At 44.2% G+C, this 71,772-nt stretch overlaps 1 protein-coding gene, 1 long non-coding RNA gene and 1 pseudogene across 6 annotated transcripts in view; 2 read left to right on the top strand and 1 right to left on the bottom strand.

Annotated features, from left to right (window-relative positions):
- B3GALT5 (beta-1,3-galactosyltransferase 5) overlaps positions 1-27,648 on the top strand; it is a 59,036-nt gene extending 31,388 nt beyond the window's left edge. For 4 of the 5 annotated variants that reach the window (XM_010338256.3, XM_074389250.1, XM_074389248.1 and 1 more), the window contains exons 2-4: positions 14,166-14,396; positions 19,762-19,921; positions 20,574-27,648. In XM_010338256.3, the coding sequence (XP_010336558.1) occupies positions 20,574-21,509 (936 nt within the window). In that variant the 5' untranslated portion in view covers positions 14,166-14,396; positions 19,762-19,921 and the 3' untranslated portion in view covers positions 21,510-27,648. Of the gene's footprint in view, positions 1-7,245; positions 14,397-19,761; positions 19,922-20,573 lie in introns of those variants that run through there. The other variant, XM_074389249.1, reaches the window with a different exon arrangement.
- Positions 5,615-5,758, bottom strand: LOC120368517 (small nucleolar RNA SNORA48; annotated as a pseudogene).
- A 30,143-nt stretch (positions 27,649-57,791) lies between the features above and the next one.
- Positions 57,792-71,541, top strand: LOC141581993 (uncharacterized). The gene is made up of 3 exons (XR_012514837.1): positions 57,792-60,509; positions 61,241-64,290; positions 64,537-71,541. It is a non-coding gene; the product is annotated as an uncharacterized LOC141581993 (long non-coding RNA).
- The last annotated feature ends 231 nt before the right edge of the window (positions 71,542-71,772 follow it).

The raw sequence follows: 71,772 nt of genomic DNA, 5'->3' as shown, positions 1-71,772 counted from the left end.
ATAGCATTGAATCTATAAATTACTGTGGGCAATATGGTCATTTTCACCATATTGATTCTTCCTAACCACGAGCATGGAATGTTTTTCCATCTGTTTGTGCCCTCTCTTATTTCCTTGATCAGTGGTTTGTGGTTCTCCTTGAAGAGGTCCTTCACGTCCCTTGTTTGTTGTATTCCTAGATATTTTATTCTTTTTGTAGCAATTGTGAATGGGAGTTCACTCTTGATTTAGCTCTCTGTTTGTCTGTTATTGATGTATAGAAATGCTTGTGATTTTTGACCATTGATTTTGTATCTTGAGACTTTGCTGAAGTTGCTTATCATCTTAGGAAGATTTTGGTGATGGGGTCTTCTAAATATGCAATCATGTTGTCTGCAGATAGAGCCAATTTGACTTCCTCTTTTCCTAATTGAATACTCTTTATTTCTTTTTCTTGCCTGATCGCTCTGGCTAGACCTTCCAGTACTATTGTTGAATGGGAATAGTGAGAGAGGGCACCCTTGTCTAATGCCAGTTTTCAAAGGGAATGCTTCCAGTTTTGCCCATTCAGTATGATATTGGCTGTGGGTTTGTCATAAATAGCTTTTATTATTTTGAGATATGTTCCACTGACACCTAGTTTAAGAGTTTTTAGCATAAAGGGCTGTTGAATTTTGTCGAAGGCCTTCTCTACATCTATTGAGATAATCATGTGGTTTTTGTCTTTGGTTCTGTTTATGTGATGGATTATGTTTATAGATTTGCGTATGTTGAACCAGCCTTGCATCCCTGGGATGAAGCCTGCTTGATTGTGATGGATAAGCTTTTTGATGTGCTGTTGCATTCAGATTTGCCAGTATTTTATTGAAGATTTTTGCATTGATGTTTTGCATGGATATTGGCCTGAAATTTTCTTTTTTAGTTATGTCTCTGCCAGGTTTTGGTATCAGGATGATGTTGGTCTCAAAAATGAGTTAGGGAGGATTCCCTCTTTTTGTATTGTTTGAGATAGTTTCAGAAGGAATGGTACCAGCTCCTCTTTGTACTTCTGGTAGAAATCGGCTGTGAATCCATCTGGACCTGGACATTTTTTTGGTTGGTAGGCTATTAATTGCTGCCTCAACTTCAGACCTGTTATTGGTCCATTCAGGGATTCAGCTTCTTCCTGGTTTAGTCTTGGGATGGTGTAAGTGTCCAGGAGTTTATCCATTTCTTCTAGATTTACTGGTTTATGTGCACAAAGTTGTTTGTAGTAATCTCTGACAGTAGTTTGTATTTCTGTGAAATCGGTGGTGATATCCCCTTTATCATTTTTTAATTGCATCTGTTCAGTTCTTCTCTCTCTTTTTTTATTAGTCTGGCTAGCAGTCTATCTATTTTGTTAATCTTTTCAAAAAAATCAGCTACTAGATTTATTGATGTTTTTGAAGGGTTTTTTGTGTCTCTTTCTCCTTCAGTTCTACTCTGATCTTAGTTATTTCTTGTCTTCTGCTGGCTTTTGAAGTTGTTTGATCTTGCTCCTTTAGCTCTTTTAATTATGACAGCAGGGTGTTGATTTTAGATCTTTCCTTGCTTCTCATGTGGGCATTTAGTGCTATAAATTTCCCTATAGACACAGCTTTAAATGTGTCTCAGAGATTCTGGTACATTGTGTCTTCGTTCTCATTGATTTAGAAGAACATCTTTATTTCTGCTTTCATTTCATTATTTATCCACAGTCAATCAGGAGCAGGTTGTTCAGTTTTCATGTAGTTGTGTGGTTTTAAGTGAGTTTCTTAATCCTGAGTACTAGCTTGATTACACTGTGGTCTGAGAGACTGGTTGGTATGATTTCTGTTCTTTTGCAATTGCTGAGGAGTGATTTACTTCCAATTATGTGGTCAATTTTAGAGTAGGTGTGATGTGGCTCTGAGAAGAATGTATATTCTGTGGATTTGGGGTGGAGAGTTCTGTAGATGTCTATTAGGTTTGCTTGGTCCAGATCTGAGTTCAAGTCCTGGATATCCTTGTTAATTTTCTGTCTCATTAATATGTCTGATATTGACAGTGGAGTGTTAAGGTCTCCCACTATTATTGTGTGGGAGTCTAAGTCTCTTTGTATGTCATTAAGAACTTGCCTTATGTATCTGGGTGCTCCTGTATTGGGTGCGTATATATTTAGGATTGTTAGCTCTTCTTGTTGCATTGATCTTTTACCATTAGGTAATGCCCTTCTTTGTCTTTTTTGATCTTTGTTAGTATTTTATCAGAGACTAGCATTGCAACTCCTGCTTTTGTTTGCTCTCCATTTGCTTGGTAAATCTTCCTCCATCCCTTTATCTTGAGCCTATGTGTGTCCTTGCATGTGAGATGGGTTTCCTGAATACAGCACACTGATGGGTTTTGACTTTTTATCCAATTTGCCAGTCTGTATGTTTTGATAGGGGCATTTAGTCCATTTACATTTAAGGTTAATATTGTTATGTGTGAATTTGATCCTGCCATTTTGATATTAGCTGGTTGTTTTGCCCATTAGTTGATGCAGTTTCTTCATTGTGTCGATGGTCTTTACCATTTGGTACAGTTTTGCAGTGGCTGATACTGGTTGTTCCTTTCCATGTTTAGTGCTTCCTTCAGGAGCTCTTGTAAGGCAGGCCTTGTGGTGATAAAATCTCTCAGCAATTGCTTGTCTGTAAAGGATTTTATTTCTCCTTCACTTTTGAAGCTTAGTTTGGCTGGATATGAGATTCTGGTTTGAAAGTTATTTTCTTTAACGATGTTGAATATTGCCCCCTACTCTCTTCTGGCTCGTAGGGTTTCTGCTGAGAGATTCGTGGTGAGTCTGATGGGCTTCCCAAGCTTTCTCTCTGGCTGCCCTTAGCAATTTTTCATTCGTTTCAACTCTGGTGAGTCTGACGATTATGTGCCTTGGGGTTGCTCTTCTTGAGGAACATCTTTGTGGTGTTCTCTGTATTTCCTGGATTTGGATGTTGGCCTGCCTTGCTAGGTTGGGGAAGTTCTCCTGGGTAATATCCTGAAGAGTGTTTTCCAGCTTGGATTCACATTCAGGTGTACCAATCAAACATAGATTAGGTCTTTTAACATAATCCCATATTTCTTGAAGGCTTTGCTCATTTCTTTTCATTCTTTTTTCTCTAATCTTGCCTTCTCATTTTATTTCATTGAGTTGATCTTCATTCTCTGATATTTTTTCTCCCCATCATATTCAGGTACACCAATCAAACATAGATTAGGTCTTTTAACATAATCCCTTATTTCTCGGAGGCTTTGTTCATTTCTTTTCATTCTTTTTTCTCTAATCTTGCCTTCTCATTTTATTTCATTGAGTTGATCTTCATTCTCTGATATTTTTTCTTCTGTGTGATCTATTTGGCTGTTGAAACTTGTGTATGCCTCATGAAGGTCTCATGCTGTGGTTTTCAGCTCTGTCAAGTCCTTTATAGACTTGATGGTTATTGTAGTTAGCATTTCGTCAAACTTTTTTTCAAGGTTCTTAGTTTCTTTGCATTGGGTTAGAACGTGTTCCTTTAGCTCAGAGAAGTTTGTTATTACCCACCTTCTGAAGCCTATTTCTGTCAACTCATCAAACTCATTCTCCATCTAGTTTATTCCCTTGCTGGTAAGGAGTTGTGATCCCTTGAAGGAGAAAAGACATTCTGGTTTTTGGTGATGTGATCCTTTTTGTGCTGGTTTCCTCCCATCTTCGTGGATTTATCTATCTTTGGCCTTTGTAGTTGATGACTTTTGGATGGGGTCTCTGAGTGGACGTCTTTTCTGTTGGTGTTGAAGCTATTTCTTTCTGTTTTTTAGTTTTCCTTCTATCAGTCATGCCCTTCTGCTGCAGGACCGCTGGAGGTCCACTCCAGACCCTGCTTGCCTGGGGATCACCTGCCAGGGCTGCAGAGCAGCAAGATTGCTGCCTGTTGCTTCCTCTGGTAGCTTCATCCCAGAAGGGTACCTGCCAGATGTCAGCCAGAACTGATACCCAGCCAGAACAGCACCCCACCCTGCCTCAGTTTGCCCTCCTTGGGCTATACCTGCTGTCCAGCAAGTCCCATTGAGACGAACCTGGTACCTCAATTAGTAATGTGGGGATCACTCGCCTTCTGTGTCGCTGTCGCTAAGAACTGTGCTCCAGAGCTGTTCCTGTTCAGCCATCTTGGCAGAAGTTTCATTTGTTTTTTTTTTTCAAGATGGAATTTCACTCTTGTTGCCCAGGCTGTAGGGCAATGGCACAATCTCAGCTCACTGCAACCCTGCCTCCTGGGTTCAAGCAATTCTTCTGGCTCAGCCTCCCACGTAGCTGGAATTACAGGCACGCACCACCACCTCTGGCTAATTTTGTATTTTTTTTTAGTAGAGCTGAGGTTTCACCATGTTGGTCAGGCTGGTCTTGAACTCTTGACCTCAAGTGATCTGCTCACCTCAGCTTCCCAAAGTGCTGGGATTACAAGTGTGAGCTACTGCACCCAGCCTCTTCCATGCTCTTAATTCTCACCTATCTCCTGGGACCAACTGGCCAAATGCTGGGATCTGTGTTTATTTATCTCCTGTCGTCAGTGCTGTGCATGTGCTGTTAGTTTACTTGTCTGTCTTCTCTGCATCATTGTTTTATTTCCTCTGACACTCTAAGATTACAGTCTTTGCCAGGGCTGGGACTATATCGTTTGCTTTCTCTTGTCCCAACAACTAGGATAGGACATTTTATGTTGTGGCACCGACAGAGAGGTTTCTGAAATTTCCATCAGTGGACTTGATCCGCCGTAAACCGTGGAAGTTAAATACTAGAATGTTTACTATTGGGCAGTTTGCTCAATATGGCTAAGCCTTGGTTTCTCCCCTTTAGAGCAGGGATGATAATATCACATGGAATCACTGTGAAGTTAATTGAGAAAATTCATGTAAAGAACTTAATGCAATGCTTGACACATAGAGACGTCATTCCATTCTTGATATACTAACTTCCTCTAGAAATTAACTGGATGAACCAGGATAATAACAATGAGACCGTGCTGTGGCCTGGAGAGAGGACGTGGAACTGCAGCTGTACTGGGAGGGGCTGTGAGGAAGAAACTGAACAGAGAAATGTGGCTTTGGCCAGGAGAAGCCAGAGAGGGATCTGGGGAAGAGAAACCCTGACCCCGTTCCTTGTCCTCTGATCCCTTGTTGTTGCTTCCCACTGGCCAAATCCCAAAGGACACTGGCCAGCAAGGCAGCCCCAGCTGATGACATTTATAGGAGACAGGCTCCTGGGGCTTAGATAGGGGCTGGCACGTCTTCCTGATGGGCTGTGCACACACCCTATTGTTGCCTATGAATTCCATTTTCCATCAGAGCCCTTGGCCTGACCAGTCCTTCCTTCCTTACAGGATCACCGGATCCTGGGACTGGAAAGGACCCTGTGATCACCACTCTCCTCATGCAGTCCCTTCCTACGGAGGGAAGATGGAGGTCATCTCCAATGTGGCCTCGGTGGCGGTCAAATGGCATTCTTTTGATTGGTGTTGCCAGATTCTGCTGGGGAGCAGAGCACACAGAGCATGCTCAGAACGTGGTGGTGGACGGGATCTGCTGTTTCTCATGGATTTTTATTTTTTATTTTATTTATTTATTATTTATTTTTTTACTTTTTAACCTATGTGTCCAAGGTATGGGCACAGATGAACCAGGCATGGGCACAGATCAAAAGCCAAGTTGGGATGAGCAAGGGTTGCTTTGTCCCTGTCTGATACGAGATGGGCACCACCAACCAGATGGCATTCTACCCAGGTCAGGGACAGATTTTTTTTTTTTTTTTTTTTTTTAGCCTTTACAGTGGCACCATATTTTTACACAGAGCCACGTGTTGTCTTTCTCATTCATTGGACTGTTTCTCGCGAGTGTCTTCCTCTTAGCATCTGTGTTTTTGGAGGGACCCTGCCCTTGAGAATGGGGGACGTGCACTGTGCTCCTCCTGATCCCCTGGGACATTTACTATTAGGGCTGAGCACATGGGGCCAGCACGCACTTTCTGAATTAAATTTCGCAAGGATTACATGGAAAGCGGTGACTTTTTCCGAGTCCTAAAACCGAGGAGCACGATTGGTTCCTCCCTTGTCCTTTCTAGGGTCGTGGTGGGAGACGGCTCTTCCTGCCCTTGCAGCTCCATGAGAGGAGCAAAGCCCCCTTCCTCCCAGCAAGGCCACCGCCTGACAGGCATTACAGGGAATCCTGAAGATGGAGGATCTGTGCGCATTCCTTCTGGGTCCACCTGTCATGTCCTTGCCACATTGGTCATTTGTCACTTTTATGTCCGTTTGATACAAAAGAGGGGAAAAGATGTTCTGGGAAGGGAAGGACATGGTCCCTTTGACACCATGGTTTGGCTGCAAGGGAGCAGGTGAGGCCTTTGAGGACATTTTGACATGCCAAAGCCCGTCAGGTACAAGATGACACCCAGACCAACCCTTGCTGCCATGAAACCACTGCGTAAACTCTTATCATGTCAGTCAGCTGAGGCTTACAATGTTTTTAATGAAAAAAAATCTTTCCTGCATCCTTGTTGTGTGCAGGAAACAGCTGCCTGGGTGTTCATCAGTCCTGCCCTGTTCTGTGTGTCTCCTTGGTGGCTGCCCTGCCCAGGGTTTATTTCCTGGGAACCCCTCGTGGTACTGCTCCCAGCTGTGGTTGCAAAGACAAAGGGAATCTGAGACAAAAGGAACAAAAGCCATTGATTCATAAAATCGCCACCAGAGAACCCACCTGCTGTGGCTGTACAGCTTTTCAGTGTGAGTAGCAGGTAACAAAAATTCCCAAGCCTCACTCACATGTTACCATGAAAGGCCCAGGTAAGTTTCTGCCTTGTGGACAGAAGCTCCCCATTAAACTAACAGAACAGGTCATACTCCATGGAGTTTGTAGGTGAGGTGCCACCTCTCTTCCTTCAATAGTCCTCACCGAACTATGACTGTGTCTAGCGTGAAAGGTAAGCTGTCACGTGTTCTGGCAGTGTGATTCTGTTTCCCTTGCAAGCAACTTCAGGCATCTGGCATTTCCTGAGTCAATGGCCCCTGCATCCTGCAGCTCTCCTAGAGGCTAACCCTGAAACTACGGGACGCAGGGCTTGTTAGATTCTTCGCTCTTCATGCACCATGAAGAGAACGTCTGTAAAGTGCTAAATGACAAGCTGTCAATAAATAACTCTAACATGTAAGTGGTCTAACTGTAAAATGTAAATAAATAACTGTGAAATGTACCTGAAGGGCTCATAGCAAGCCTCTGGCATGGAGAAGGATCCTGCAGTTCCTCTACTTGCTGCCATGGTAGAGGGTGGGGGTGGGCTTTACAGTGTTCTTCCCATCTGATGGATGAAGAAAGCGAGGGCTGAGAAGGTAAATAACTTGCCTGAGCGCTCGCTGTTAGTGACAGGCAGAAACAGCCTCGCAACCGGATTGCCTGTGTTTTATTCAAACCTTCTGTGGAGTGCATGCTCTGAACCACCAGCGGTTACTCGGGGTGGTGCTGGGCAGAGGCTTATGGTTGATAAGCAGGGTGCCACCAGCCTGCTCCTCCTGTCTTGACTGGCTTGTCACCCTAGAGAGTGGCTGCGTAGGAGCCTAGTTGTACCCAGCCCTGCTCCCGGCACCTCTTTCTTCCTCATGCTCCCTGGCTTAGACCGTCTTCCCTGGGTCAGGAGTTGCTCTCGTGCTGTGGGTGAGAAGTCCAGCTCTTTTCAGGATCTATGTGTCTCAACACAGAAAAATGCCTTAAGAGTACCTGTAAGGCGGTCAGTATTTGGGCCTATCCTTAAAAGTTCTCAAACACATTTTGAAGGAATTAAACAATTATTTGCCCAACCTATCCTGAACTTCAAAACTATGAAGCCTTGCAGCGATGAATTATTTGACAACAAAGTGGATTCTGTCAAGAAAGATGACATCCATTCTATTTAAATTTTTTCTTTTTGAGAATGAAGACAGTTTTAATATTACTTTTCCAATCTGGATGCTTTTTTTTTTTTTTTTTTTCAAGACAGAGTCCTCTGTCACTCAGGTTGGAGTATAGTGGTGTGATCATGGCTCACTGTAGCCTTGACCTGTTGAGATCAAGTGATCCACCTGCCTCAGCCCCCCTGAGTAGCTGGGACTATGGGCGCATGCCACCATGCCTGGCTATTTTTTTTCTGTTTTTTGTAGAGATGGGGTCTCACTCTATTGCCAAGGCTAGTCTTGTCTTGAACTCCTGGGCTCAAGTGATCTACCTGCCTTAGGCTCCCAGAGTGCTGGGATTACAGGTGTGAACCACTGCATCCAGCCGCATTTGTATTGCTTTTTCTTGCTGTGTTGAATGGTGAAGACCTGCTGTATAATATAGTGGTGAGAACAGATATTTCAAGCCTAGAAGATGCTAAAAAGCAGTTTACCATTTGTAAAGAAAGTTTGGGATATTAGCTAGCGTTATGCACTACTATAAACATGATAAATCTCACATTATTAAAAACATGAAGTTAAAATCCATAGCAATTGTATTTTAGATTCTGACGCTACAGAAATGTGTTTATGCCTGGAATTTCCACAGTTAAATTCATTTTATGAAAATAAATGTCAATGATGTCTCTTTAAAGCTTTAAAAAAAATTTTAAAAACCTGAAATGTGATATAAAATTGATGCCCTAAAGTCTTACTCTAACTTTGTTAATTAGAATGTTAGCATTATGGAATTTAGATGATAAAATGTTCTTAAATTTAAGCTAGTCTTACAGTCCGTTTGATGCTTGCATTCGTTTTACCAAGTTTTAAAAATATCTTCGTGATAAATAATTAACTATTTTCTGGAATAGCTCATTCCACCTTCAGATTTTGCTAATTGTTTGCATAACCATGGTTAAGTTTTCAACTGAGTTGGATCTCAGTATTTTCTGCCCACCGGTTCTTGTTCAAGTCTTTTCTTTCTCTGAGACATCTTTTCTAAATGTTAAGGATTATAAGTGACACTGAAAATCTTCATATTCGATCATGTAATTCTTCATGTATTCTATCGTATAATTCCATGCTCTCTTCCTCCTGGTCTCTCTCTTCTGAACATAATTCAGGTTTTATAAATCCCTGGTAAAAGTGCGACACATAAAACTAACTGTCTAGGAGTTTTTTTGGTTTGTGTTTTATTTGTTTGTTTGTTTGTTTGTTTTGAGACAGAGTCTCACTCTGTCACCAGGCACCAGGCTGATGTGCAGTGGCGTGATTTCGGCTCACTGCAATCTCCACCTCCTGGGTTCAAGCAGTTCTCCCGCCTCAGCCTCCCGAGTAGCTAGAACTACAGGCACGCGCCACTACGCCCAGCTAAGTTTTTGTATTTTTTAGTAGAAGTGGGGTTTCACCACGTTGGCCTGGATGGTCTTGATCTCTTGACCTCATGATCTGCCTGCCTTGGCTTCCCAAAGTGCTGGGATTACAGGCGTAAGCCACAGAGCCTGGCCTGATTCATGTTTTAAACACTGTGCTTTGATAGCCAGCCTAAGAGGAATTTTGCTCTTTTGGTAGCAAATCCCAGAGCTTCAAGTAGAATTAATCATCCCCATTTTATACTTGAAAAATAAAGAGGCATCAGTTCTTTAAAACAGAATACCAATTTGACTTGTCTGTGTTCTGTAGTAGCTGTCTCCATTACTGTTACTTTCTGTAGGAAAATTTTTCATATACTAGGGTACATGCTTCAAGTTTAAATAATAATGTCTCCTTTGGCTAGTTTCTGTGGACATGATCTCTTATCACATCCATTCATTCATTATCCATATACATTCATAAGTGTATATTGCACTTAGGTTCACAGGCTCTGAGCTAGGTACGAGAATTATCAAATGAAGATTGAGAGGTTCCTAAAGTAGTATCCTTTATATTACAACATAATGACTGCTATAAAGAAGCATATATAAAGTTAGTAATAAATGGTAATACATTATTTATCTCTGCGTTGGGGCAACTGAGAGGATGGGAGGGCATTTCATCTGAAGAATGTAGGGATGACTGGGCTGAGAAGGCGTGGAAGGGCATTCCAGCCCCAGGGAACTGCATGGACAAAGCACTTGAGGTGTGGTAACCTAAGGAGTTATGCACATTGAGGTTCCTCTTCTTGCATAGCTCATATTTGGATTTTCAGGTTTCCTTTTTTGTTTGTTTTTGGATATTTCTGTTTGCTGTGTCTCTTTCTTCGGAAAGTACTTGCAGGATCAGCTGTTTTGGAAGACAGTAGAAAATACAGACAAGAACATTTTCCTCACTTTTTAAAATGGATTAACATATGGAGGAAGTGGGATAATTTTGATTTTGTCTTAGTCAAAATAGCCTATTTTAAATATTTTGCTGGCTGGGCATGGTGGCTCATGCCTGTAATCCCAGCACATTGGGAGGCCGAGGCAGGAGCATGGCTCGAAGCCAGAGTTGGAGAGTCGTCCAGGCAACATAATGAGACCCACGTCTCCACACCCACACACCCACACCCACACACACATACACAAATGCAAACACAAACAAAATACAAAACAAACAAACAAAACTGAGCATGGTGGTGTGTGCCTGTGTTCCCAGCTACCTGGGAGGCTGAGGCAAGAGGATTGCTTGAGCCCGAGAGGTCAAGGCTGCAGTGAGCCAAGATTGCTCCACTGCACTCCAGCCTAGGCAAAAGAGTCAGAACTTGCTCAAAAAACAAAACAAAACAAAACAAAACAAAAAAACAACAAAAAAACCCCCCCCAAAAAACCCCAAAAAAAAACCAAAAAAAGATTTTTTAAATATTCTTTACTAATGGGCCAGACCCAGTGGGGAGGGGTAGCTTGAGTCCATTCCAAGAATGAAATGGAATGAATACTAAACTGGACCCGACGAGGCCATTGGCGAGGGCCTTGTGGAGACGCTGATGGAGGTGGGCAGCGTCAAAGGTTGGACAAAGCCTGGCAGTGCAGTTTCATGTTGATGAAAATAAAAGCCTGGGCCAGGCATGGTGGCTCATGCCTGTAAACCCAGCACTTTGGGAAGCCAAGGTGGGCGGATCACCTGTGGTCAGGAGTTTGAGACCAGCCTGGCCAACATGACAAAACCCTTGTCTCTACTAAAAATACAAAAATTAGCTGGGCATGGTAGTGCATACCTGTAATCCCAGCTACTTGGGAGGCTGAAGCAGGAGAATCTCTTGAACCTGGGAGGCGGAGGCTGCAGTGAGCCGAGATTGTGCCACTGCACTCCAGGCTGGGTGACAGAGTGAGACTCCATCTCAAAAAAAGAAAAGAATAACAAAAAAGAAAAGAGAAGGCTGTGTGAAAAGCCTTAGCATTAGCACTCCTGGCAGAAACAGCTATCGTGTGTGCCTCCGCTCTCGCAGCTGTTTGATGTAGGTGACAGGCGGACAGGAGAACAATCGAGCTTTTTCTTCTCGTTGAATTTGAGTTTCCTCTTTCATTTGTGGGTTATTGTTTGAAAAGAAGTGTACGCACATGCTCCGCTCTGTCAGCATCTTCCTTCCCAAGTTCTGAAGCATGTCACAGATTGCTAGGAGACAGCTGAACTTGTTAAAGCTTTTTATTATGTGTGCTTGAAGACGGGGAGAGATGCTTCTTGTGGAGGGAAAGGTGCTTAGTGTTTGGCAAGAGAAGATGGTGCCTGCTTCCCCGACCTTCCCACAGCCCCTTGAGGCTGGTATGCAGAGGGAATGTGAGTTTTCCCCACTCCTCTCTGTGGCTTACTTTGTAGTAAAAATCTTGTGTTCTTGTGAAAATGATTGACAGGGACAGTTCTGTCAATCAAGGAAAATGACCAAGGCAAGTCCCAATCATTTCAGGAGGTTTATTTGCTTAAGTTAAGGATGGGTGCCTGGGAGACAGGTCTATGCCTTTCTCCTAAGTTGATTTTGAGGTCTTCAGTGTTTACAGGGGAAACGGCAGGATATTAAGAAATACGCAATTTTCATGTGAGAGGTGGGTAAATAGTAAATTCATGCCTTTGTCTGGCTCGGTGAATCTGCATTTCTACCTAAGATAACGTAGATCACAGGGCAGAGGAAGCAATCAGATATGCATTTGTTTCCGGTGGGCAAAGAGATGACTTTGAGTTCTGTCCTATGTCCCCTGCACCTGTGAAGATAAACTATTAACTGACATTACCAGGTTGAACTTTAACAGAAATGTTTTAGGGTAAAGAACTTGGGAGTCACGGGGAGTTTCCTTGTGGACAAAATACGAGGGCGGTATGTAGCTTTTCATCTTGGTTGCCATCTTACTTAGGGACCCAAATGGGAGGCAGGCTTGCATGACCCAGTTGCCAGCTTGACTGTTCTCTTTGGCTTCGTGAGTTTGGGGTGTCAAGATTTATTTTCCTTTCACAGTTTCATTGCAAAAAGTGCGAAGGTCACAGTGATGGGAGACACAGACAGCTTCCGCGGCCTACGGAGCCATTGTGTGACCTTGGAAACGATGGCATATATTCCTGAAGAGAGTGAGGGAATGTCCTGTGTTCTTGTAACGCACAAGGACGGAAAGGAAGCTAGCATTTATTAGCCTCCTGCTGTGTGCCATGAATGCACTCATTTCATTCTCACATCGACCTTCAGATTGGGCATTGTGATCTTTTAAAAATGAGTGCTTGCGTTGGGAGAGAAGAGATGATTTGCTAAGATTATCCAGCAGTGAGTGGAGGACCCCAGCACTGGCCTCCCCGGGGTCACAAGCTTCTGTCTCTGCACCATGCTGCACTGAGTGTCTGGCTGGGGAAGGATGCGTGTTGACTGGCCCACCCCCCTTTCTTCTCGCTCTTCTTATACTGTCTGGGTTGGGGGTGGTCATGATGTCAGATGATTGGCCCCAATTATGATGCAGTCACAATCATGAGCGTGAGCCCCAGGGAATGGAGGCGTCAGGCATGACCTGGTTAGCAACGTGTTCCCTCAGTCATGGCCGGAAGACTCCACGTCTTTCTCCGCTGACCTGTGTCTGTTCACCCTGCTGCTGATGTCTCTGCTGTGTCCGAAATGACGCTTTCCTGACCGTTCCCATAGCCTTGTTTGGTATATAGGCAGCGGCCATGTGAAGGCACGGTTGCCCTCTTCCTACCGTGCGGTTTGGTCCAGGAACAGAGACGACTTTCTCAGCTGATGTTTGTATTTTCTTTTCTCCTTCTCCCGGAGTAGCTTTTCTTTGCCTTTGGAGGGAGGCAGGAAATTTTCCTATTCTTGTGGACTCAGCCAGAGATGGCTTCTTAAGTTCTTCCTTATCAAAATTTTCCCAGCAGGACGTAGTGGTTCATGATGGATGAGTTGGTTTCCTCACATCTGGAAAATAACCAGTGGGGATGGCCCCGGCAGTGGTTTGGTATGTGTGAAGTGTCTCTGTGGCTGATGCCACATGGCGCCTCTGCATTTCACATCTGTGCAAGGTGGCTCAGACATGCCAAGGTGCTGCAGACCAGCAGCACCTCCTGGACTAGCTCCTGGCGGAATCTCTGCTAGCTGAGAGGCACATTAGAGGAGTTAGGCTGGACTTTGGATAGAAACCTATTGCCCCTGTTCCAGTTGGGACAACCTTTGAGAAATACCACAACCCAAGGGCAGGCAGTGGTCAAAAGGGGAGAAGAATAATTCACTGGCAGCGTCCCTGTTAGGCCAACTGTCCCGACCCAGGGCAGATCACTTTGTTAGTATAATAGTTTTTACTCTGTTAAGCAAAGGTCCCACATTAAAATGTTCTCAGTGAAATCTTAGGCTCAAACGCTGATCCCGCAGCCACCCTCTGCCTCCCAGCACGGGTGGGACGCTCTTGGATGCATTTACTCTTGCCCCTTGCACGGTTAGAGTAAAGTACTTCTGAAGACATCTCTTTTATTGATTCTGCAATACTTTTAGAAATTCCATTTCAAGAGCAAGAACAGAGAACGCATGGTGTGACCAAAGGTCTCCCGCTGGTGTGGAAAGGTAGCAGGCTGCCTTTGCAGCTTTGCTCAGGAGCTGGTGCCCTGGACAGCTGCTTCGCAGCACTCTGGAGGAGCTCCCTCTGGCTATAATCACCCACCAGCCTCCTCTGTATGAACAGCAGGGGTGAAACTCTTGACGTTCCTCCTTCCTCCACTGAATACGCCAGATTCTCTATCTTCTGAGGAATAATTGAAGTCTTAATGCAGTGTATGTAAGCAAAATTACCTAACACTCTGAATTTTTTCGTACAACAGTTTCATCTGGAAGACAGGCCATTGAAACCCAGCATTTCTGTTGAAGGAAGAAAATGTATCCAAGTCACGAAGAAGTATAATTTGGCTTTTGGAGACATGGGCAGCTTCATTTCTCATTTGTTCATTCAAAACTCTCCATTGGGCTTCTAAGTGCCACACCCTGTCCAGAATGATGAAAGATACAGAAAATGGTCCCTGCTGACCTTCTGGAGTTACCGAGTAGTGAGAAAGGTAGGTGATATTCCAAGGTTTCTACCAAGAATTAATAAAATACAATCCCAATAATTAAAGTGATACAGTATAATGCAAGGTGCTATGAGTAGTTAATAAGGAAGTGAGGATTAAAGGTAAGGAGGAGTTAGCTGAGCAGGGAGGGAAAGAAGAAAGCAAAGCCAGGAAAGAGCAGGAGGGTCAAGAACTGAGAGGGGGCTGTGTGCAGTGGCTCATGCCTCTATTCCCAGCACTTTGGGAGATGGAGGTAGGTGGATCCCTGTAATTCAGGAGTTTGAGACCAGCCTGGATAACAGAGCAAAAACCCATCTCTACAAAAAATACAGAATTTCACTGGGCGTGGTATGCATGTCTGTAGTCAGTTGGGAGGCTTAGTATGCAGCCACGTGGGAGGCTGAGGCAGGAGGATTGTTTAACCCTGGGAGGTGGAGGTTGCAGTGAACCAAGATGGCACCACCACACTCCAGCCTGGGTGACAGAGTGAGACCCTGTCTCAAAAAAGCAAGAAACAAAACAAAACAAAACAAAGCTCCATACAACTGAAAGGGAATAAGGATGTCCTGATGGCTGAGAGGAGGCAGGGGAAGTTACCTGGAACAACAGGACATTGCCAGCCAACTGAAGGAGTCTTCGGTTCTTATCTTAAGGATTGCTGAACTCGTTTGTCAAGAAGAAAATCTCCAGCCTTGTGGAGTTAAGATGGCTTCATGTAGCACAGTTAAATCCGAGTGCTGGGTATTGCTTCCATTGTCCCTTGTTTAGGATGCCTCATTGAAATTGAAATCCAGCAGGCCAGTTTCTAGAATGATCATACTCCCTTGTTTTAATTAATTAATTAAATATTTGGTTCTAGGGCCTCAGTCTCCCAAGTGGCTGGATTACAGGTGTGTGCCTCCGTGCCTGGGTAATTTTCGTATTTTTTGTAGAGACAGGGTTTCGCTGTGTTGGCCAGGCTGACTTTGAACTCTTGAGCTCAAGCCATCCACTGACCTCAGCCTCCCAAGTGGTGGGATTATGGGTGTGAGTCATCATGCCCAGCCTCTTGTTTAAAATCTTCCTCTTCCTCCCCCAACCCTTTGCCTGTGGTTTGCAGGCTGAATTCCTGTCACTCGAATTCTTCATGGACACCTTACTGAAGCAGCCTAGAGTCTAGGGGTCTACCAGTAGGGCCACAAGCTTCCGGAATAATCTGGGGGAAGATGTTCTTTGGGAGAAAGTGTTTATCTTTGTTTTCAAGGTGTTTTATGTGGGGTTAAAGATAACCATCCTCCTTCTATTTCACTAGATATAGATAGTTACAAAGGTTTTACAAAATTTTCAGGGTTTTCTAATATGGCTCGTTGCACAGAATAGTCGGCAGTCCTATTAATGATGTTCTGGCGATCCTCTTTGGCTGTAGTATTAATCTGTTTTGTTTAGTTTTGGGTCAGAAGAAAGACCTCGGTGCTTTGATTCTTAGCTTATTGGGTAATCAAAGGCTTACTTTTTAAAAAAGTCCATTGTAGACTGGCCTTCCTAAATCTATGAACACCATATTTTGGCACTGTGACAAAGTAGTTCAATAAAATCGTTCAGTGTTATTTGAGTTATTAATCAGAAAAGAATGCATCAGAGATCTAAATGCATTGGGTTATAAAAATATTGACAGTGCTTTTGGCTGCTCAGAGATTGGGAGCTGCAAGTAAATGTACTTAAGTTAAAAAAAAAAATAAAATAGAGCTTCAGCAGGGGTAGATTGTAGAGTGAGGTGAGGGGATAGAGCCTGAATGGGGGTCAGACCCTCCTAGCATGTCCACCTTCTCTTTCTTATTGTCTGAATCTGAGTCCCAAGGCTGGGTAAGGTAGTCTTCTCCATGTCAGGAGAGAATAAGAGTCTAGGAGGTGGCTGGGCGCAGTGGCTCACGCCTGTAATCCCAGCACTCCAGGAGGCTGAGGTGGGTGGATCGCAAGGTCAGGAGTTCGAGACCAGCCTGACCAATATGGTGAAACTCCGTCTCTACTAAAAATACAAAAATTAGCCGGGCATGGTGGCGGGAGCCTGTAGTCCCAGCTACGTGGGAGACCGAGGTAGGAGAATTGCTGGAACCCAGGGGCAAAGGTTGCAGTGGGCCAAGATCGTGCCACTGCACTCCAGCGTGGGTGACAGAGTGAGACTCTTATCTCAAGAAGAAAAAAAAAAGAGCCTAGGAGGTTAAGTGTATCTTCGAGCATGAAGTGCAGTGGATAGGTTGGGAGAACGCAGCACTTCCCTCTTGTGGTGAGTTCTGGCAGGCAAGTCTGGCCCTCCATACAGTTGAGGGAAACCCCCAGGGCCACTCTCCATGACCAGTGCCATACTGTACACAGCAAGTGCTCAATAAATGCTGGGAGATGATCTTTGCTGTGGACTGAATAGTGTCTCCTTAAAATTCCTACCTTGAAGCCCTAACTCCCACAGGGATGGTGATTGGCGATGAGGACTTTAGGAGGTGAGTGGGCTCAGTGACGCCCTGAGGGTGGAGCCCTTGTGATGGGACGAGGGTCCTTGTAGGGACAGGCACCAGGGCTGTCTCTCTGCCACCGTGAGGACACATCTGCAGGAAGCCCAGAAGAGGCCCTTGCCAGAACCCGCTGTGTGATCTGCTAGCACCCTGATCTCAGACTCCAGTCTCCAGTGCCATGAAAAAATACATTTCTGATATTTAAGCCACCCAGTGTGTGGTATTTTGTGGTGGCAGCCTGAGGTGACTAAGGCAATTCTGAAAATGCCTTCCAGGTCTAAATTCATCAGTTCTGAGACCAGCGATCATGTGTATAAATCCCTATTGCTTTCCTCCCCCGTCGCTTACTTTGTTTGGAGGCTTCTCTGTTGTATCGATGAATGGGACAGAGAGGCCTTGTCAAACTCCAGACTCCAGGCCCACAAAACCCTGACAAGGACCGTGGACCCCTTGCTGTCCTCTGCCGGAGTCCACGCTGCTCACATGCTCCTCTCGGCCGCTCTGAGCTGCTCTGCCTGTCTCCAGCCTCCTTTCCCAGCTTTCCCTCTGCACACCGTGCTGTTTCTGGAACCCACAGGGCCCTTCTGGATTCCCTGCCTCTGTCTGCTGGCCTGCCTGGAACAGGTCTCACTAAATATCCACAGGTGGGACTCTGTTCTCTCCCCTGACCTGTTAAAGAAAAGCCAGAGCTGGACAGGAGGTAGAGGGTGAAGACAGATTCTATTCAGGAACTATTGCAGTAGGGGAAAGAGACCTCAGTATAGAGCTGGGCTGAATTCTGAATACAGCATGAACAAGTGGGGATGTGCAGCCCAGAAGCAGGCAGAAGCCTCAGCAGGTGGAAAGTTTCTAAGAGGAGATCCCAGGGGCAAGGGGAATTCTGGCTAAACCCACATTGCAGGAGCCAGACCAGGGTGGCCAGACACCAAGGGTGGAAAATGAGAAACTGATCAGATAGTGACGGGTGATCTGGAGGCAGACCAGGGTGGCCAGACACTGAGGGTAGAGGATGAGGAACCGATCAGATAGTGACAGTGGGGGATCCTAGCCAAACCAACTTTGCAGGATTCCTGCTAAAACTGGGCAGTTGAGAGACAGATATGGAGATGCAAAGGTGGAGGCCTGGTTGGGACAAGGATCCAGAGCCACCCGCCTGGAGTCTCTGTCAGACCTCACGCACTACCCTGCTGTGCCGGGCCCCAGTTACTGCTCGGTTCATGCTCTGAACCCTGAACCCTGCAGAGGTTTGTCGTCTTTATCATGGAACCCCCTAGCACCTGGACTCTCCTGCCCCAGGGGAGGTGGTTGGAAGAGGCTTCTCGAGGCAGTGGAAAGGCCTGGGATGAAAGTGCAGGGCTCTGTTCCTCAACTGAGGGACAAAATAAAACAAATGCAAGTGATTTCTCTTGGTAGCCAAGTCACAAGTGCCACTACTATGGGTCAGGGCCCCCTCCTCAAAAATTCCTATTAAAGTCCTAACCTGCACTATCTCAGAATGTGACCTTATTTGAAGGTGACAGCTGCAGGTGACATGAAAGTCCTTCCAGTGGGGTAGGTTCCTGCCTTCACCGGTCATCTGCAAAAGGTGGGCATAGGCTGCTCCCGAGGCTGTGTGGCCAGGGCAGTGCCTCATTGAGCTTCCCGTGGCTGGAGCAGCAGCATCTGTGAGCTTGAAAGGGGACGATGGATGAGACTTTTGTCCACAGTTCTTGGTTGAGCTGCCATGAGCAGATGGGAAAGGCTGAGAAAGAAACCATTCCTCCCTGGATGGGGATGCTTGAAATTCCCTTTTAGCCCAGGGGAGGCCACAGGCATCCTGTTCACACCTGCGTGCAGATGCCAGCGCCTGGCTCGCTGGTGACCAGCAAGCATCCCAGCTGAGCCAGGGGCCCTCTCCCGTAGTTCTGGGTGAGTGGCCACAGGATGCCGAGGGATGGTTCAAACATCAGTTAGATGGGGGAGTGATGGAAATAGACTTGACAATTTATTTTGCTTAGTAGAAAAAATTCGAAAATTGTCAGCTACTTTCACTGTTTTAAAATAAGATTAAAACATGTATTTTCAAAAAAAAAAAAGTAAAAATGTGCAGCTCACCGTGTCCTACTTCTACCACCCCGGTGGAGAGTGAGCTGATTCTAGAAAGCTCCATTATTATTTCATGTTGCTTTTGGTGAATGTATTTGGAAAAGAATTTTGACAATGAAATTTTGAGGTGCTCTTTTGGCCATCAAAATAACCAGGTCTTGGCTGGGCACAGTGGCTTGGCATTGTAATCCCAGTGCTTTGGGAGGCCAAGGCAGGGGGCCGCTTGAGCCCAGGAGTTTGAGACCAGCCTGGGCAACATAGTGAGACCCATCTCTACAAAAAATACAAAATTGGAAGAGTGTGGTGGCACGTGCTGGTGGTCGCAGCTACTTGGGAGGCCAAGGCAGGAGGATCACTGAGCGCATGAGTTCATGTCCTCTTACCTAAGATAACATTTCTAGGTGTCGCTATTGAGTTAAGAACTGGATTTATTCTCTGCGTTAAATTCTCTCCGCATTAACTATAGACTCTGTTATGTAAATAAGATAAATTATCAGGGTGAGAAGTTAGATTCTAATCTATGAGTTTACTGTGTCTCCTTAAAAAGCTATTAGGTGCTATCCTAACTCGTTAGGCCTGAAGGATCCTGGAGCTTGGCATATTGTTACTGTTTTGGACTTTGAGAAAATCATACCCATTTTACAAATGAGAAAAGTAAGGCTGGGATTGGGGCTCAAAGGCATGCTCAAAGTCACATAAGCAGGTGGAAGGTGACATGATAGACACAGTAAACTCTGAAGGTCTGCTGGTAAGGCACGAGTGATTTGAATGATACTCTTCTTTCTTTCTTTTTTTCCTAGTGATTCCTGACAGAATCGTCATTTTTGGTAAACAAACCAAGCCCAGAACCTGTTAAGTGTGGACCATCCTACGCTGACAGTTCTTTGAAACAAATTTCCTCTTGGCATTTACACAGTGGCTTTAACTTTCAAACCAGAGGTTCCTCTTACCCAGCAAAAAGTGAGTTATACGCTGTCTTGATGTTATAACGTTACCATGGATGATCCTGAACTTGCCGAGGATAGCAGAGACGGGTGGGCAGAAGGGGAAAGAAACAGATCAGAGACTGTAAAAAGTCACTTAAAAAATAATAACTCTGGCAGAGACGGAATTTGAAGGTACTTGTGCAAATCAGAACGCTAGACTTGCTTCTTTTTGGGAAGGGAATGCCGCTTAATTAGATCAGGGAAGAATGCAGGCGGCCCGTACATTTAGTTCACAGTGAGTGCTTTCCAGACTTGCAGATTGTCTATTTGCGCATCATCATGGAGTCATAGAAGGGCAGAGCTGGAGGACCCAGTGAGGGGCCGGGTCCCATCTCCTTACAGACAGGAAATCCGAGACTCCCATACACTAACAGCTGCTGGCTGCAGAGCCAGGACCAATGCCCAGAATCTCTGAGCTTTTTATGTTATACCATGAAGTGACAGATACTCGCAGATGTCACACCTCTGTGTGCTTAATTGTTTAACCACAGCACTGGACTTCTGTATTCAGTGAGGTTCTAGAGTTTCCAGAACATGGGTCTCCTCTCTCATCTTAGCTTCCTAGCATAAAACTAGACACATCCTCATGCTTTAGAGGTCTATTCATTGGATTTTGTTCCTTTCAGATGGCTTACCCGAAGATGAGATTGATGTATGTTTGCCTTCTGGTTCTGGGGGCTCTTTGTTTGTATGTTAGCATGTGCTATCTGAATCTTTTCAAAGAGCATCCCTTTGTTTACAAGAAAGAGTACGGGAACTTCCTTAAGCTCCCAGATACAGACTGCAGGCAGACACCCCCCTTCCTTGTCCTGCTGGTGACCTCATCTCACAAACAGTTGGCTGCACGCATGGCCATACGGCAGACGTGGGGGAAAGAGAGGACGGTGAACGGAAGGCAGGTGAAGACATTCTTCCTCCTGGGGACCACCAGCAGTGTGGTGGAAACGAAAGAGGTGGACCAGGAGAGCCAGCGGCACGGGGACATCATCCAGAAGGACTTCACAGATGTCTATTACAACTTGACCCTGAAGACCATGATGGGCATGGAATGGGTGCATCACTTTTGTCCTCAGGCGGCGTTTGTGATGAAAACAGATTCCGACATGTTCGTCAATGTCTACTATCTGGTCGAACTGCTTCTGAAGAAAAACAGAACAACCAGGTTTTTCACTGGCTACTTGAAACTCAACGAGCTTCCCATCAGGAAGCCGTTCAGTAAGTGGTTTGTCAGCAAATCTGAATATCCGTGGGACAGGTACCCACCATTCTGCTCCGGCACGGGCTACGTGTTTTCTGGCGACGTGGCGAGTCAGGTGTACAACGTCTCCGAGAGCGTGCCGTTCATTAAACTGGAAGACGTGTTCGTGGGGCTCTGCCTGGAAAGGCTGAACATCAGACTGGAGGAGCTCCACTCGCAGCGGACCTTCTTCCCGGAGGGCTTGCGCTTCTCCGTGTGCCACTTCCGGAGAATTGTGGCCTGCCACTTCATCAAGCCGCAGAATCTCCTGGACCACTGGCAGGCCCTAGAGAATTCCCGGGAGGAAGATTGTCCGGCTGTCTGAGGCGAGCCCAGAGGCACATCTGGACAAGTTTCAGATAATCTGTGGGAATCGTTTTTGCAAGATTTTGGAAGAAGGAGCGGGACAGAGGGTGCTGTTTTTTAGTGCTGAAATCCACGCCAGAATGTCGGTGTTCATGAAGCCACTGAGTAGTTCCCACTTGGTGTCCCAGGCAATAATAGACCCCACCTTTTGGGCACACGCACTCTACATACTGTTTGACATACACCTGCATTTCTGCATTTCAGGGGCCAGTATCCTATGACATGATGGGTTTTACCATCCGAATTTTACAGGTAAGGAAACAGCTGCTGAGAGATACAGAAACTTGTCCCAAAGCTCACAGCCAGCAAACATAAGAGCAAGAATGAAAATCGAGCACTGTTAGAATCTGACTTGGACAGCTCCTGCATGCTGCCTCCCTTAGGAGGGGACAATGATGATGAGACCTCTGAGCCAGCATCCTTCCGTCCCTGTCCAGAGTCCCCTGCACCTCAGCTCCCAATCCTTGTGCTTTTTAGAGCTAAGCCTGGGATGACGAGACTCATCCCAGCTCCCTCATTCATGGTGCCAGATGTAGCTGGGCACCAAGTCCTTGTTATGGGCTCAGTACTCGATGCAACCCAAATTTTATCCCAGGAAATGTCCCCACAGTGGATGCAGCTGGCACACTGAGGAATGCCAAGCTCTGGGCAGTACAGCGTTCCTGAAAATGTATAAATTAGACTCAAAACCACTGCAGTCTGGCCTGCTGTAAAGACTGCCCACACTGCTGACCTTCTTAGTGAGCAGGATGTCTCTTCTGAGCCATCTGCTGCATTCTGGTTTCTTCACCCCAGCTGTCCCTTGATTTCAATCAATGGGGAGCAGCCTCTGCCCCAGGAACACTGTAGGGCTCTCAGTTCAAACTGAAGGGCAGTTGGACTCAGACATGGTTCTTGCGGGACTCTGGGAGCCTTCTGGGAATTCAGTTGGATTTACGTCAAGATGCTCCCAAGGACCCTTCAGACACAAAGCCCCAAAGAGGGCCCTGGTGAAGTGGGGTGGTCCTGTGTCCACTTCCCAGGCCTGACCCAAGTTCATCTTCATTGAGTTTCTCATTGGGCCAAGGAACAACTGAACTTTACGGTTTGGTGTTTAGCCTGCAGTTGACTCTGCTGCCTCCTGCCCAGAGGTTCGTGCGAGCCTGTCCTGCATGGTCGTGTGAAACCAAGGCACTTCTTTGCAAGAGGTTTTGCCCATTCAGCCACGGTCACGTGACATGCAAAGCAATCTTGCTGCTCATTATAGAAATGATTGTTTTATTTTTTTATTTTTTACTTTACCAGACATTACTGTGTACTCAGAGAAGAGGTCTCACATGGCTGTGTCACATATAAATGTTGGACTAAACTCTTACCTGAACTCAGGAAAAGTTACTTGCTGCAAAGTAGTTTTGACCATGTTCCACTGCAAAAGTAGGTCTGACGTCCTGTTTTGCATACCATTTCTTGTGTCTGGATTAAGCTGCTTCTTTGCAGATGTGTTTCCTCATCCCGGCTGCTCTGAACACATTGGGTCATGTTCAGAAAAGCCTCCTTCTCAGGTGGAAAAAATCAGGGACTGAGCTTGTCTTTCAAAGCCCAGATTCAAGAGCCATGGCCCTCGGTTCCATAGGATGGGCTGCCTCGTCATTCTGAAGATGACTGTGCTTTGAGGGGGAAGAAGTCTGTTTGGCAGTAGGGTTGGGTCTGGGTTTCGTGGTCTACCTTGTTAGGTGTGTGTCTGTGTGGCCACTGGTCTCAGTGGGTGAGGCTGGTCCACCTCTGTGTGGCTGGCTCTGGGTCTGGCCTTCACCGTGTTAGCCTATGGCTCCCAGCTGCAGGGACATGTGAGGACAGGCGTGGGTCCTCCCTACTGTTTCTGCGTGTTCTTAAGGGATTTTCTTTGAAACCTATTGTGTTCCCCATTGTTTTTCTTCCTCCCCTTCCCCTCCCTTTCCTTCCCCTCCCCTCCCCTCTCCTCCTCTTTTCTGAGACAGGGTCTCACCCTGTCACCCAGGCTGGAGCATAGTAGTCTGATCTTGCTGCAGCCTTAAACTTCTGGCCTCAAATAAGCCTCCTACCTCAGCCAGTGTATAGTTGGGGTTACAGGTGTGTATTTCTTTATACAATAAATAGTTCTTTTTCTTTAGGAAAACATTATTTCATGACTCTAGAACTCGAAGGAAACATAGAGCTCATTCGGTCCTGCCACCTGTTTTATGTGGGATGCAAACGAGGCCCAGAGAGACCTACCGACTTGCCCAGGACTTCCCAGCTAGTTGGTTGCAGAAGGCAGGTCCCAGCTCAGCGCGGGTTTCATGGTGCTGTCTTGTCTGGATGTGAGAGCGAGAAACGATGTGAAGGCTGAGTAAGGAGGAAGAACCTCCCCTTTAGTTGGGTCCCCTGACCTGTCCTGTCCTGGCCAACCCTGTCTTGAGGTCATTCAAGTTTCCAGGTGGCAGCCCCAAAAACTTCTGGCTTCAGAAAATGAACTCTTCAGTCCAGCGCACTGTCTCCATCTCCCTATCTAAAGCCCTTGCAAAACAAGCTTGAGGCTCAACATTCATATTGTGTGTGTGTATATAAAAGGTAGATGGAGACAGACAGATCCAAGTGTGTATGTGAGAGAGAGACAGAGACAGATCCAAGTGTGTGTGTGTGTGTGTGTGTGTGTGTGTGTGTGTGTGTAAGGTAATGGAGACAGATTGTGTGTGTGTGTGTGTGTAAGGTAATGGAGACAGGTTGTGTGTGTGTGTGTGTGTGAGAGAGAGAGAGAGAGAGAGACCTGAGGGTGTGTGAAAGGTAGATGGAGACAGACAGATCCAAGTGTGTGTGTGTGTGTGTGTGTATGTATGTGAGACAGATCCAAGTATGTGTGTGTGTAAGGTAGATGGAGACAGATCCAAGTGTGTGTGTGAGAGAGATCCGAGTGTGTGTGTATGTGTGTGTGTGTGTGTAAAAGGTAAATGGAGACAGATCCAAGTGTGTGTGTGTATGTGTGTGAGAGAGAGAGAGACAGATCCGAGTGTGTGTGTGTGTGTGTGTGTGTAAGGTAGATGGAGACAGATCCAAGTGTGTATGTGCGTGTGTATGTGTGAGAGAGAGAGATCTGAGAGTGTGTGTGTGTGTGTGTGTGTGTGTGAGAGAGAGAGAGAGAGAGAGAGAGAGATAGAGAGAGAGAGAGAGAGAGACAGATCCGAAGTTCTAATTAGAGATACCATGCTCAGTGGAAGCTGATTCTGATCAATGTCAACTCTTCTACACATGTCCCTGAAGGGCAGTGAAAGAGCGAAGGGCAGTTTAATTACCTGGGATGCAAAACAGCAGGCAGCCCCACTGCCTCAGCTGTTGGGGTGGCAGGGTGGATTTGAGGGCCTCACTTGTTCTCACCTTTGTACCATCAGTCACACATTTGTTATATGACAACCATGTTTCCTGCACCCCTGTTCAGTAAGGTGGAAGCCAGCTGCAGGCGTGATCCACAGTCACATCCTTCAGAGATGTTCCAGTCATCTCTGAAGGATGTGACTCCAACTTTCAGGCGGAACACTTAGAAAGAGTGAAATAAAGTGAAACAGATCAACCAGGCTATTGAGTATGGATGCGTTTTTTACAAGCAAGAACTGGGGAGGCAATATTATTTAGAATCCTTGATACACAGTTCCCAAAGAAAAAAAATCCAGGCTTTGGGCCTTCCATGCCAAGAGCCTGTGGCTCTGTGATAGAGTAAGTAATTAACAAGCCTGATTTAATATATAGCTGCCATGCACCCTCATTTTAAAAATACACGAGACAGTGTTTATATCTTCTTCACGTTTCCCATTTGAAAGTGTCTTAGTTTGCTTTGTGTTGCCATAACAGAATACTACAGACTGGGCAATTTATAGACAACAGAAATTAATCTGGCTCATGGTTCTAGAGGCTAGGAAGTCCAAGAGCATGGCACTGGCCTCTGGTGAGGGCCTTTGTGTTGTGTCATGGTGGGCAGGAGGGCGAAAGAGCAAAACTTGCTTTGACGAAATCACTCTAGCAAGGACTGACACTCCTCTGATAATATTACATCATTCATGACAGCAGAACCCTCCTGACCAGTCACCTCTTAAAAGGTCCCACCTCTCAACACTGTTGCACTAGGATTGAGTTTTTTTTTTACACATGCACTGTGGGGGGCACATTCAAACTGTAGCAGCAAGTATTTGCTTCCTTATCACATTTTTATGAAGAATTCATTTTCAGCATTTGTTATATCAGAATGGACATTATAGCAATTTCCATGGCTGTGTCTCTCCTGGCAGATTTTAAAGTTCCTCCAGCTGGACTCCTCCCTCTGTTTGGGTCTCTGGCATGGTGCCTGCTGGAGAGTAGATACTTGATAATTATCTATAGGGTCCTAAGGGGATCTCCCAAAGGTAGTATTCAGGCACCCACAAGGCAGCTCTCATCACAAAAAAGAACGGTGGCCTGGGAGTGAGCTGTAAGGTTCCTTCAGACACCAATTCCTGAAGCCTCTTTTATTCATTATTGTTAGGACATGTTTTTATTTCTGTTTCATTCTACATGACCCCAAATCTCTGTGTGAACAATGGCAAGCTTTATCATGGGCTGAGGTGTGTCTGAAGTAAGCTCTCCGCTGTGTCTCTGGGATATGAAAGGTGCTTGCATTCTCTGTCGGGAATGCAGAGAGAAGGATTTGCAGCCTGTGGCCCCGGGAATGCAGAGGCAAGGCTTGAGTTTCTGTTTGTTTTCCTGCTGTTGAAATACGGTGCTAGGAATGGAGCTCTTGCTCTCAGATGGGCCTTGAGGCTCAGGGGAACCTGTCCACGCTCCGCACAGGAGAAAGAGCCACGCCGAAAGGAGGAAGCCGAAGTGCATCCCGGGACCTGCCACTCGGAAGACTGACAAACAAAAAAATGAGTGTTTAATTGATTTAAAAAACGATCTTCCTGCTTATCAGACACAGTCACTTTTCAATACGAGCAGAATGAACTCCGCAGCCACGTGTAACGTTTTGCGTCATGCTGTTCACATCATCTCTTCTACCTCCATTCGCTGGTCAGACGAGTGCAGAGTTGAGTTGGCCAGTGTGGCATGGACCCAGCCGGGCTCAGACCCTCCCGCCTGCAAAGCCAGCATTAGGCCTGTTGGCTCAGGGGTCCAGTCCTTTAGTCCCCGAAGAGGTAAGCCAAAGACACAGTGATGCTCTCAGTTCAATTCTGCTCCAGAAAATATCAGATGGGAAATAGGCGACTTGTTTCACCTGCTCAAATGAGACATCAGTAAAATCTACCATGACTGGAAATTACTGAATGCTACTGGAGGAGACTTTGTGGTCAAATCCTGCTTTTCCCAAAAGACATGAAATTAAATTTACATGTCACTGGATGATATTTGGAAATGTCATTTCCTTGTATGTTAGGCGGCTGTGCTGGACTCTTATGCCATCATATTTTGGAAATGGGTATATGTACTTATTATCAGTTAATCATTTATTTTTAATAAAAATTAAAATATGAAAATAATGCACTTAACTGGGTGAGTTCTGGGTTGTACACTGATGTGATCATTCACTCTTCCTGAAAGTCTGGCAAGGTGTGGTCTAAACTGGAGAGTCCTTTGGTTTTTACATTGATGTTTTCTCTATTTATTTTGTATCTGGAAAAATATTTTTAAAAATTTATTTTGATTTTATATGTGTAGAAAAATATATTGAACAATGTTGACCTGCTTATTTTTCTAAGAGATGGGTACTTCCTGATCCTCTCGGATTGTGGAAGCAAAGCAGTGGGACCCTACACCTCAGAGTCTTGTGGGGTGGGGCAGTGTCCACTGAGGTGTCCCGTCGGGAATGAGAAGTCCAGGTGGATTATAGGGCAGGCATCCTTTGGAGTTTTTCTTCTCTCAGGTCTATTTTAACTAAAGGCTACCATTTAAATTTAAGAAATCAACTCTTGTGAATTGACACGATGGTATTTCCAGAGTCTTTGATGATAACTTGTCTTTGTGGCACAAATTGGCTCCTGGATCTTTCAAAGTGTCATTTAAGTGGAAATAAATGTCTGAAGCAGATGTGTATTTCTGATTTCGTCACGCATGTGTCACGGTTCCTGCAGTACTGTGGGCCTGGAAATCTCTGCCCACCGAAGCTCCTGGCAGCTGCGTCCAGGGCCTGCTCAGAAATGAATCTGGAGATGGAGGCGGCAGGAGAGGGAGGGGTGCAGCCCTGTGTGTGGGGAAGTGCTGGGTCCTGGAGGTGGGTGGGGGGTGGTGCTGGCGGTGCGCCTTCAGGGAATGAGGGTCCTTCCAACTCCCTCCCCATCAGCCGGCCTTGCCCGCCACTGTGGCAAGGTAGGGGCTGTCCCTGGTCCCTGGGAGGCTGGTCCCTTCTCGCTGACTGCTCCTTCCTCCGGGACTCCATGCCTACCATCATCTCCTCTCCCCCAGTGGCGACTCTTCCCTTCTAGAAACTTCCACAGCACACAAGCCTGCTCTTACTGCCCACTCACAGATGACTCGCTGGACTTCCCTCTTTTCTAGTAGTGCTTCTCTCTCTCTCTCTCTTTTCCCTTAAGGCTAAAGCTCCTCCCAAGAGCGGCCTCCCGCTGCTGCTCCCTTTTCCTCTCCCCCACCACGGCCCTGAAATAGCTCTGGGGGCCGCACCAGCACTTGTGTGGGGTCGGCACCGTATTACCCTGGGCGCTTGCCTGGCTAGGCCTTGGCAGCATCTGGCACTGGAGCCTGGCCTGTTCCCTCCCACACCCTCCCCACTCCAGAACATCTCAACCTGCAGCCTTTTCTCCCCTCCCAGCAGCTCCCTCTGCTCTTTTTGGCTCATTCCACCTCCTCTTCCCGCCCTCCCACGGTGGAGGCCCCAGCTGAGACCCCAGGCCTCCTCCCGCCGCCAGCACCGCCTCCCTGTCGGAGCACCTGCCTCTTCACATTCTTTTTGTTTTAGGGCTATGGAAACAATATCACAGGCCGAGAGGCTTCACTATTTAGCTGAAAAGAGACGCAACAGGAATTTATCTTCCCACAGTGCTAGAGGCCAGATGTCCAAGATCAAGGTGTCACAGGACTGGCTCCTCCTGATGCCTCTCCCCTTGGGGTGTGGGCGGTGCCTTCTTCCTGTCTCTGCACCTGGCCTTGCCTTTGTGTGTGTCTGTTTTCATGTCCTTTTATATTTTATGAGGACACCAGCCATGTGGAATCTGGGCCCATTTGCTTGACATCATTTTTACTTTATAGGGACCCTGTCTCAGGCTACTGGATGTTGGAACATCAGCAGATGAATTTTTTTGACAGGGGTCACAATTCAACCCGTAACATCTTAGGTCTCAGTTCCAGCTCTATGTGGATGGCTCCTGAACATGGGTCACAACGTCTGACGTTTCACTGAACCTCAAACCCGGCTATCGCACTTCCTGTTCAGCAGCGTAATTTTGATGTTAAATTGACAAAGCTGAACTCTTACGTTTCCCCGTCAGACCGGCCTCTCTGCCACCTCGGTTATTTCTGCTGCCAACGCCTCGTGCTCAGGAGTCCCCCGTGGCCCTGTCTTTCCTCCAGGTCGTGCGGCAGCAGGTCCCGAGCCTCCTCCTTGTAGAAGAGCCTAAATTGGGCCACTTCCACTGCCCCAGCCCCCCACCCATGCTGCCATCATCCCTCGCCGGCACTTCTGTGGGGGTCTCCCTGTGCGTTCTCTGGCTTGTTGTGGACCGATCTGCACAGAGTGGTCTCTGAAATGCATGAATCAGATCATGGACCACTGTTGCTCATCCTTCTAAAAGTTTTTATTTACCTTCAATGTGACTGTGAGGTCCTTACTGTTATTCCCAAGACCCTTCTGCCTCTGGCCCCTGAACTCTCCTTCAGCTCTCCACCACACCTGCCTTTCACCACTCAGCCAGCACATCATGGCCCTCGCGCCTTCCTCCAGCCACCCCAGCCCCTCTGGCCCGGGCACTGTCACCTGCTTCCCCAGGACCTTCCCATGGGTGCCTCTCATGCCATAACAGGGCGCCACAGACAGGCGACATCAGCCACAGACCTCTGTTCTCTTGCGGTTCCGGAGGCTGGAGTCCATGATCAAGCCGCCGCAGGGCTGGTTCCTCCTGAGGCCTCACTCCTGGGCCTGCAGATGGCACCTTTTCCCTGTGCCCTTGTGGGGCCGTCTGTTTTGTGTCTGTGCCCTCATCTCTCCTTACAAGGACACCTGTCTGATAGGGTCAGGGCCCACCCTGACGACCTCATTTTACCTTGATGACTTCTTTTTTGGACGTGCAGTCTTGCACTGTTGCTTGGGCTGGAGTGCAGTGGCGCGATCTCGGCTCACTGCAACCTCTGCCTCCCCGGGTTCAGGTGATTCTCCTGCCTCAGCCTCTGGAGTAGCTGGGATTACAGGCGTACACCACCACACCCAGCTAATTTTTGTGTTTTTAGTAGAGACAGGATTTCACTATGTTGGCCAGGCTGGTCTCAAACTCCTGACCTCATGATCCACCTGCCTCGGTCTCCCAAAGTGCTGGGATTACAGTCATGAGCCACCGTGCCTGGCCAGTTACTTCTTTAAATGCCCTATGTCCAAATTCAGTCACATGCTGAGGTACTGGGGTCAGGACTTCAACACAGGGGGGATGCAGTTCCCCACAACAAGCCCCCTCCTCTGTGAGAGCTGCTTGCGCCCTCCCCATGTTCCTTCAGTGTGCTCTGTTTTCTTCATGGCATTCATCCCTGCCCACGTTTTACTGGGCACTTACGCATCTCCTGTCTCTCCCCACAAACTGTAAGCCCCATGAGTGCAAACAATGCCTTCCTGCCCACGCTCCATGGCATTTACACGGTGTTCACAACGGTCCCTCCCACCCAGCAATCCGTTTTTTTTTTTTTTGAACAAATGATGAGCCTGTGGTTTGAAGGACTTGAGCCAGAGAATGTTTGACTTTAGGAACTGAAGGGTGGGCTTGTGACGGCACCGACCAGGTCTACCTGGCTGGGGGGCTGCTGAGTGGGTCCCAGCCAGGAGGGTGTAAGGAAAGAGAGCATGCCTCCCACCACACTGTGTCTTGGAAGAATGAATGTGGGCACATATTTCATTTGTGCTATTTGAATGTCTTCTAGAATTATCCCCCACTTCACAACAGACATGAGTGGCCTGCATTCGATTGTTTAAAAAGTCAAAGGAGAGGCCGGGTGTGGTGGCTCATGCCTGTAATCTCAGCACTTTGGGAGGCTGAGGCGTGGGGGAATCACGAGGTCAGGAGTTCGGGACCAGGCTGATGAACATAGTGAAACTCTGTCTCTACTAAAAATAAAAAAATTAGCCGGCATGGTGGTGCGCACCTGTAATCCCAGCCACTCAGGAGGCTGAGGCAGGACCTTTACTTGAACCGAGGAGGCAGAGGTTGTGGTGAACTGAGATTGCACCACTGCACTCCAGCCTGTGCAACAGAATGAGACTCTGTCTCAAAATAAATTAAAAAAAGAAAGAAAGAAAGAAGGACAAAGGAGACATAAACCGCAACCTGAACCAGTCCCTTTACATGGCCTGATGGTGTTCTCTAGCCACATAGAGCAATGATTGAACAAAGAAATGCCCTATCATTGCCACGTGGTCCGGATTCAATTGTGCTATCCTGTGAAGCAGAACCATCAGGTAGGTAGAGGAAGGAATTGCTTCTGCAGAAAACCACCAGAACAACACATCGAAGACTGTCTTTAGGATTGTAGGTAATTGCAGTTTGCATGTTCAGACTTACGGCCAGTGCCTCTGAACCACGACAAAACGTTCTTTTCATCAGGCATCCGTGGCCAGGAACATTGTCTCGGGCAGGCCTCTCCCAGCTCTCGATGACAGATCCCAGCTCTCGATGACAGATGCGTCTGTTTATTCTCTGGTTGTTTGAACAGTGCTGCGGCCTGCAGGCTTTTTCGGGGGCACCGTCCTTTGTCAGTGTAGATGGAGACTGGAGCTCAACAAATTAGATTCCCTTCAGTGATGAGAACCTGGCTGCACCTCAGTGAAGAGAGTATTTCTATCAGTGCTTTTAGCACTGATGCTTTGCGTAATGCCTGCTCATCTCAGGTAAGAAGTAAGAGCGTCAGATGGGAGAGACTCTGGAGCGCCCCTGGCCCAACCTCCCTGTTGTACAGAGGACAAAAGGCACTCGCAGCTGCCTTTTCCACAGGAGACAGCGTTGGAAACAAGGCCTTCCTACCCATGTCTCTGTAATTTTAGCTGTTTCTGGATATTGAATGCCACAATAAATCATAGCAGGTAAGATGTTCTGTTGAAACACAAAACCTTGACCAGGCATGGTGGCTCACACCTGTAATCCCAGCACTTGGGAGGCCAGGGCGGGTGGACATCTGAAGTAAGGAGTTCGAGACCAGCCTGGCTAACGTGGTGAAACCCTGTCTCTACTGAAAATACGAAAGTGAGCTGGGTGTGGTGGTGCATGCCTGTGATCTCAGCTACTCGGGAGGCTGAGGCAGGAGAATGCTTGGACCGGGGAGGTGGAGGTTGCAGTGAGCTGAGATCGTACCACTGCACTCCAGCCTGGGCCACAGAGCAAGACTCCATCTCAAAAAAACAAACAACTAAAAAAGCTCTTTCTGTGTTATTTGCTGATCCTGCCATATGTCAGAAGAGACCATAGGTAAGACTGTATGTAAGAGAAGAGAAAACCTTTCCATCCAGAGGCTCAGAAAGTTTACATTTTTGCCCAAGTCACACAGCTAGAAATTGACCCTAGAGTTTTACTTTACTGCATTAAAGCCTAGAATTCAAAAATAGACCCAAGGGTGTACATCTTAAAGAAAGCGTGCTGTCATGCTACGCTCAGACTTCCAGGCGTGTACTGACTGGCACTTGCTCAGCATTCATCAACACATTCTGGCTGGATGCTTATCATGCACCAGAGTTCCTGCTGTCATTAACTGATTTTCTGTTTAAGAAAGTGGTTTGTAAACAGGCCTTTACAATGCCACATGATATTGACGGGTGCAAGGGGGTGCACAAAAAGAGGGCACTGACGGTATTTTTTCTTTCTTTCTTTCTTTCTTTTTTCTTTTTCTTTTTTTTTTTTTTAAGACAGATTCTTACTCTGTCCTCCAGGCTGGAGTACAGTGGTGTGATCTTGGCTCACTGCAACCTCAACCTCCCAGGTTCAAGCGATTCTCCTGCCTCAGCCTCCCGAATAGTTGGGATTACAGGTACCCACTACCACGCCTGGCTAACTTTTGTATTTTTGAGTAGAGATGGGATTTCACCATGTTGGCCAGTCTGGTCTCGAACTTCTGACCTCAGGTGATCCGCCTGCCTCAGCCTCCCAGAGTGGTGGGATTACAGGCATGAGTCACCACACCGGGCCTCTGATAGTGTTCTTGAGAGTTCCAGGAGAGCTTCCTAGAAAAAGGTAGTTAATGTGTCATATATATATGTTGCCCAGGCTGGTCTTGAATTCCTGAGCTCAAGGCCTGCCAAAGTGCTGAAATTACAGGCAAGAGAACCAAGCCAGGCCCTGTAAATATTAATTAATTCAAGGTAATTGATAATATTTTGGAGATTTTTTATATCCTTACTGATGTTTTTGTCTGTTCGTTCTATCAGTTATTGAGAAAAAGGTCCTGAAATCTGACTATAATAGTGGATTTGTCTATTTGTATTTGAAGTTATATCAGCATTTGCTTTATTTATTTTAGAATTCTGATATTAGGTGAATAAATGTTTAAGTTTGTTAAAAAAAAAAAAAGAAAAGAAAAAAGAAAAAGTGAAGTCTAAACTGAAACCTAAGTAAGGCCTAGTCACATGGGAGGAGAAGGGAGCTCCAGGGAGAGAGGCCAGCGTGTGGGAAGAAGCAAAGGGATGGGGAGCTGAAGCAGGGGGCTGGGGAAGGAAATGAGGTTCAACACAGCAGGAGCACTGAGTCCAAGGCTGTGGGATGCAGAGATGAGGCTTGGTGTGGACTGAATGTGCCCCTCTCAGATTCATATGTTGAAGCCCTGATCCCCAGTGTAATGGGCCTTCGGGAGGTAATTCACTCATGGGGTGAAGCCCTTGTAAGTGCAATAAGTGCCTTTATAAGAAGAAACACATGGGAGATGATCACTCTCTGTGCCATATGAGGACAGGGCAAGAAGGCTGAGAAGGTGACTGTCTGCAAACCAGGAGGGGTGGGTACCACAGCGTGCTACAAAGAATACTAAGGACACAGGCAAAAAACTCTGGTGACAGAAATCCAGGCTGCAGCCTGAATACGGGTTTTAGTCAGTCCTGGACCTTGAACTTTAAGCAAGAGACTTAATCTCTCGGAGACTGCATCTCCACAAAATTTATTTTTTCATCACCAAAATAAAGATAACTATCCTTACCTTCCACCCAGAGCCACTGTTGTCCCTTAAGACCACCTGTGCATAAAATAGAAAAGCATCCCTCTCTTCTGGCTCTTCGGCTGAGTGTCCTTGGGAAGGGGACCTCCCGCATGAGTTCAATGATGGCTGCATGAGTTAGCTAATGCTGTGTAATGAATTACCACCCCAGCAGCTTAAACCAACATTTATCATTGCAGAATTTCTTTGAGACTCTGGGCATGGTTATTTGTGTGTGTCTGGGACAGGGTTTTTCATAAGGCTGCAAAGTGTTGGCTGGTGTCTCATCTGAAGGTTTGACTGGGGGTGGGTCCTCTTCCCAGTGTTGTTGGCAGGACTTAGTTCTGTATTAGTTGGGACTCTACCAGAGAGAGACAGAACCAGCAGATGTATTTCTATCCATATCTGTATCTACCTCTAGGTCTTTATGGCAAGGAATTGGCTTGTGCAATTATAGTGGTTGGCTTGACAAGTCTGAAACTCACAGGGAAGGCCATTAGGCAGGGCAGTCTGTAATCCTTTTGATGCTGCAGTCCACAGGTAGAATTTCTGATTTCTCAAAGGAACTGCAATTCTGTTTTTTAAGAACTTCTGGTTGATTGGCTCAGGCCCACCCACGTTATCCAGGATAACCTCTCTTGTATAAAGTCAACCGACTGTAGATGTTAACCACATCTACAAAATAGCTTCACAGCAACACTGAGGCTAGGGTCATATCAAATCATGGGGACTGCGTCCTGGCCATGAGGACACAGCAGCCTGATCATTACAAGTTCCTTGTTGGTGGATGTCAGGGTGTGGGACTGAGGCTCTAAGTTCCTCACTGGCTGTCAACAGAGACCGTCCTCAGCTCCCTACCAGGTAGCTCCCCACACTCAGCTCCTAACATGACAAGGCCCATGCCGCAGTCTTCTGTAGCTGGACCATGTAAGATGCAATGACATCATGTTTTTTTGATTGTATTCTACTCGTTAGAAGTAAACCTCTTGGTCCCACCCCTACTTGGGGCAGAGGATTGCTTCAGGGCCGCGAGTAGAAGTCTGCAGTCACAGTGGCCCAACCCAGTCATTTCTGGGGAGAGTATCTGAGATGATGTGTGTGAAATAATTATGTGAGCCTGTATGTAAATATTAGCTAGAATCACAGGAAATCGTTTATTTTTCACCTACAAAAATGGCTCACCTAATGTAAATGATTGTAGTAAAACAGGGGACTGAGAGGGCATAAACTGACTATGTGATTTTGGGGGCAAGAATGAAATTTTGGTTAAATGGTAATTAAAACGGACAGAATCTGGGGGTAAACAGGGGAGAGAGAGAGAGAGAGAGAGAGAGAAAAGGAGGTGGTTCCGATTGTACTAGCTTTACATTGGGCTTATTTTTCTTTCAGTCTATTATCTATCTATCTATCTATCTATCTATATCTATCTATCTATGTATCTATCTGTCTATCATCATCATCATCATCATCATCATCTGTCTGTCATCCATCTGTTTATCTAATCTATCTTGTCATCTATCATCTATGTATTGATATTATGTATTTTGTACTGGTCAGATGCTAGGCTTTATCTGAGCATACGGTCATGCACCATGTAACAATGTTTTGATCAAGGTGCACTGCCTGTGTGATGGTGGTTCCATAAGATTATAATGTAGCTGAAAAATTCCCGTGGTCTAGTGATGTCATAGCCATCGTACCATTGTAGCTCAATGCATTTGTGGTGATGCTGGTGTAACCTTCAGGGCTGCTGGTTGTATAAAAGTCTAGCACACACAATTATGTGCAGTATATAATAGTTGATTATAAACAACTGTTAGTGGTTTATATATTGGCTGTACTATACTTTTTATCTCTCAGAGTGTGCTCTTTTACTTATATTAAGAAAGGTAACTATAAAATAGCCTCAGGCAGGTCCTTCAGGTGTCCAGAAGAAGGCATTGTTGTCATAGAAGATGAAAGCTCCATGCATGTTATTGCCTCTGAAGACCTTTCAGTGGGACAAGATGTCCAGGTGAATGACAGTGATATGGATGATTCTGACCCTGTGTAGGCCTAGGCTAATGTGTACGTTCGTGTCTTAGTTTTTAACAAAAATATTTAAAAAGTAAAAAAGTAAAATTAAAAATATAAAAAGCTTATAGAACAAAGATATAAAGAAAATATATTTTTGCATTTCTGTATATGTGTTTTATGTTTTAAGCTAAGTGTTACTACAAATGAATTAAAAAGTTAAAAACATTAAAAAGCTTACAAAGTAAAAAGGTTACAGCAAGCTGAGGTTAATTTATTATTGAAGAAAGAAAAATATTTTTTATAAACTTAGGATAGGCTAAGGGTAAGTACACTCTATGATGTTCTCACAAAGAAATTGCCTAAGAGCACATTTCTTAGAGCATGTCCCAGTGGTTATGCAACATGACTGTATTTAAAATGCAGCACAATAACAGTGCTTTAGAAATGTTTTGTCTGTACCTTGAGAAACGCATTTGTTCTAAATTTGTAGCACACTTGCCTGTGAGATAATAGTAGTAATTGTGTAAGTCAAAAATGACTACCCACAGATGGTGCAAAGGAAAGAGTTGGATAGAAGAGTTGGAATCTAAACCTCACTGAGAACATCTTGTCTTGAAAATTTGACTTTGTAACAATATGAATATTTTTATGATTATACACCAGAATAAAAAAGTAATTTCCAAAGTTTATTGAAAAAAGCAAAATAAAACAAATGAACTTTACTATGTATTGGCTTTGTACCATAGTAACACACTGTTTCACAGCATTTAAAGTGACTTTAAAACACAGTACCTTGCCTATCCTCAGAAAGATAAACCCTAAAAACAAAAAGAATGGCAAAAAAATATTTACAACTCCCTTCAGGGATCTTATCTGTTGTGGCAGAGTTGCTGTGATCTTTCCTAGACTATTGATCTTTATGTGAAATGAAGCAAGTGAGTAATTGTGCTGAGAACGAGAATGTTCAGTGTTGCTGAGAGGAGATGCAAATGTAAGATCTATGAGGTTAAATTAACACTTTGTTGCTCTGAGTTTTTGATTTGGCAATGTCAGGCTCCACTCATGATGTCATTTCTTTCTGTCGTAGAAATATTCCCTTTTTTTTTGTCTAGGCTACAGGCTAAAGACAATGAATAATCCTTCAGCAACGAAGACTCACTGTCCATGTTGTGATCTCTAAAAAAACCCCCAAACCCCCAAACAAAAAGAAACACAAAAAAACCAAAAACCAGAACACACAACCTAGAGATCCTTGAAGAAATGGCTGATTTCAGATTTCAGGTAGAAATTGGAGAAGATGAGCCTGAAATATGTTATCCTACCCAAAAGCAGGTAAGCCAACAAATACTGTGGGATCATGTCACAAAGACTCAGGAGCCTGTAGTCTATATAACAAGCCTGTAGTCTTATTATAATAAGTGGTAATAAGAATAATCATGCCAGGTGCGGTGGCTCATGCCTGTAATCCCAAAGCTTTGGGAAGCCAAGGCAGGAGGATCATTTGAGACCAGGAGTTCAAGACCAGCCTGAGACCCCAATTCTATAAAAATAATAAAAAAAAAAACTTAGCCTGGCATGGTGACACGCACCTGTGGTCCCTGCTACTTGAAAGACTGAGGCAGGAGGCTCACTTGAGCCTGAGAGTTCAAGAGTTCAAGGCTGAGTGAGGCATGATTATACCACTGCACTGTATGCTGGGCAGCAGAGCAAGACCCTGTCTCAAAAACAGACAAAAAAACAATATTCACTGCACTGAAATCCATTGGTTGTTTAATGTTACTAAAACACACACACACCCACACACACCAGTCAAATTTAGAAAATATCGGGACCAATTCACTATTTTTAAAAGTATAAACCAAAAGAAAGGGTATAACATTTATCCTGATTTTACTTTATAAAATATACTGATTGGAGAACCAGAGCTTGAGAGTCATATTGGGCCTGCTGCTCTGTTTTTGTGAATAAAGTTTTATTGGAACACAGTGGGTTTGTCTGTGGCCTCTTTTACACTATGGCAGTAGTTGCCACAAAGACCATATGGCCTACAGAGCCAAACATATTTACCATTGGGCCCCACTGTAGGTTGAATCCTGCCTTAGGGTATCTATATATTTGACCAGGGGAGTGATCCTTTTTAAAAACTAATTTTTATTTTTAATTTTTGCTGGTTCATAGTAGGTATATGTATTTATGGGGCACATGAGATATTTTGATATAAAGGGAGCTATCTTTTAATAGCTGTATTGAAGATAATAAACAAAGGAGTGATAGAGTATCACCATCTTTCAACTCTTAATACAAATAGGGGAACAAATTAATAATTATAAATGGTTGCTAATATTGAAAAGAGAGAACCAGATACTAAGAGCTTTTGGACAGAATTGCATGATACCACCTGTAGTAGTCTGTTTTCACACTGCTAATAAAGACATACCTGAAACCAGGCAATTTACAAAAGAAAGAGGTTTAATTAACCCACGTGGGCTCACAGTTCCATGTGGCTGAGGAAGCCTCACAATCATGGTGGAAGGCAAGGAGGAGCAAGTCACATCTTACATAGATGGCAGTAGGCAAAGAGAGAGCTTGTTCTGGGGAACTCCCCCTTATATAACCATCAAATCTCATGAGGCTTATTCACTATCATAACAGCATAGGAAAGACCTGCCCCCATGATTCAATGACATCCCACCAGATCCCTCCTACAACACATGGGAATTCAAGACGAGATTTGGGTGGGGACACAGCCAAACCATATCACCACTTAAGAAGCATTCTTGCAAAAAAAAAAAAAAAAAAAAAAAAAGTCAAACTGCAATCAGGTCAGACTTCCATATCTAACTATCAATCTACGGGAAACACAGGGGACAGAATAATCTCTTGACTAACATCACAGTCAGGCAATCAGCAAAGTCCCAGATGGTGGGAAACTGCACGACAAAAACTTGGTTTCTTCCACAAATATATTGTAAGAAAAAGAGAATGCAGTGGTGGGATGTGGGGGGGTGGGCTCTTGTGGGTTAAGAGAGAAAGAAAGTGACATTGTGAGCAATTGCAATTTATGGCTGTTTCTTATCTTTTGATTACAACACAAATACTCTGATAAAACATTTATAAGTGTTCACATGTACCCCAAAACCTAAAATGCAATTAAAAAAAAAAAAAAGAAATTCGCAAAAATGAAAAAAAAAAAAACATTTGTAAGTGGAAAAATTAAACACATTCTAGATATTTGATAATATCATGGAATTATTGTTAAATTTTAGCTGTGATAGTTGTGTTATGGTTGTGTTTGAAAGAGTTCTTGTCTTTTACAGATGCATATTGGAATATTTATGAACAATAGAATGTCTGGTGTTTGCTTCCAAATAATGTGACGTAATCGGAAGGAAGTGTGTGGGCATGTCAATGAAGCAAGGTAAGTTGATAATACTGAATATGGCTAATAGTTATGTGTAGGGTTGTCCTACTATTTTCTCTACATTTATATATGTACTAGTTTTCTGTGGGTGTTGTAAGAAATAACCACAAACTTCATTACTTAAAACAAGGTTAAATTTATCTTACAGTTCTGTAGATCAGAAGTCCAACGTGAGTCTCATGGGGCTAAAATCATGGTGTCAGTGGGTGTCTTAGTCTGTTCTGTGCTGCTATAATAATACCTGAGGCTGGGTAATGTATAATGAACAGAAACTTATTTCTAATAGTTTTAGAGACTGTGAAGTCCAAGGTCAAGGGGCTGGCGTCTGGTGAGGGTCTTCTTGCTGTGTCATCCCATAACAGAAGTTGGAAGAGCAAGAAAGGATGACAGAGAGCAAGAGATCAAACTCAAAGCCTCAAGCCCTTTTATAATCAACATTAATCCATTCATGAGGGTGAAGTCTTCTTTACCTAAGCACTTAAGGCCCACCTCTTAACCCTGTTGCATTGGGGATTAAGTTTCCAGCACATGCCTTTTGGGGGACATAGTCTAGCCATAGCAGTGGGCAGCGCTGCAATCCTTTCTGGAAACTCTGAGGAGAATGTTTTCCTGCCTTTTCCAGCTTTTAGAGGCTGCATATTCCTAAGATTGTGGCCCCCTTCCTTGACCTTCAAAACTTCAAGGGCAGGTTGAGTCCTGTTCATGCTACCATCTCTTTGGGTTCTCACCAGCCATGAAATAGCCTCTGCTTTAGAAACCTTACGTGGCTACATTGGACTCACCGGTTAGTCCAGGATAATCTCCCCATCTCAAGGTCAGTTGACTAGCAACCTTAATGCCCCTTTGCCATGTAATCTAGCATATTCACAAAGTCTAGGAATTAGGATGTAGGTATCTCTGGAGGATGGAATTGTTCTTCCTACCACATTATTATGTTAGACATTTTTCACAACAGAATGTAGAAAATAAGCAAAAGTTACCCGAGGAAAAGCATACCCTTCATTGTTTTCTTTCGACTGTGTTTATAAATTGGCTGCACAACCAATTTAGCTTAGTGCAAATACAAAACTTTCAGTTGAACAAGGTCCATGGTAGTGAGGAACTTTGCCCTATATATGACACCAGGAGGAAAATGCAGAAGTTGTAATCTCATCACTATGTAGATTGTATCTAAAGCTTTGAATAGAGAAGAGGAATCAATAGGATGATGCTACAAGTAAAATTTAGTTTGCCTAATTTATTTTCTTGTTTTCAAAGCAAAACTATAATGTGGTGGTGAGTTATATAAAAAGAAACCAATTGGTAAAAAAAAAATCAATTAAAAATAGCGCTTTACCATTATAAAACATTGGTACTGATTCTCATTCGACTTCACAACAACGTTTCTGTTGGGCAGGATATGTGTACTTTTTTCATTTTGCAGTTGAAGAACTTAATTGAGACTCTGGAAGTAATGACTTGTTTTAACTTTTCTTGGTTAACTGGCAAGATGAGGAATGGGACCCAGCTCTTTTGATTTCCCTGCACCAAATTGTCTTGGTAAACACCAGAGAAATGCTGGGATGTGTTCAGAACACTCTGTTTGTTAAGAAAAAGATGAGTGTAAATCCATATTGTTTTCCGTAAACACTAGATACACCAGGTATGAAATTAAAGGTCTGTTTAATAGTCACTGATGTTGGGATTTCTTCCCTGCAGCCCTCTCTGCTCAGCTCCCGCGTCACCCTGTGATCTCCGACTGTGAACGCCCAGTGCAGCTTCTTATTTCCCAACTAAAATAGAAACAGTGTCACTAAATCCCATTTAAGTTTCCTTTTCCTTGTACAAGAGAAGATGGCATTTCCCAGCGATGCCCGAATTTAGCTGAGGCCATATGACCAGTTCTAACCAACAGCCTGTAAGCAGAGTGTTGGGTGTGGCTTTCGGATTGAAACATAGAAGAGCACCTGTGAATTCCCCATGCTTGCTTTTTTTTTTTTCCCCGCCCTTAGTGGTAAGTTTTGAGACCACTTGTTGACATGGTAGAGCCCCAGGTTGGAAGTGGCTTAGGTCTCAGTGAACCACTGAAGCACTATTTAATGCCAGTATTAGAGATATTAACACCACAATGAGAGTTAACCGATTATAAAACAGTGTGTGTTTCCTCTACAAAATTTGAGACTCTCGCAGTGAGCAGGGGTGTGTATCAAGTTCATATTTCTTTGCTCTGTAGTCTGACATCAATCTATCTTGCTTCCTTATTAAGGACTCTTATTGCCATTAAAGAAAAAATATTGCTTGGCAAAGATTAAAATAAATAGAGCCTAAGCAATATTTGTAGCTTGTGAGAATCATAAAGACAGGATAATAATATAACTGGATTAGAAATAAATAATAATATAACTGGATTAGAAAGATAAGAGTGTGTGTTAGAGGTTTTGCCTGCCACAGGCAGTTACGCCTAAAGAAATCACGCTGTGCTTGCTGCAGCGAGACTGGTGGGATGTAGGTAGCCCCATTCTGACTGTGGATGGCAGCCTGGCTTTCCACCGCAGCCAGGGACAGAGGGCACAAGGTGAGCCAGGTGACCTGCAGCCCTCTGACCGTGTCAGTCCGGGGAACCTCTGCTCAGTCAGCCATTCAATTTACAACCCTTGGGCTAAGATCTTTAAAAACAAAGTAAATGGTAAGAAAAATTTCTCCCAGCAACAGTGCAATAAACTGACAACTAGAGTAAATAATCTAACATCTTACATTTGTGTACTGTTAATGATTTACAAAGCACGTTCTCTTTTTGGGCCTCAGGATGACTCTGAGAGGTGGGCTGAGAGGTGAAACTCCCATTTCCTGCGAGGGCGCACAGGATTCGCCCTCATGGGACTTCCTGGCTTTACCTGGTGCTCCACTTTCTCCTTGTTTGTCCACTTACAGATAACGCTTTGGCAAACTGTTCTCCACGCAGCGTGTTAAGCTCAGTTCATAACTCATAAACTCCCTTGGGCTTCCCAGCTGCCCTTGCAGTTAGTTTGGGACCAACTCCTACTGGCCGCTGACTTAAGATAGAAGGCAATTAAGAGCCCCTGTGCCCTGTCTGTCCTTCTCCCCACTGAGCTGACCTTGGCGGCTGTGCATTCCAGTTGATTGTGTAGCCCACAACCTCTATTGGCCTTAGGAGTGACAAATTAGCCTTTCCTGTGTGAAGCCACTGCCATTTCAGGGTTTATTTTGTGGTTTCACCATAACATACCCTATCCTGATTAATATAATTACTTACTCTCCAGTCTAAGTGTATCATTCAGAGGTGTTTCTAAGAATCCTTAGAAATTGGTGGCTGAAATTGGAATGCTGAAACACTCCAGGATACGATCAGTATCATTTCTGCTTTTAACTTTACATGAGTTTTCCCACAGGCAGAATTTTAAAAAATAATTCTTTTTATCAAAATCATACATTTACATAGCGTAAAATGTCACTGGTGCTACCAGGCTTATGAGTACTGGCAGCAGCAGCTCTCTGCCCCAGCCCTTCTCTCCCGGGTCTGAGCCCTTTCTGCCGTTTCCTCTGGCATTTAGGTCTATATTTCTGAATAATACGCTTATCCTGCTGTTCTTGTGCTGTTGTTTCAGACATTTTCCATTGGCTTTCTTCTACTGCAGATGGGGATTCAGCCACCTTGTCCCCCTCACCACCACTGCGCCTCCCCCCGTCTTCTCATTATATCACAATTTTTGGTAAATCTGAATTTACTATTAATGATTTATAACCACAAAAATATCGCTCACTGCTAGGACAAATAGCATGCTACCATTACATCTTCTTTTTTCTGTGAAAGGTCCTCTTTATTTTTTATTTGCTTAGTTTGTGTAGGTGGCCATCAGCCATGCTTCCCTCCTCATTCAAGTGCCTATCAATTCCAGGTTCCGTGTGGCCAAAGGTCATGGATCATTTTCTGACTGGAGCCCGTGCTCGTGCTCATGGCACTCGGGTCTGGCTGCATTGCTCCCCAGCTGCCATCCTGGATCCCATGTCCTTGAGTCCAAATCTTTCTTCTTTTTGGGTTAGGCTCTTTTGTGAGTGGGGCACATCCTTTTGGAGTTTCCAGAGAAAGGGTGCACGAAGGTAAAACTTTTGATATCTTGCTTCTGTGAAAATGTTTGCTCATATTGCTGTGGATAGTTTGATAATTTGGATTTGGAAATGGAGTTGAAAATAATTTCCTTCCCAGTCCATCTCTGGAGGCACACACTGGGAGTGGTTGCCCTTGAGGAGGAAAGCAGGTTAGGGATGGGGTGAGACTTACTTCATCATATAACCTTTCGTACTATACAACTTCTAGAAACATTTGTAGACTCTGCTTTATGAAACTTAAAAAGGCATTAGTAAACAGAAATCATGAAAAATATTATCTCAGAGCCGCAAAATTAATGGAGATTAGGAAATTTTAGGGAAAAGGAGCACATGTAAACCACAGTTTGGGCATCAAAGATGGAAGGAAATTTGTCTCCAACAGCCTTCCTGTATTCTGAAATTCTTACTGTCTACTGTTACCATTGCCCTTACTCTCCCTAACAATGCCACCCCAAACCACTTCCACAGAAACCAGGTTGCTTTAAGTGGACTTTCTTGGACTTTCCTAGTTCAACTAAATAGCAACTCTGCAGACAGGTAGGCATCTCAGTGGACAATGCAAAACAAGAAGGCTGTGTGGGCAGCAATAGCCGCCATTTTGTGATCTGCTCAGCCATGTTGTGGTTTGCCTTTAATGTTTCCTGTTGACAAGTTTCAGTTTAATGTTTCCTGCCAATAAGTTTCAGTTTAATGCTTCCTGTTGACAAGTTTCAGTTTCAGTCCCTCCCCATAAGTTTCAGTAATGTTTCAGTTTCTGTTTCCTGCTGATAAGTTTCAGTTTCCTGAAACTTACGAAGGCCGGAATTTCCCAACTGCAAGCTTCCTTTGCCCCGCCTCTCTGCCTGAGCCTATTTAAGCTGTGAGCTTAGCAACAATAAACCAGACTTGATCAGACTCCTGTCTTGTCTCCATTCTTCGCGTCTCCTGCCCATCCATCCCCACTCCCTCTCTTCGAGCTCCTGTTGTTGTCCTGCAGGTCGGGACAAGGCTGAATTCAGCTAAGGGCATACCTGTAACAGTTACATCGTGTTACACAGAATTCAGGGTCAAATGAACATACGAGAGGGACGTGGTTCAACCTGTATTTTCTGTGAAATGCTCTTTTTGTTGTTACGTAGTATTTTATGTGTTTATGGGATATTTTGTTGCATGAATAGACTGTGTAATGATCAAATCAGGCTTTTGGGGGTATCTGTCACCTTGAGTATTTATCATTTCTATGTGTTGGGAAGATTTCAAGGCCTCTCTTCTAGCTACTTAAAAATATACAGTACATTGTTGCTAATTATAGTCTTCCTACTCTCCTGTTGAACATTAGAACTTATTCCTTCTATGTAACTGTATGTTTTTGTCCACTAACCAACCTCTCTTCATCCCCCGCCTACAACCCGTACAACCCTTCCCAGCCTCTGGTATCCATCATTCCACTCTCTACCTCCATCAACTTTTTTAGCTCCCACATATGAGTGAGAACAGGTGGTATTTGTCTTTCTGTGTCTGGTGTATTTCACTTAAAATAATGACTTGGTTTCCTCTATGTTATTGTAAATGACATAGTTTCATTCTTTTTTATGGCCACATGGTATTCCATCATATATAATACCACGTTTTTAATGTATATGTTTCTTACTATAAAAAGCTCTCAGACTTGTCCTTAGGCATTACACATTTAAAAACATCTATCCATCAATCTATCAATTTTATCCTGTCTATCTATCCATCTACGTAATCTATCATCTATGCATCCACCAAATCTATCATCTATCTATCTGTCTGTCTATCATCTATCTATCTGTCTATCCTACTCCCTGCCATGGTCAGCCCAAGAGCCTTTTAAATTATACAGATAATCTTTGTGAATCCGTCCTGCTTTTCCCAATAATTGTGGGGGAAAATGGCCAAGGAAGAGCCTTCAGTGGACACAAACATAAAATAATTTAAAATGTTAACAAAAGGTAAATTTCTGTAATCTAGAGAGAGAGAGTGGTTCTTAATCTAGAGAGTGGTTCTCAGCTCAGGCTGAAGATTGTAACCACCTAAGGACCTTGAAAAATACTGATGCATGGGTCCATCTTGAGAGATTTTGATTTAATTGGTGTGGTAACATCTTGAGCATTAGAAGTGTTAAAAGCTCTCCAGGTGATTCTAATGCTGCCATGCCTGAGAGGCACTGCTCTAGGGTGGATACCGACCTCTAGAGATGGAAAATGAAAGAGGTCATTATTTATTTCTGATGGATCATGGACACTCTTGTCTTCATATGCTTATTTATTTGGCAATACAGATTTTCCATTAGTTTTTCTCCCATTTAATAGACTTTATTTTTTGGAGCAGTTTTAGTTCACAGCAAAATTGAGAAGGTGCAGAGATTTCCCATATACTCCTTCTCCCTCTCCATGGATAGCCTCCTCTACTATTGATGGTCCCCAGCAAAGTGGTAGTGCATTTGTTATAATCAATGAACCAACATTGACACATCACTATCACCCAGAGTCCACAGTTTACATTAAGGTTCACTCCTGGTGCTTCATAAATGCTATGTGTTTGGACAAATGTATAACAACATGGATGCACCTTATCACATCATGCAGCATAGTTTCACTGCCTAAAAATCTTCTGTGTTCTGCCTATGTATCCCTCTATCTTCTGGCCCCTAGTAACAACTGATTTTTTAAATAGTCTCCATAGTTTGCCTTTTCAAGAATGTCCTGTCATTGGAATCATACTACATGTAGCCTTTTCAGATTGGCTTTTTTCTTTTTTTTCACTTAGAAATGTGCATTTAAGTTTCCTCCCTATATTTTTGTGGCTTGTTATCTCATTTCTTTTCTTTTCAGTACTGAGTAATATTCTGTTGTCTTGATGTACCGGTTTATCCATTCACCCATTGCTTCGAAGTCTTGACAATTGTGAATAAAGCTGCTAGCTATAAACATCTTTTCTGTGGACCTAAGTTTTCTGTTCTTTTGGAAAGACAGTAAGGAGTGTCACTGCTGGATCATACAGTAAAAGCGTGTTTAGTTTTGTGCAAAACTGCCAAGCTGTCTTCCAAGATGGCGGCACCGTTTTGCATTCCCATCAGCAATGAGTTAACATTCCCATTGCCCCACTTTCCCACCAGCATGTGGTGTTGCCATTGTTCTGGAGTTTGACCTTTCTAATCAGTGTGTGGTAGTGTTGGCTGTTTATTTGCTATTTGTTAGATTTTTTTAACTTTTATTTTAGGTTCAGGGGTACATGTGCAGGTTTGTTATAGAGGTAAATTGCTTGTTGTAGGGGGTTGCTGTCAAGATGATTTCATCACCTAGGTAATAAGCATGATACAGGATAGGTTGTTTTTCGATTCTTACCCTCCTCCCACCCTCCACTCTCAAGTAGGGCCCATTGTCTGTTGTTCCTGTCTTTGTGTCCATGTGTACTCCACTTATAAGTGAGAACACACGGTGTTTGGTTTTCTATTCTGGTGTTAGTTTGCTTAGGATAATGGCCAGTTTGCTTAGGATAATAGCCTCCAGCTCCGTTCGTGTCACTGCAAAGGACATGATTCTGTTCTTTTTAAGGCTGTATAGTATTCCATGGTGTATATGTCACATATTTTATTTGTTCAGTCTACCATTCATGGGCATTTAGAGTGGTTCCATGTCTTTGCTGTTGTGAATAGTGCTTCAGTGATCACATGTGTGCATGTATCTTTATGGTAGAATGATTTATATTCCTTTGGGTAGATACCCAGTAATGGCATTGCTGGGCCGAATGGTAATTCTGTTTTAAGTTCTTTGAGAAGTCACTACGTTGATTTGCACAATGGCTGAAATAATTTACATTCCCACCAGCAGTGTTTAGTCATTGTTGGATTTAATTGCTAGTTAAAAAGAATGCATGCTAAATGCTCTCCAGACTTAATTAGTGTTGTGGTTTTGGCATTATTTGTCTTTCATCTACTTTTTCACATTAAACAATGAAATATACACTAAACTTGAAATATCTGTACAGTTTAATGAATCACGGTAAGGCGAGCACAGGAAACCGTAACCTGATCAACCGGCACCTAGAAGCTTCTTTTGTGCCTTGCCTAAAAAATAACTTCTGACTCTTTTGATAATCAATTTCTTGCCTTTATAGTTCTGCCTATGCATGCATTCCTGAGCAAGCCAGTTGTTTGCTTGTATTTAAAAAATTGTTTAGCTTTGTAGCTGTAGTTTACACATCACTGTAGGATGTTCCATTGCATGAATATAACACAACTGACCCTCTCTATTGTTGATGGACATTTTCGTTGTTTGCATCTATTGGCTGTTACGAACGATGTGCTTCAGACAGTCTTGGTGATGCACCCAGTGCCCAAATACACTAATTTCCTTAGAGCATGTGTTCCCAGTGTGGCATTGCTGGGTGTGCATATTTTCAACTTTAATACAAAATAGAAATGAAATTCCAGATCGATTATACTACCTTAGCCCCACAAACAGTACATGAGAGGTCTCATAGCTTTAAATACTCCATAGCACTTGGTATTTCCAGTTCTGCAGTGTTTACCATTATGGTGGTGGGTAACAGTGTTTCCTTGTTTTAATTTGACTTTTCTCAATTAATAAAGACTAAGAATATGCAGCAAATGCTTCTGTTGCACCATGTTACATCCCCTTGGCTCACCATCTATTTCGCGGGTTTTATTTGGTGTTCCTCTTCTTACTCCTCGAGATGGGTTCTCAGCCCGTTCATCTTCAGCCCATCTTCCTTCCTGTCTTTTCTTTTCCTTTTTTTGAGAAGGTCTCAGCTCACTGCAGCCTCTGCCTCCCGGGTTCAAGTGATTCTCCCATCTCAGTCTCCCAAGTGGCTGGGATTACAGGTGCCCACCACCATGCCTGGCCGATTTTTGTATTTTTTAGTGGAGATGGAGTTTCACCATGTTGGCCAGGCTGGTCTCGAACTCCTGACCTCAGGTGATCCACCCGCCATGGCCTCCCAAGTGCTGGGATTACATACATGAGCCACTGCACCCGGCCACCCTTCTTCCTTTCTATCTATGTATTCAAGGCTATGTGTTTTTTCCTATACACAGTTTTAACTGCAGCCCGCAAGTTTTGATATGTAGTATTTCCATAAACTTTCATTTAGGTAATGTTTATTATCAAACCAATGAGGATTTCTCAGCTATGTGCATTAGACCACATTTGTTTATTCATGATATATATTTTTACTATTTTTCTATCTGCCTATTCTAGCAATTACTGACAGAAAAATGTTAAAATTCTCCCACAAGTATTGTGGATTTTGCTTCATATAGGTTGAAGCCAAGTTATTGAATATATTATTAATTAAAAAGAGTTATATCACGCTAGTTGGCTGAGCATTACATCACTGTGAGTGACCCATTTTAATGCAAGCAATGTTTTGTGCCTTCCACTCTTGTTGATTTTAATGTGTCAGCTTTATCTTTCTTACTTTTTGTATGCTGTACTTTTCCCATCCTTCCATGTTCAACCTTACTGTATTCCTATAATGTACATGCATCTTCTGTAAATAGCATACAGTGAGATTTTGTTTTCTAATCCAATAGTTTTTATACCTTTTAACTGGAGCATTTGTTTACATTTAATACAATTATTGACATAATTGGTTTTCACGTTATTTTGAGCTTTGTATTTATATTACCTGTTCTGTTTCCTTTTTTTTCTCCCATCTTGATTTATTTTGAGTTTAGCTAATTATTTTTTTCCCTCTAATAGTTCGGAAATTATGAACTCTGATTCTGTTGCTTTAGTGATCACCCAGAAACCACACACACATACTTCTTTGACAAAAATCTAGAGTTAATCAATGCTTTATCCTCTTCTCGGATAATACAAAGAGATTAAACATGGCAATTATAATTATTCTCCTCCTGACACGAGTTAATGTTGTCCTATATTATAATTCTCTCATCTTAATCCCACTAATTGTTATTATTATTATTTTATAGGTAATGTTTACTTATCTTTGCCCATCTCAGACCTTCCATCTGGGATTCTTTTCCTTTTGCAGAAAGTACCTCCTTGAAAATTCATACAGAATTAGAAGTTAGCAGTTGTTTTCTTTTAGTATGTTGAAGATTTCATTCCAACCACCCTTTGGCTTCCATTGTTGCTGCTGAGGAACCAGCAGAAACAATGGTCTAATTTTATTTCTTTGTTTTAAGATTTTTTTTCCTCGTCTGATATTCTGCATTTTCACTATAGACATGGATTTATTTTTATCTACTCTTTGTGGGAATCATTGGACTTCTTGAATTGCTGATATTTCTAAGGCTGTCTTTTATAATTTGAACTCAGGGAGCGTGGGTGTCTTGGAATCTATGTGAAGTCTTGCAGGTCTGTTTTGCCATTTGTTATTTTTCTCCACGGTGCCTTGTGTCCTTGTGTGGTGGACTTCCTTTGATTGGACGCTGATCATTACTCTGAAAATTATCTGTGGGATTCTCTGAGGTCTAGGATGAAAGTGCCTGCCTTTAGCCCTGAGCTTCACTCCCTAAGCACGTAGATGCACTACCTTTTGGTACAATTCAACTTCACAGCTTGAGGTTTCTTGGAATGCTCCAGTGTGGTAGATCTGGGCTTCAGATCTGCCAAGCACCTGCCCACTTTTGGACATATTTTCTCCTTTCTCGTTTTTTTTTTTTTTTTTAATGTTGTGCTAAGCACCAAAGGCAACATTCTTCACAGCTGCTTGTGGGTGAGAGGAAAGAAGCAGGCTCACCCCAACCCTAATTGTGGAGCTGTGTATGGTTGCAGTGAATGTGCTAGGATCCTAATAGACTCACAAACTTCGGTAGCCCTGAGTGTTAATTTCTGTTCCTCCAACCCCGTGAATCTATCAAAATACAGCTTAATCTTGCAATCTGGAATGGCTGAAGGTGAAGAGGATCAAACATTTCGTTGACTTCTCTGGGGTCTTGCATTTCTTCAGGTCTCGGTTTGGTCATTTATCACCATGTTGTCAACCCTTCAATGCATATAAGAAAATGTAAAAAAAATTAGTATTTATCATTATTTCCAGAAGATGATTGATCTCAACAATTTAGCCCAGTGTTGTTCAACAGTATGTTCTATGGGGATGGAAATGTTCTGTATTTGAACTTTCCAATATGGTAGCCACCGCCTTCTATGGCTATCGAGCACGTAAAATGTAGCTAGCACACCTGATGAATTGAAGTTTTTATTTTAAAATGTACATAGCCACATGTGGCTGTGGCCACCATATTGGACAGTGCAGCTCTAGTTCATGAGCAATTATCAGAAATGAGAATGACTTTATTCTTTAATTTCCTCTGGTTGAGCAGATAGCTGTCTGCCACGTGTCTAGTCCAGCTGCCAGAATCCTGGTGAAGCATCGTGGTTTTCTTTATGTTTATCTGAATTTCCTATTCATATGGTAAGTCTGTATTCTTTGTATAGTACAGAAGAAAAATTTTGTTTTATTAAAAAATTATTTATTTATTTAGAGACAGAGTCTTGCTCTGTCACCCAGGCTGGAGTGCAGTGACGTGGTCATAGCTTACTGTACCCTCAAACTTCTGGGCTCAAAAGATCCTCCCACCTCAACCTCCCAAAGCACTGGGGGGAAAATATTGTTTTAAATATCACCACAATGAGTAGGTAGAATGCCATTTATTAAGATGAGTCACATCAAGGATAGGAGAGAGACATGCTTTGTGGATTTTTTTGGTGACAGACTTCAATACGATAAACTACAGTTTGCTTGTCATTCCAAGGCCAACCTCAACAACATAATAAGCCCTGTACTTAGTCTTAGAGAAATATTTATCTAGAGATATATAAAAAGGAAAGCAACAAAAACATAAATGGAGTAATTTTCCACCTGGCTGGCTGCTTCCACACCGCTCACCCGGTGCAGGCAGCAGTAGGTGTGTGGAGGAGGATGATGACGTGTCCCGCAGCGAGAGTGTCTCCCCCTAATATTCTCAGGAAATGCTGTTGCTTCCTGCCAGGAGAGGACAACAGCTTGAGGACAGAGTTCTCGTCTCACGCGCTTTTTCCACTCTGCAGAACCACGCTTTGAACTGTACTTGATGTACCACGGGTGCACAGAAAAGATTTTCTGGATAAAATCATTTCGGTGCCATTGTCTTTTAATTATGAGAACATCAAAAACAGCACAGAACTGTTATTTCCTCCAGTATTCCGGAGGAGCCTGCGCTTGGCAGTGCAGCAGCTGGCTCTGGCTTGGCTACAGTCTCCCCCCTTCTTGGTTCTCGGGTGACAAACGCTCACCTCTGTTGACAGCGTGACCTAGTGTTGGCCAGTCAGAGCGCCTCACTCCTCCCCACCTCAGAATCGTTCATGGGTGGCAGCTTCATGCAAGCCCAGATTAGAGTCCTTCTTTTAGGCTGTTCTTACCAGAATCTCAGGAGGCCCCCCATGTGAATCTTGGGAAGCTACAAGACTGGGGGCCAGCTGCTTTTCCCCGTAGTCCTTGGCATTTGGAGAAGGCCTCTCAGGAGGAGGAGAGAAGGACACCACGCAGGGAGATGAGAGGTTCGGGTGACGGCAGAGGAGGGACCCCGTCACTGAGGTCCCCGGAGCAGTCCACGTTCTCGCGTTCTTCTTCCAGATCTTTGAACTTCACTAGAATCCTTTCGACGAGGTAATTTTCTGTTATAAATGATCCTTAATTAGGTTTCTGCCACTTGCAACAAATATCTTTTATCCTAAATCGTTAAAATGAAAAGTGTGTGTTGGGAGCCCATTTTCAGGGGCAAGAAAATTCCCAGCAGCTTCGGAAGCAGCTGAGGTGGGGTAAGCATAGTCTTCCCCATGTTCTTCTGGTGCAATTCTTTTGTCCCTCTGTTTCTTTGGTAGTTTTTAGTGGGCACCATCATTTCTCATCCAAGATGAGCTGTGTCACAAATGGACAAGAAGAGTACCAGCAATGTGATTTCTTTCTTTTTTTTCTTTTTCTTTTTTTTTTTTTTTTGAGACGGAGTTTCACTCTTGTTACCCAGGCTGGAGTGCAATGGCGCGATCTCGGCTCACCGCAACCTCCGCCTCCTGGGTTCAGGCGATTCTCCTGCCTCAGCCTCCTGAGTAGCTGGGATTACGGGCACGCGCCACCATGTCCAGCTGATTTTTTTTGTATTTTTAGTAGAGACGGGGTTTCACCATGTTGACCAGGATGGTCTTGATCTCTTGACCTCGTGATCCACCCGCCTCGGCCTCCCAAAGTGCTGGGATTACAGGCTTGAGCCACCGCGCCCGGCTCTTTTTTTTTTTTTTTTTTTTTAAATAAAAAACCCTGAACTTCCAAGGTACAGAAAATAACATCACCTTGTCCAAATTTAGGGCCACACTGTCATCAAGGGATAATCAGTCTTTCCTTCCTGTCCTTCCTTCCCTTCCCTTCACTTCCCTTCCCTCCTTTCCTCCTTCTCTCCTTCTCTCCTCCCTTCCTCCCCTCCTCCCTCCCCTGTCTCTCTCTCCCTCCCTCCCTCTCTTTCTCTCTCTTTCTCCTTCCTTCCTTCTTTCTCCCTCCCTCCCTTTCTTTTTTTTTTTTTCTTTTCTTTCTCTCCTTTTCTTTTCTTCTTTTAACATGAGGTCTCATTCTGTCACCCAGGCTGGAATGCAGTGGCGTGATCTCAGCTCACTGCAAACTGCCTCCCCTGCTCAGGTGATCCTCTCGCCTCAGCCTTGCAATGAGCCGGGACTACAGTAAGTGCATGCCACCGTGCCTGGCTAATTTTTTGTATTTTTAGTAGAGATAGAGTTTTACCGTGTTTCCCAGGCTGGTCTTGGACTCCTGAGCTCAAGTGACCCTACTGCTTCAAGCTCCCAAAGTGATGGGATTACAGGTGTAAGCCACCATGCCCAACCCAGTTAATAATTTCTAATGCTATAAAGGCCTCTTTCTAAGTGTAAATACATGTTTTTGTTTTCATCTGAGCCATATCATTCCAACTTCTGGAAAGTTTTAGTTCAAGTTATGGATGTCCAAGTATTTATTTTCTTAATAATCATCATTAACCCTCATCCATTCATCCATCCATTCATTTTCCATTGAGTGCTTATCCATGACAGGCAACGTCCTAGATTCCGAGGATACATTGTACACAAATAAGAAGATAGACCCTGGCTCTTGTGTAGTACATAGAGTGTTATGGCTGATTTTAGCTTGGATTATAAAAGTATAAACACAGTTTCATTTTATTCAAAAGGAAAATATGGCTGGAAGATGATCATTCATGGGCTTTATAGTATAATTTACGGAATTCACAGGTACTGCATCACCCAACCTCACTAAATTAAATGAAGTGTGTGTGTGTTGGGGGGGGCGGGGGGGGAGCGGGTGGCTTGGGGGAGAACCAACCCAGGGATGTTACTAAGTAAAATTTTATGTTCAAGTCTTTCTCATTCAGTACCTCACCTTGCAGTGCCATCTGGCGGTTAGAATGAAGGAAAACATGTCAACCCATACTGATAATTGTAGGAACCTGGGTACTGTGTGGGCTTCCGTGTGCAGGGTATCGGGAGGGTCGTGCACTTGAGTCCCCAGTGGGCACCTGTCTCAGTGCTCAGTTCAACCCCTGGAGGCACCATCCAGCCTGAAGGTCCCCTGCATCATGACTTAACCGTCCCCTAATACAAACACCACACAGGTGGGGTCCAACCACAAGTCCCCACCCCTTACCACAGCTTAGACTCATTTGTTTGTGTAATTTATTTTATTTTTACTTTGTTACTAGCCACTCTAAAAATGAGAATTTTTTTCATTCCTTTCTTTCCTTCTTTCTTGCCTTCCTTCCTTTCTTTCTTTTTTGTAACTAAGTCCTGCTCTGTCACCCAGGCTGGGGTGCAGTGGTGATATCTCAGCTCACTACAACCTCTGCTTCCCGGGTTCAAGCGATCCTCCTGCCTCAGCTTCCTGAGTAGTTGGGATTACAGGTGTGAACCACCACGCCTGGCTAATTTTTGTATTTTTAGTAGAGACGGGGTTTCACCATGTTGGCCAGGCTGATCTCTAACCCCTGACCTCAAGTGATCCACCTACCTTGGCCTCCCAAAGTGCTGGGATTACAGGTGTGAGGAGAATTTTTTCTTTAATTTTAGGTTTGGGGGTACATGTGAAGGTTTTTTACATAGATAAACATGCATCACAAGGGGTTTGATGTACCTTTTTTACATCACCTAGGCATTTACCCCAGTACCCAACATCTTTTCTGCTTCTCTCCTTCCTCCCACCCTCCCCACTCAAATAGACCCCAGTGTCTGCTGTTTCCTTCTTTGTGTTCATAAGTTCTTATCATTTAGCTTCCACTTACAAGTGAGAACATGTGGTATTTGGTTTTCTGTTCCTGCATTAGTTTGCTAAGGATGATAGTCTCCAGCTCCATCCATGTCCCTGCAAAAGACATGATCTTGTTGTTCTTTATGGTTACATAATATTCCATGGTGTATATGTACCACGTTTTCTTTATCCAGTCTGTCACTGATGGGCATTTATGCTGATTCTATGTATTTGCTATGGTGAACAGTGCTGCAGTGAACATTTGTGTGCATGTGTCTTTACGATAGAATGCTTTATATTTCTCTGGGTATAGGCCCAGTAATGGGATTGCTGGGTCAAATGGTAGTGCTGCTTTTAGCTCTTTGAGGAATCATCATACTGCTTTTCACAATGGTTGAGGTAATTTACACTCCCACCAACAGTGTATAAGGATTCCCTTTTCTCTGCAACCTTGCCAATATCTATTATTTTTGACTTTTTAATAATAGCCATCCTGACTTGTGTGAGATGGTATCTCACTGTGGTTTTGATTTGTATTTCTCTCATGATCAGTGATATTGAGCTCTTTTTCAAATGCTTCTTAGCTGCATGTATTTCTTCTATTGAGAAGCCCCACTTTTTAATGGGGTTGTTTTTCTCTTGTAAATTTGTTTAAGTGCCTTACAGATGCTGGATATCAGACCCTTGTCAGATGCATAGTTTGCAGACAGTTTCTCCCATTTTGTAGGCTGCATGTTTACTCTGCAGTGTGCTCCAGCCGCTGAGGCTAGTGGAGCCGACAGGGGACTCATTTCCACTGGCAACACCCCAGGCCAAGCATTATTCTCATAGTCACAGAGCAATCCTTGGCAATTCAACATGTGGAAACAATATCTTCATGATTTAGCTTTTGATTGAACTTTTTTTTGGTCTTAGCCTTTTCAAAAATAACCTTTATGCTTTAGAATAGTTTTATATGTACAGAAAAATTGTGAATATAGTATGGATCAGCAGTCCCCAACCTTTCTGGCACCAGGGATCGTTTTCATGGAAGACAATTTTTCCACGGACATGAGGTGAAGGGGATGGTGTCAGGATAAAACTGTTCCACCTCAGATCATCAGGCGTTAGATTCTCATAAGGAGCATACAGCCTAGATCTCTTGTATGCACAGTTCACAATAGGGTTCACACTTCTATGAGAATCTGATGCCACCATGGATTTGAGAGGAGGCTGAGCTCAGGTAATGATGTGATCAAAGGGGAGTGGCTGTAAATACAGATGAGGCTTCGCTCACTCACCTGCCACTCACCTGCTGTGAAGCCCAGTTTCTAACAAGCCACAGACCAGTCCATGGCCCAAGGGTTGGGGACTCCCAGGATGGAAAGTTCCATGTCATCCATACCCAGTTTCCCCTATAATTAACATCTTACATAAGTATGGTACATGAACAACATCAGACAAATCTCAATTGAGAAACATTCGGCAGGACACTTGACCAGTACTGCCCAAAACTGTCCTAGTGTCCAGAGAAGTTGTTACAGTCAAGTGGTGCCTATGAAGACATGATGACTGAGTGTAATGTGGTGTCCTGGGTGGAATTCGAGACAGGAAAGGGGCAGTGGGGAGAAACTCAGGAAATACATCTGAATAAGGCATGGACTTTGGTTAACATTCACTTGTCAGTATTGGTTTTCACCAGTTGTGACATGTTTAACATATTAAGGTAAGATGTTAACAACAGGGGAACTTTTTAAAAAAAAATTTAATAAAAGGATTAGGAGTTTCAAAATAATGGGAATTCAGGAACAAATCCTACAAAACTACAGTCTGCCAGCCTTCTACCCACCCTTTATATCAAAACGTGAATAAGAGTCGAACTTTTATAAATGTGCTTTATTATAAGTATATGAAGATCTTAATGTCACTGGGCAAAATAGTCGCTTATTAGAATAGTTCAAACTGACTCTTGAACAAAATAAACCACATTCCATCAAGACACAGGAAAAATGAATGCAGGGATTTAGGAATGCTATACTTGCATCTCTTCGACTTTAGCAGCAGAAGTTGGAGATTTAATAACAGGAATTGATGGGGGAGGTACATGGAAATTCTCTGTATGATCATATTAGTTTTTCTGCGAATCTAAAACTACTCTAAAATAATTTCATTGAACAACAACAAAAAATCAGATACTTCCAAACAAAACAAACAAAACCAACCACAGCCACCTGAAGTGAACAGAGCCTCATGTCATGTGACTGCTGGATCGAACTGCAGGTGGAAAAACTTAACCTATAAAAAGAGACATTTTAAACCATAGCTTTCATTGAAAGAAAAGTTTTCTGAAAGGGAGATTAGATTGGTGAAGCATCTGACAAACTTTGTCATAAATATCTGAATGAATGAAAAGATGGCACGGCACAGTGAGAAGAATACAGGGAGAGGCTGACGTCAATGTTGGAGACAAAACTCTTGGCCTTCCAATGGCACGACTCTTGGAAATGTCAGGAGATCTTTAGAGCCTCTGTTTAGTCCCTTTAAAGTGAGTATAATACCCACTTCTCACCTTTGTGAGACTGATTGAATGAGACTACAGGTACAGCCCCCTACAAAGTTCCTGGCACAGGAAAGCAATCGTTCCACTTAGGCAATTCTGAAATCTGTAAGACAGAAAACCGAGAAGGGCAGCTGGAACTCTGGGCACCACTGCAAGTTCAGGTGGAAGTCCTGCTTTTTCTGGGAAGCCTCCTTTCTGTTCTTAAAGCCTTTCAACTGATAGAATTAAGCTCACTCAGACTATCTGGATAATCTCCTTTACTTCAAATTAATGTTAATCACATCTACAGAATGCCTTCCCAGAAACACCCTTAGTAGTGTTTGATTGAAATAATTGGGGACCAGAGCCTGGCCATGATGATACAGAAAACTGGCCATCTGTCTCTCCATCCATCCTTTCTTCCCTCCCTCCCTCCCTCCCTCCCTCCCTTCCTTCTTTCCTTCTTTCTGTTTTTCCATCCATCCTTTATTCTTTCCATCCATCCTTCCATCCATCCACCCATCCATCTTTTATTTCTTGCAGGTTGTTGGACTGAGGGATAAAGTTTCTAGCTGGCCGTTCAGGAGGGTCCGCCTTCAGCCTTGATTCCTTGCCATGTGGACCTCTCCAACATGACTCCCTGCACCATCCAAGGGCACCTGCTGAGAAGGGAATAGAGAGATTCTGCTAGCAAGACAAAAGCTGTAATCCCATGGAATCACAGAAGTGGCATGCTATCACTTTTGCTACAATCTGTGAGTTAGAAGGAAGAGAAGCAAGTCAGAAGTCCCAGCCCAACTCAAAGCAAGGAAATTATGCAGAGTATGATTACTGGAGGCAGGGATTACTAAGACCATCTGAGAGTTTGCCTGCAACAAGGAACTTGGAATTCAGAAAAGTCACATGGTGGGTCAGTGGTAAAGACCGTGTCACCCTGACCTCACTGAGACCTGACATAACTATAGGGGTAGAATGTATTCCCAAAAGCAAGACACAAGTATTAATTTTGTTCCAATTAGTGCCAGAATCAGGATCCTGACTGACACACATCTTCTTTGTGAAAAAAAAGAAAAAAAAAAAAAGAAATCAGAAATGAATCTTTAAGAAATTAGCTGTTGATTGCATGAAATTATTAAACAAATTGCTTGGATCTACAAAAATCTTTGGGCCTGGCATGGTGACTCATGCCTGTAATCCCAGCACTTTGAGAGGCCAAGGTGGGTAGATCATTTGAGGTCAGAAGTTCAAGACCAGCCTTACCAACATGGAGAAACCCCATCTCTACTAAAAATACAAAATTAGCTGGGTGGGGTGGTGCATGTCTGTAATTCCAGCTAGTTGTGAGGCTGGGGCAGGAGAATCACTTGAACTTAGGAGGTGGAGTTGCAGTGAGCCGAGATTGTGCCATTGCATTCCAGTGTGGGCAACAAGAGTAAAACTCTGTCTCAAAAAAAAAAAAAAAGAAAAGAAAAAAAAAGAATACATTTCTCATCTTCCTTTGCAAGAGGTGTAGACATTTGATTAAATTCTAGCCACTTTGTTATGTGGGCTTCTTGGAAGATTCCTTATAGTTGATATGGTTTGGCTGCATCCCCACCCAAATTTCATCTTGAATTTCTATGCGTTGTGGGAGGGACTTGGTGGGAGGTAATTGAATCATGGGGGCAGGTCTTTCCCAGCCAGTTCTCAGGATAGTGAATGTCTCATGAGATCTGATGGTTTTAAAATGAGGAGTTTCCCTGCACAAGTTCTCTCTCTTTGCCTGCTGCCGTCTATGTAAGATGTGACTTTCTTCTTCTTGTCTTCTGCCTTGATTGTGGGGCTTCCCTACCTATGTGGAGCTGGAAGTCCAAAAAACTTCTTTCTTTTGTAGATTGCTCAGTCTCGGGTAGGTCTTTTATCAGCAGCGTGGACATGGACTAATACACTGGGTGATGAGTTGGCCATCACATTCTTTGTAGATTTCCTTCTTCTTGCTGCAGGCACCAGCTGGGTAGAGAGAGGATATTGAGAACAAATTTTTATGCTGAGGATGGCAGAGGAGAAAGATGGGAGGAATCTAGGCCTGAAGACATTGTGAAGTGGTCCAGGACTGTACCTCCCAACTTCTTTGTGCAAGAGAGTAAAGCCTTACATGCATGAATCTGTTATTTGAGGTTTCTTTTATAGAATTCAGCATTTGAATTCTCTGTGGCTGCAATGAATCTGGATACAATAGAAACTATTTACACCCTAGAGAGCTGAGCTAAAGAAACTATTTGCCATCTCATCAGGCTGGCAAATGACACACAGTGTTCAATAAAACTCAAACAGATGCTATTCTCTTCTCTACTAAATGTGACCGATTTATCTATTGTGATGTCTTGCCGTTCCAAATAAAGAGATCAGGATTCCCTTGCCCCATGGCTGTTCTACAGAGTCTGCCTTGCCCATCTGGCATGTAAAACCCTGAAATGTAAAACTCTGCTATTTGTAGGAGTGCCAAGATGTTTCAACATATTTTAGATATTTTTTGGAAAGTTGTAAAACATGGCTAATATAGGAAATGGTAGCCGTTCATAAACACTGCTTAATGTTCTTCACTTCAGATGGCACTAGACTTATGTAAATGGAACTGAGATATTTTTCTTTGTTCTGTGTAAAGTGAAGCCCATTTTTTCCCCTCCAACATTATAGACACCCCAGAGTGGTTTTCAGCATTTGAAAGCAGCAGGGCCTCTTTCTTTTTGGATTTGGTTAAAATAAAAGGGCTATGGACAGTCTTGAAATGTGAATCCAAACCCTAGGTTTTTAAACTCTTCAGCAAATCCAAATGACGACAAATTTCCTCCTTCAGAGGCAAAACAGGGCTCAATCTATGAAACCTGACTTTGAAGCAGATGACAACTTTTCCCACAGATGGTGCCCCAGTACTTCTAGGAAACACAAACATCTAATTTTGATCTTGTTTATTAGGATTTCATTTTAACGTGGATCTGGAAGAAACATAACTAGCACAACTTGCTCATAATTATACAGCTCTTACTGTTTAAAAGGAGGCCAAACAGTAAGTTAATTGTGGGCCATTAACAGTCGTTAATTGTGTTTAAGTAGGAGATCAAGTGAAAGAATAATCCTCAGTGAATCTTGGCTGTGGGTGACTGATGGAAGTTTCAGAGGCTGGAATGGAAGATGAAATTGGGGCGAGGTGACACACAGCATGGCCTCAGGAACCTGGGATCCAGCCACCTGCAGCTCCCAGTGGAGGTGAAGTCACGGAGGGTCCCGGGGAGTGACTGGTGAGTGAGGTGTCTCTCCACCCATCTGAATAAGAGGTGGGCCTTGTGATTTTCCTCCATTGAATGTTGTCCGGTTTCTAACCTCCTCTCGTTACTGTCATTTTTAACTATGTGTGTATCTGTGTGTGTTCAACTCTCATGGGCAGGGTGGCAGAACTCTCTAGGGTAGGAGGAGAGACCATGAAGACAGACCTTGATCCCTAAGTGTGGACTTTGAGAGCGATTTCTCCATCATTTAGCCTGTGGGTTGCAGCATTTTGAAAAGCTAAATTCAGAAATTAGATGGAGACCTCTAGTGGAGGCCTGGGAGAAGAAGGACTGGAAGATCGGAGTCTACAAAGGCTGGGATAGTGGCATGTGGATGGGCTGCTTGGAATGCACAGAAGTCACACAGGCCTCTGTCTCACGTTGGGGCCCACCAGGGCTTCTGGGTGCTGTGTCCGGTAGCGCCAGCCAGTCTTTGTCCTCAGTCACCAGTGCTCAGGCGGTGGCTGTGGATGGAGCCAAGATGGCAGGGGTGGGCATGGCCCCCTCACCAAGGCTGATGCAGCTCCTGCCTCCGCTGAATGCTGTGTCTACCCTAGGTTGCCAGCCCCGGGGGACCAGCAGTCACTGGGTAGCAAGCTCATTACATCTGGCCCCTTCAATTGCAGTGGGAGGTAATTTTCCCTTGCTGGAATTGATACCTGCTCCTGATACAGATTTGCCTTTTCTGCCTGTTCTCCTGCTAGCACCTCCATCTGAGGGCCTCCAGGACGAATGACATCTCAAATGGAAACCTGCATAACATCAGCCCGAGCCAAGGACCCATTTTATCATCAGAGAGGTGTGCCATGAATGCATGACTGTGGGATCCACCGCTTTGACCACCTCTGGATGACTTGGAAGCTGCCAGCTTACATGAACAATGAAAAGGCTTTGATGGCTCAGCAAAGGTGCCAGCTCGGGGCTGATACTCCCTGGGGATGGCCTCCAAGGTGGCCATAGTGCTGTAACAACGGCCAGTATGGTGCTGAACCTACAGCTGAACCTACATATGGTGCTTTGACACCAACTGTCGGGACACATGGGTCTGGAAACCAAATCTTGGAAGTAGGATTGGCTGCTCTCCTCGTAACTCCTAGTGACCCAGGAGTTGATTTTTGCTTCCTGTCCCTGAGAACTTACGTTCTGCAGGACTAGAGATCCTGGTTCCTAGGACGAAGCAGCGTAGCTTCTGCTGAGGCTCACAGTAAAGGTTCTGTTGAACCTGAATATGACTACTGCTGGGTCCCTTTGGGCCTGCTAATGGACGAACAGGCAAAGAAAGAAGTTACTCCATTACCCGGGGGCAGATAATTCCAGTTCTCAGTGGGGCTATGATTGTTGCCAGGGGACTGAAACACAGCCGAGACCAAGGAGATTGTCGGTGGCTTCCTCTGGTGCTTGCAACTCTGGGCATAATGACGACTGGGCGATGCCAGCAGGGCCTGATGGACACAAGGCAACCAACAGCTCAGACCCTCAGCGGTAAAGGGCCAGCTAGTGCTCAGGCAGGTGGCCCAGACTGGCATAAGCGCTGACAGAGAGACGTCTAGGACGGGCGGTGGAGGAGGGAGATGACACACCCCCCCTCCACCCATGGCGGGTGCCCACCATGCCTTCTCTATGGAATCGTTTGGAGATGGTGGCTGGCCGTGATCTTGCAGGCTTAGTGACAGAACAATCTGAGAAGAGAGAGGGGTGGACTGCTGCAGACCCGTGTGGTGCTCTGACTCATGCCCTCTCAGTCCAACCTCTAATTTCAGCAGGAATTGGGGTGTGTTTCCGTTCGTGTTTAAGACACTGCATGCTCATAGCAGCTTACCTCAAGCATGGGATGCAAGGTTTTACTTTCTTCATCAGGATTCCTCTCATGCCATTGTTGAGATTCAGTTGGCGTGGCTGGCAAAATATTAGAGAAAGTTAGCAGATTATAGTCTCAAACCTTTTGGAAGACCAAAAGGTTTTAATGGAATGGGTTAAGGCAGGCAGTTCTTAAGTTAGAGTACTAAGTCATAGCGTGAAGTTTTAGGGACAATACAAGCTTCCCCAGTTAAGTCTGTCTACTCCACATTCCTTTGTCTCTGTTCACTCACGTGAACTTTCTGCTGGCCTCTCAGGGGCAGGTCGAAGGGAAATTACCTGTTTATGGTGTTTACTCTGGGCCCTGGAACCAAGACCTTTTATCATTCATAAAACCACTCTTTGAACCATGTTAATTATCCACAAGCATGTTGACGTAGAACCTCTGTTATTTATTCTATACTGAATAAATGTGAGGAGGTACAGGGAGTCGTGATCTGTTAGCTGCAATTGCCCTGTGAAAGCAGCTGACCACCAGCCCTTGCCCACTCGAACGCACTGTACTGGGTGTGAGTGCATCCATTCACCTGTGGTTGAGTCAGTGTCTGCAAGACAGACCTCTGCAGGTGGTGACCAACGTCTCATGCCATGAATGGGGAAAGCTGAAAACTCTGGGAGTTGATATTCCTAGAGAAAAATGCTGGTGAGGAAAGGCTCATCCCTCCTGGGTTTTGGGGGCACTGTTCTAGAGCCTTCTGTGCACGTCTCAGGCTGTCTAAGCAGAAAGGAGCACCCACTGTTCACAGCAGTCTCCTTGGCAATATTGCTGCTTTTCCCTCCCCTGTCTCGCTGTGACAGGTTGAATTGTGTCCGTGAAGAGATATGTCCAAGGCCTAACCCTGGGTATTTGTGAACACGACCTTATTTAAAATTAGGATCTCTGCAGATGTAATCAAGTTAAGATGAGGTTAGGCTGGACTAGGGTGGGCCCGTCATGCAGTATGACTGGTATCCTCATACAAAGGCAATGTGAAGACACGTGGGGAGAGCGCCGTGTGATGGTGAGACAGAGACAGAGATCGGAGCAAGGCAGACTCAAGACAAGGAGCACCAAGGTCAACAACAAATACCTGAAGCCAGGGAGAGGCCAGGGAGGATTCCATCCTGTGGTTTCCAGAGGGAAAAATACATCTTGATCTTGGACTCCCAGCGTCCAGAAATGTGAGGGAACGGGTTTCTGTGGTTTGACCTGCCCAGGGGTGGTCATGGCAGCCTCAGCAGATGACACGTTCACTTTCTGCTTCCTATCTCATGATCCCTGGGGTCACCTCTCCAATAAACTGCCTGCTCACAGTCCATATTTTCAGAATTTTCTTTATTAGAAACCCAAGCTAGATTAACTCCTATGCTGTGCGAAGCGGGATACACTGCTACCTAAATGAGACTTCAGTTTTTGAATGAACTCTTTTCTGGGAGATACGGTTGATCGTAATTATAGTTACCATTCTCTGAGAACCTGTTGTGTGCCTGGCACTTTACAAACATGCCAAATCTAATCTAGTATAATCCCATGTGGAGCTGCTATTATCACTATTTTATAGAAAAGAAACTGAGTCTGATGGAGGTTCAGAGACTTGCACTGTTGTGATCCCAAATCGATATTCTTTGTCAATACTAGGACCTAATCTTTGCCCGATAATTACTTTCTTTATAGATTCCAACTTTTCTCTATGTATCCACCTAGATTAGTTGATGTCTAGGCTTGGCTGCTGTGACAAAGACTAAAATATGAGTGACTTAAACAAAATGAAAGTTTATTTCTCTTTACAGAAAGCTACATATGGGGCAGCCCTGCTTCTCAGGGCCCACGAGGGCTCAGATTCCTCCTGTCTACTTGCTCTGCCAGGTGTTGTTTTTGGTGGCTTAATGCCACTTCCTCTCTCCAGCCAGTAGAAAGGTGAGAAAAGTGAAAGAGAAGAACAGAATTCTCTTTCACTGCAGGATCTCCTTACATCCCACTGATCAGAATTTCTGCCATGACCATGCCTAGATTCAAAGGGTGCGGTGAGGGGAGGGACTGGGAAATGCAGTCTGCATCCTGTGCCCAGCTAAAATGTAGGGATTCAGTTGCCATAGCAATTGAGGAACGTGGGTATGGGGGCATGGCAGCTGGCGCTCACAGGGCACCCTTTGCCTTTGACAGTGCATGAAGCATTATGCAGAACACGAAGAGGAACACATTGTAGTCTCTGAATTCAGAAGAAGCAGACAAAGGTGAAGTTTCCTTGCAGGTGGAGATTCCCACTTGGTCTACAGAATGATGAAAATACCATGAAAGGCAGAGCACAGGTATCCAGGTATGATCAGTCAGCAGGTCTTGGCCAGGAGCATACACAGAATAAACAAATAAATAAGTAAAGGGGGGAAGGGAAAGTAGTATTAAGACTGTTCAAGACTTGAAATACAGATCTCCTAAAAAGGAGTCCTTTGAAGTCTTGGGATACTACAGAAATATCCCAGTGACCACTGAGCCTGGTTTCGATTTTTGAAGGAAATACACCAGTTGAATAAAGTAGTGTGATGTTAGAGAAAGGAGACCAGCAAAGGCGAATGGGACACCAGCCTTTCAAGGACTCGTGCAGAGCAATTGGAGGAGGCGGGAGCCCAGCCAATGCTGCGGATCAGTTTCCCAGGCCGCTGTAACAAAGCACCACAACCTGGTGGCTTAGAACAGTGGAAAGGCATTCGTTCATGGTTCCAGAAACTGTAGGTTATAAACTGAGTGTGGCAGGGTCACGACCCCTCTGAAACCTAGGAGGGAAGCATCCTTCCCAGCTTCTTCCTGCTTCTGTTCTACCCTGACGTTCCTGGGCTAGTGGCAGCATAATTCTGGCCTCTGCCTCTGTCTTAACATGGTCTTTTTTTCCCTGTGTCTCTTCGTGTTGCCTTTTCTCTCTGTGCCTCTACCTCTGAATTCAAATTTCCCCTTTTTATAAGGACACTAGTCCCATTGGATTAGGGCCCACTATAAAGACCTTGTTTTAACTTGATTACCCTATCAAGACCGTGAGAGTCTCCAAATAAGGCCGCATTCTGAGAAACTGTGGGTTAGGAGTTCAGCATGTCTTTTTGGGGGGTCACAACTCAACCCATAGCAGCTTGTTTGATGGATATTCTAGCTGAAGTCAAAGGAAATTTAATTCTCATCCTCAGAAGCAGAAAAGATTCCACAACTAAAGCCAACAATTGTATCCAAGGAGTTCATTTCCTGAGCAACGACCAGCCCTTTGCACAGCACGAATTGCCAAAAAAGGCCAGCGTGATCATTTGTTGGCTTGCGATGGGCAAGCCATTTTGACATGCCAAAAGTGAGAATTCCCCAGTCAAAATAAAATAGAGTAAATTAGGTTATAATGTTCCAAAGGCAATTTATGCCTTTCTGTGCTTTAGGATTCATTTTCCAAACATGTTTCATTTGTCCTTGAAAATCCAAGTTCATGCTCGAGACTCCTTTTAGTTTGCTTTTTGCCCAACAATTAGTGCGCAATGCATGGCATAGTCGCTAAGCAGGAACTTTTAGAAGCAAGAAACCCACAGAAGGTCCCCAAAATGAGTACTTTAAAAGACTGTGCACGTTTTAAAGCCCTGTCACCCATCAGCAAACATCACTGTTTCTCCACGGACGAACCAGACTGTCCTGACAAGGTCTCCTGTCCCCTGGCGGACAACTGATATCATTGCAGTCCTTGATTCACCAAAATCCCAGGAAGAAAGCAGGTTAGAACAATGTGTCCTTAAGGTTGCAAGGGCTGTTTTTCCCCCTTGGGTAGGAATGTCACCTTGTCACGTAATGGTCTCATTTAAGTTATCTTGGACATCGACCACATTACTAGAGACATATTTAGCAATTTTGGAATGAGGATGAGCAGCAGAAAATTTGCTTTCGATTTAAACCACCCCAAAGTTACAGCGTCACTAATACAGGGACACCGTGCCCAGTTAGGGGTCCAGGCAGCAAAAGACTTGTAGCTGTTGTTTATTAGACTGGGAGGCCTGGGAGATTGCTTGCCTGGGATGTCTCTGGAAACAGGGGCCATCCTCTCCCACTCCCCTCTCACCTCCCTTCATAGCCACCACAATCTGAAGATGTGGTGGTGTTATAAGATAATCTAAGAGAATCCCCCAATTCTTGCAAACTCATCTGTTGAGAGGTCTGTTTATGGCCGTTTATTTTCAGATCTATTAAGAGGTGTAAGTCCCCTGTCCCTGAATCTGAGCTCTGTGACTGCATGGCTGATAGAGTCCCCTGGGTGTGGCTGTGGTCTAAGTCCTGAGGATGCATGTCCCTCCATATCCCCTTCCCTTTGCGTATGGGAGAGCCCGGAATGCAGCGCTGTCACTCTTGCGATTTAGGGCAAAAGGGGGATGATTTGAGTGGGCCTAGTCTAATCACATGGACTTTTTAAAAGCAGTTTTTCTCCAGCTAGCAGCCGACGAGGAAGTCTGTGGTTTGAAGCAGGAGAACAGGGCACACTGTGGCTGCCTTTGAAAATGGAGGAGCCATGTGCCAACCTAAAGTGCCAGTAGTTTTAGGAACTGAGAGCAGCCCCTAAGTGAATTCAGCTCACAAACTGAATGACCTGGAAAGTGGACTTGTTCTCAGAGCCTCCGGAAAAGGACTCTTCTGGCTAACACCCTGATGTTGGCCTTATGAGACTCTACCTAAGAAGAGAACCCAATCAAACCTTCCCATGCTTTTACAGAACTGAGAGATAGTAAATAGGTATAGTTTTAAGGCATGGAATTTGTAATAGTTTGTTATTTGCGAACGGAAAACTAATACAGTAACATTGCGCTCAATTCTAGGTCCAGCCTGCAAAAGACTTGTATGTTTTATTTGTTTCTTGGGGCAGTTGCTCCTGGAATCCAGCAGCCCCGCTGTGAGGAAGCCCAAGCAGCCCCACAGAGCAGTTCATGTCAAATAGAATAAGACCCTCAGCCCAGCCGCAACCAAGCTCCTAGTCAATGGTCAGGACTGACTTTCTAGCCTTGTGAATGAGCCACCCTGGAAATGAGTCCTATAGCCCCAGCTGATCTGTTCCAGCTGACTCTGTGTGAAGCAGGACAGCCATCACCACTGAGCCCTGCCAAGATTCCAAAATAAATGTTTGTTCTTATTTGAAGCCACTAACTTCTGGGGGTGGTTTTAATAGAGGGCACATTTTCTGCTGCTCATCCTCATTCCAAATTGCTAATTATGCCTCTAGTAATATGGTTGATATCAAAGATAACTTAAATGAGACCATTAAGTGACAATGTGACATTCCTACCCAAGGGGAAAAACAGCCCTTGCAACTTTAAGGACACATTGTTGTATTGCTTTCTTCATAGGGTTTTGTGAATCAAGGACTGCGATCGACAGAGAACGTTTTGCAAATTCTTAGATATAGGCGGATTTATCAACTTTGTACCCAAATATACCACACTCATGGACATGATAATAAGCAGTGCTGTTGAAGGTGTGATGAAATAAGCCATCTCTGACACAACAGCTGGGATTGCAAATTGGTATAATTCTGGAAACTAATTTAACTCTATCAGTAATTTTAAAGTGAGCAATTTTTGACATATAATTAAAAGAGCTAAATAATCTAATTAAGATATAATTCCAAGCTGGGAGCAGTGTCTAATACCTGTAATGCCAGCATTTTGGGAGACTGAGGAAGGTGGATTGCTTGAGTTCAGGAGTGTTAGACCAGCTTGGGCAGCATGGTGAAACCCTATTGCTGCTAAAAATACAAAACTGAGCTGGGTGTGGTGGCTTATGCCTGTAGTCCCAGCTGAGTTGGGAGGATCACTCGAGCCTGAGAGGTCAGGGCTGCAGTGAGTCATGATCACACCACTGCACTCTAGCCTAGGTGACAGAGTGAGACCTTGTCTAAAAATAAAAATAATAAAAAAATAAAAAAATAAAAAAGAATGCAGTATTTGAAAAAAGAAAAAAAGTGACACAATACCAAAGACAAAATAAAAGAAAAAAAAGTAGTTCTCTATGCTTAAATAAAATCATCTCAGTATTGTTTGCAATATTGAGAAAGTGGCAAACCGCGTAATGCTTAACCACACGGGTATTCTTATGATGTATTCAAATTGATATTATATTTTGTATCATAAATGTAAGTGTATCATTATGAAGCCATTAAAGCAATGTTTGTGAATGGTTTTTAGTGGGTATGCAACAATGTTTATAATGTAGTGTTAGATTAAAAAGGATATAAAGTTGTATATACAAATTATATTCTACTATAAAACACATGAAAGTATATATGGATGTCTAAGTAAAATGCTCCTAATAGCTAAAGTTACACAACTTAGTGTTTAATAATAGTTCCTTAAATACCTAATGGTAGATCCATAAAACATAGTATTGTTTAGTGACTTAAAATTATTTCATAATAATACAGAAACTGATGGAAAAACATTTAGGCTACTTGGTTAAGTGGGCGTATTAGCTTCCCAGGGTTGCCTGGAAGAGCTCCACAGTTAGATAGCTTCAAACAACAGAAATGCACTCTGCCCCAGTTCTGGAGGCCAGAAGTCTTGACTTCACAAGTCCAACATCAAAGTATTGGCAGGGCTGTGTTCCCTTTGGAGGATCTAGGGATGAGTCTTCCTTGCCTCCTCCTGGGTTTTGGTGGTGGCTGGCAATTCCTGGCCTTCCCTGGCCATCATGCTAATCTCTGCTTCTTTTGTTACACAGACTTCTCCTTGTGTGTCTTCACAATGTCTACCTTCTGTGAGCGTCTCTGTGACCAAATTTCCCTCTTCTTATAAGGATACCAGTCATATTGAATCGGGGCCCACCATCCTCCAATGTGACCTTGCCTTCATTTAATGAATTACATTTGCAACGACCCCATTTCCAAATAAAGTCACATGCTGAAGTTCTGAGTAGACAAGAATTTTGGGTGAATACTGTTCAACCTAGTGGATGAAGTGGAAAAAAACAGATTTTCAATATAAAATTACATATACAGGGGGGCTCTGTACTTGCTACGGAACTTCTGAGAGTGGCTATTGCTACGGCATAGGTATTGCTGTTAAAGCACTCATTGTTACAATAACTTAAAATCTTCTAGAAACCCTAACGATACTCTCTGGTAGTGGTGCTGAGGCTGAGGCTGGGCGTCTTGGTGAGGGGAGCTGGATGGGATCGGTGCTTTACGGGCCAGTCCTCACAACTGCTGCTGCCAAATGATACTCTAAACATGGCGACAGAGACCAAGAGAACACAAAGCACACAGGGCAAAAATGCCCTGACCTGAGTTCTGTTCCTGTGCTACATTGTTCTGGAGTTATTTGAAGTTTGACTTAAGCTAGGCCTGCAGGGACATGGCCCATGGGTAAGATGCTACAGCCCTGTGTATATTTGTGAGATTATTTGACTGGAATGTTATCTCCCTGATCTGTCTGCTTTGTTCACCATTTTTCTTACCAGCTCCTAGTAGGAGAGAAAAAAAATTTCCTCTTGTTTGTGTTAAAAAAAACCGAACAAACCAAAATCCACCACTCAATGTGCTTTTTCCTATTCTGCTATTCAACACTGTAACAACCAGCACAGACTTCTGGCTGGGGTTGGGGTTCTACAACGCAAATTGGCAAGGATGGGGTTCTCCCCACCACCAAGTAAGCAATCAGCTCTGCATTGGACACTGTCTGGGTGTCCTCCAATTCCATTCTGACACTCTCTACTTGGAGAGAGCTCAGATCTCACAGAGTGAGGGCTCTGTTATGCAAGGGAGACCCCCTCCCCCCACTTTCCCATCAACTGCAAGTCCTGGCATCCAGAACTTCTGACCGAACTGCTTCAATTTGGAATTCCGACAGTCCCTTCTTTCAGCTTGATTCATTTGCTAGAGTGGCTCATAGAACTCATTTTTTGTTTGATTCATCTGCTAGAGTGACCCACAGAACTCAGGAAAACACTTGTTTACACTTAGTGGTTTATTATAAAGGATACCGCAAAGCATACAGATGAAGATGAAGCTGTGTAGGGCGAGGGATGTGGGAAGATTGCGGAGCTTCCATGCCCTTTCTGGGTGTGCCGCCCTGCAGGAACCTCCATGTATTCTGGAGACGTCATTGGATAGGTATCACCGAAGCATGAACAGCTGTGTGGAAATGAGATTGGGCAGAAAGGGTTTGGCCCCAGCAGGGCCTGTTCGTTCAGATTCTTCTGGCCTCTCTCTGCAGCATTCCTTTCTCCAAGGGATGGGGCAGGACCCTGTCTGGAATGAGGGTCTTATGACCCACAAGCAGGCTAGAGTTCTGCTATGCGAAGGTGAAAGGAGAGAAGAAGAAGGTCAGAGAGAGAGAGAGAGATTCTGTTTACTCAAGGGAGTACACAGAAGGGCCATGGGAATTATGAGCCAGGAACCATGGGTGAAAACCTACTGTGTGTGTATATGTCTCTATCATCTATAGGTATTTCTATGTGTATGTCACACTTCTACCCTCTTACATTCAGCAGCTGAGTATTAGTCTGTTTTCATGCTGCTGATAAAGACATACTCAAGGCTGGGAAGAAAAAGAGGTTTAATGGGCTTACAGTTCCATGTGGCTGGGAAAGCCCCACAATCATGGCAGAAGGCAGAAGGCACTTCTTACATGGTGGTGGCAAGAGAGAATGACCGAGAAGTGAAAGCAGAAACCCCTTACAAAACCATGCGATCACATGAGACTTATTCCCAACCACGAGAATGGTATGGAAGAATCCCCGCCTTGATTCTATTATCTCCCACCGGGCCCCTCCCACAACACATGGAAATTGAAGGAGCTACAATTCAAGATGAGATTTGGGTGGGGAGACAGAGCCAAACTATAACAGCTGGCAACTGTGACTTAAAGTGATAAAAGACAGAGTCACAGAAGAAAAGGCATACAAATTTTATTTGGCAATCATATTTTAATTTTTATGTGCATGGAGGCCTTCAACAGAAGTAGAGACCCAAACAAGTGGTTAGATTTGGGAGCTTAGATACCTTTTAGTAAAGGGCAACACATTGTGGAGCCGTGACAAAGGAAAAGAGGTTTGGGCTTCCAGGGGTGGTCACTGTGGGAAAGTAGACACACAGGTGAAAGTTGTGGGAGACTGGGTTATTTAGCAAGGTTTAATCCGTGCAGATTCCTCTCCATGCTGTCTCCCTCTCTGGTGATAGAAGTTGTTCTTCCCTCCCCGGTAGGAGGGCTGAGGGGACATTTTCACAAGGGAAATTTGTGCCCTCCTCTAATTTTTTATTTTTATTTTTAGTAGAGAGGGGGTTTTGCCATACTGGTCAGGCTGGTCTTGAACTCCTGACCTCAAGTGATCCACACACTGTGGTCTCCCAAAGTGCTGGGATTACAGGCATGAGCCACTGAGCCCAGCCCCCTTTTTCTA

This window comes from Saimiri boliviensis, chromosome 18 (assembly GCF_048565385.1).
Source record: "Saimiri boliviensis isolate mSaiBol1 chromosome 18, mSaiBol1.pri, whole genome shotgun sequence".
Classification (NCBI taxonomy): domain Eukaryota; kingdom Metazoa; phylum Chordata; class Mammalia; order Primates; family Cebidae; genus Saimiri; species Saimiri boliviensis.
The sequence above is the reverse complement of the archived record's forward strand: the minus strand, read 5'-3'. Positions and strand labels throughout refer to the sequence as shown.